The sequence below is a fragment of the Anguilla anguilla genome, chromosome 6 (assembly GCF_013347855.1).
Source record: "Anguilla anguilla isolate fAngAng1 chromosome 6, fAngAng1.pri, whole genome shotgun sequence".
Lineage (NCBI taxonomy): Eukaryota > Metazoa > Chordata > Actinopteri > Anguilliformes > Anguillidae > Anguilla > Anguilla anguilla.
The window spans coordinates 39,894,584-39,965,021 of record NC_049206.1 but is presented as its reverse complement, the minus strand read 5'-3'; the positions used below and the strand labels follow the sequence as shown (position 1 = coordinate 39,965,021).

Genomic DNA, 70,438 nt, shown 5'->3' with positions numbered 1-70,438 from the left:
GCCTAAATTGCTTCTTCCTCCCTCTGTAAAATGACTGTATTGTGTCTGTGTGCTTCAACACATCACTCCTGTTGCTATAGCGATGTTACAGCGTGCAGGCTGTGGCAGTTTGTTCCATGAAAAAATCTTTACCTCACATTTGGAAAATTAAATCAATGTTTTTTTTTTTTTTTACAGAATTGTACTAAGATACTTTGCATTCAATATTTCAAACTTATAAGTAGTTATTTATAAAACCATACTTTGAGTTTGAAATGATCTTATCTCTACGCAAAGTCTAGACTTGACGTAAGTGATTTTCCAGCTGGTTATGTAGGGGTATTGCAGTTTGGGACACATATGCATCCAAGCATGTGGTGAACTTTGCATTAGCTTTATGAATAATTTGATAGGAATTATCAATTAAAGGTGTGAGGAATTAATTGTTTGTCAACCCACTATTTAGTCCACTGAATAATACGTGTTGCCTGTCTTCAATCTCCTCTACCGTCGCCGTGATCTTGTCTTTCGAAAAGTTTGCTTTTCTCTTTTGGTCCATGGTTATTCCTGACTAAACCCTCAATTGTGCTAGCATTATATAAGGGGAAATCGCTAATTGTAAGGCACGTTCAGGTGCCGTCAATTTTAAATTAATTTGAGATTTATAGATTACAGGTGCGTAAGTTACAAATAGGCTTCTTGGAACCTGCGTAAGCAAAGTCTTTTATGCTCAGTATCTTTTATGAATCGAACGTAAGCACACCGTCGGAAATTATCTTAAGACTAAGTTCAAGTATAAATCTAAGGACATTTTTATAAATGAGGCCCCATATATATATGTACTTTTTTGTGCAAGTTAAATGTTATTATATATGCATATAACTGCTCTGGGCATTTCTCAACTTCTAACAAAACCTCATGCCCTGTATGACAGCTAAACATACTGCAGCATGTCTATGGTAGTACGGAATTAAACTGAATTTAACAAGTAGTTGTCGCTTGTAAACATTGCTGTCAGTCGTCGTCTGCACTTAATTAGTGGCAATTACTTTATCAACTTAGATTATTGTGACGGTGCAAATTGTATAATTGTTTGCAAAGGGGCTTGACAAAAAGACTATCGCAACCTCTAGCTGGCACAGGACTAAAGTACCATGCAAGAAAACAAGAGGATTCAAAAATGGTGGGTTAGTAATGAGGGCTGACTATATTTAACCTTGTAAGATACAATATGTAAGAATATGTAAAGACACATCACTGTTGACAGATGAGAGCCTGGGCAGTGTGGTAGCCTTAACACAGTGATGGGTTAAAATGTAATGCAGCCCTTGATGACATCATCACATCTCTTCACCCTTGAGAGTCAGACTAATCTTATAATCCATAGCTGCTTTTGGGAGGGAAATTGGGAACACAGGTTTTTCAATAAGTGCTGGATGGTCACATTTTAGCATCTAAAGCATTTTTCATTGCCTGGCTAGATGGTGACTGGTTGTATTCCCTTACATACAGCATAGAAGGCTGTGCTGAATTACTTTTAGCTTCCATGGTGACAGACATTGTGACCTTGTGCGCAGCCAGCCTGTCTGCGCACAGTAAAAATGTAATATGTTTTCTTTAATAATAAAATATGAAATGTACTCAGGTGGATCCAAATTAGGGCAAACCTTATTATTACCTGAATAAATAGTGAGAGAGAGAGAGAGAGTGATGACAAAAGCAAACAAGGAATTTGAGTAAATGCATTTTCTTTACATTAATTAGCATATATTCCCGCATAAAATGATGCGATAACCATTTGGCACTAATACTTTGTTGCATGGATTGTGAAAATTTATGCATGGTTTGGTTTCTTACTGTGTTTAAGGAATCTCATACCTCTTATGTTTAAAGGTTAAATGTAAATAATAAAGCTGCATATAAGCATTTGGATTGTCTTACAAGAACTTTTACCCAGTAGCTGTACACTAACTGCTGTGTTATTACAATGGTTTGCTACAGTATCAGTGTGGTAAAATCACATCTAAACTGTGTGGAAGTCTTTCAACAAATCAGAATTTTCAGCTTTGTTCTTGTATATCTTCAGTCTGCTGCCAAAAGGACTGAAACCCCCTACTGTTAGCTGTTGGTGATATAAACATAATAGCCATTTGCAAAAAAATTGTACAGTATGGTCGTAAGTGAGCAATGCTATACATAAGAGTACAGTAGGTATTTTCGAACCGTGAATTAATAATGTTCTCTGGGTTTTGAAGACCTCAGAAGCAGGAATGACTGTAACCCAGTCTGTGGTGCATTGTTCTGAACATGCTGTGAGGCTAGCACTGAAGGTACTCTATTGCTGAGAGCTGCTGAGAGCATCACAATGCAACCATGAACATAGCATACTATCTGCATGCTGCAGAAAAGTAGATGTTATGTTGCAATGTATGTCCAAAATATTTCTGTAATTTATTTTAAGTCAGTCCCAGGTTTTGCCAATCAAATAATTTGGCTCAAAAGTATCTTCCCAAGGCTCCTTCTATCACTGTAATACTGATGACACAGCTATTTCTCTCCTTTCTGACGCATGAAAAAATTTGTCTTATGATATTTTGAGTCACCATCTCAAACTTATTCGCTCCAAAACTGTGGTGTGGTACCCACCTGCTACATCTCCCCTTAAGGATCCGTCCTTCACCCTTGACAATAAAACACTGTTACTGCTAGTACAATGTTGCTGGCCTTCCATTACAACAATAAAGGACATTCGGCATGTTGGAGGTGAAGGTGATGTGCGGGAAAGGAAATATGGAGACAGCTGACATGCAGGTTTGTGGAATTTTTATATGTGGGGAAAAAACAGGTTTGGCTCTGGTTAGATAATCATTTGAACCTCAATAAAAAAAACCCTCTCTTTGAGCCTTAAATAAAAGATGAGAATGGACTTTAAACACATGAATTGTCTGATTACAAATCTAAAATTGTGGAGTAAAGAGCCAAATCAATAAAAATATGTCTTGTCCTGTATGTGGTAACTAGTGACAACTTTAATGTAAATTTGAGACTTTGCACTGTGTGGGCCCAATTTATTACATTAACTACTGAATGTACTGAATGTGGAATTTGTCAGTTTTCTTTAAAGGCAGGTAAGTCTGCTTACCAAGAGACAATCTGAAATTGTACCTCTGTGTTTAAAACTACATGAGTATCCTCTTGCTTCCCCAAATACAAACAGAGAGTGCAAATGCTAAATCCTGCATGTCTGGTCAGGCACATTAAACTAATGTGATGTTTACCATGGCTTCATTTAATTTGCAAACCTTTGTGTATAAACTTGACTCTTCTGAAATTTAATTTTCCTTTATTGACAGAGACACACTAGGTCATCTTGCAGTTATGAAACACTTCTAAGAAATCTCAGTTCATTTCTAAGAACCAGTGCTTTAGCCACTAGATGCAAGCCTGATTGGCAATGAGCAGGGCATTATGACAGGCTTTGGGAGACATCTGTTCACCCTATCAGTTTTTGGACTATTACCTGTTTCCTTCGGATAATATGAAACTCACAGAGGTCTGTGGCTTTGATGTGAAGATTTGATAACCTGGTGTCAAAGTTCAGTGTTCAGTGCTTGAACATCAGACCCCTTCTTATATCTCTCTGTTTTTAGTGAGGAAGTGATAATGTCTTGTACATTCAAATGCAGCTGCCATAAAATGTGTTACACCAAAAGGTACAGTACGTACCCGTCTACAAAAGCAAGTGTTTAGTGCCTGAACAAATCTAAATGTATTTTGTTGTGCAGGCCAGAGGCTGTACCAATAAATCAACGATTCTCAGTAATGTCCTTGGTGGACAACGATGCTCCAGATGGTGTGTGTGCATAACTACCTAGGACGCTTAGAAGTTTGGAAGTTCAAAGATAATTTTGCCAATAACTGCTCCAAAACGCAAAATGAAAGACTCAGTATGCATTTAAATTCCTCATGTGCTCGCATGTACTTGGGATGACAGAGTATCAGAATGCGCTGGTGTACTTTATCCATAGTGGTCATTCCCATTAGCCCTGGCTGTGTGATGCTAGTTACACAAATTTCATTGAAGAAGCAAGCACTGACAAGGAACAAAATTTTTGTACAAAATGTTATAAGCCATCAAGTAAATGTAACAAACAAAATGGAAACAACTATATTATGGTTTGGGCATTTAAAAAAAATTAATCTGGCTGTTCTTGCTCCAGGTTGAAATATGCAGTCAACTAATCTATGGTTATGGCTTATTTGCCTTTCACTTCAAATAAATGCAAGAATAGTCCTGGAGTATGCGCTTATATTTTGCTGTTGCCCTTTTGTTGTTGACATCTTTCCAGTGTAGAGTTCCATGCTGATATGACCTGCCATTGCTTGTGAAACATTAGCAAGGTGAGTTGTCATATATATAGTGCCCTCCAACAGAATGAGAACATTACAGTGGAATTTGTTCATTTTGCTATACTCAGGGCATTTAGATTCCCCCAAAGGAAGTGCAAGGATGCACTTCTCCTTTTGTAGGTGCAACCTGGCATCTGAAAATTTGGCGCAACACCTCTCGGAGATGATCTTTCCTGTGACAAGACTGCCGTTCAGATAGAGTTTGACAACAGGCACCCCCAGCTAGTGGTGTGTCCATAAAACTTTAAAAAATGGCTACAGTCATTGATACTCCAAACTGCAACTGTTGAGCATGAAACAACCCTTTGTGCGTGTATTAACAAACTTGGTCCTTTGCTTTGAATAATGGAAAAGGGATGTGTGTACTTTGACTGTTCATATTCCACTTCCAGTAAAATTTTTCCAGGCACTTTCAATGGTTCTTGTGACCACTCGTGGAGCACACCATTGTCCTGGTGTATTTCTGGAGGTTTATGTGGCTACAAGGTGTAATAAAATGCTATGCTATTTCTGAAGCAGTTGGGCCGAAATGAAGTTGCAAACAGCCTATGACCTCCTCATGTGCAACTGTGGTTAGCAAACGTGGAGCTTGAAGGAGCCACAACGTTGAATGTATTGCACTGGTCCCTCAATAATTGCATTTATACTCATTCAGTATTCAGGAAGATTATGCATGGATTTATATCAATGTAACATTAATGCGCTACAAAATTTCAAAATGAAAGTAGAGCATTCAGTTTAAACTCTTCCTCCATCAGGCAGAGATGCGAACACACACAATATACAGTACAGTGAATTATTGAAAGCACTTAATGAGCACTCAGTGTTTTATTTAGGTTTTTAGCGTAGCACGTGTTGGTTTGGTTTATATTTTATTTTAATGGAAATGTTCATTTTTAAAAGCAAAACAATCGGTGAGGGAAATTGTTGATTATCTTTGTGCTTTTTAAACGTGTTTGAAAAGGGTAGTTTTGTGTAAAAATGCTTTAGCAACTTAAAACATTTTATTGTTTTGAAACACCAATGGCCACCAAATACACGAAAAGGCAAATGAATGCGTTAATAGGGTTACATGCGTTAAAAATGTTTAAAACAAGTAGAAATTATGTTAGAAAAGTTTGGTAGTTGTTTCGTAAAGTAGATTAGTTTATTAGTTAGACGAGGAGACAGCGTTAGTTTTGTGTCAAATAGAATTTAAGAAAAGCGAAAGCGAGTTAAAATATTAAAACAATGAAAATAGCAAATAGTTACATCTTAGAATTGTTTAAAAAGCAAGGCAAAACATGACGGTTGTAAGTTATCAGGCTGTGTGTGAAAGATAGTTTCTTTAAAAATAATAAAAAAACTATGACAGAAGAGACATTTAGAGAAAGAAGACATTTAGAGACAGAAACCAGCAAAACTTGGGTGTGGCGTATTGTCATGTGGCAGCATAGATTGTGGTATGTATTGTGACGTGTTTATGTCATGAGGCAGCATAGACTGTGGCATGTATTGTGACGTGTTTTTCTCATGTGGCGAGCACAGGCCGTGGTTTGTCATGTGTTGGTTTGCTTCCTATCTTGCAGATAGGACCTACCAGGTCACCTGGAAGGGGTCTGCCTCTGCTTCTCATCCACTTGTTACGGGAGTGCCGCAGGGATCTGTACTGGGTCCTCTGCTGTTCTCCTTATACACCAGATCTCTTGGTTCAGTCATTAATTCACATGGCTTTTCCTATAATTGTTATGCAGATGACACACAACTCTTCTTTTCTTTCCCCCCCTTGGCCACACAGGTCAATGATGAGATCTCTTCCTGCCTGGCTGACATCTCCACCTGGATGGCCAGCCACCATCTGAAGCTCAACCTCGACAAAACTGAGCTGCTCTTCTTCCCGTGCAAGACCTCCTTGCTTCGTGAACTCTCAATCACAGTTGATGGCACCACAGTGACTGCCTCTCACTCTGCCAAGAGCTTGGGGGTGGTCCTGGATGACCAACTGGACCTCAAGGAGCACATCAAGGCAACATCACGGTCCTGCAGATTCCTCCTGTACAACATCAGGAGGATTCGACCATACCTGACGACGCACTCCACCCAGCTGCTCGTCCAGGCTACGGTGACCTCTTGCCTTGATTACTGCAACTCTCTCCTTGCAAGCCTGCCAGCTTGTGCCACACAACCACTACAGATGATTCAGAATGCCGCTGCCAGACTCATCTACAACCTCCCCAAATTCTCCCACGTCACTCCTCTGCTGCGATCACTTCACTGGCTACCGGTCGCTGCCAGGATCCGGTTCAAAGCCCTTACCCTTGCCTACACTGCTGCCAACAGGACAGCCCCCATCTACTTGCAGGACATGACTCAATTCTATGTGCCTGCTCGACCACTCCGCTCTGCGGCAGCAGGGCGCCTTGTAACCCCTCCCACCCGCCCAAAGGGATCACAGAGCTTCTCCACCCTAGCTCCCTAGTGGTGGAACGAACTCCCCGTGTCATGGTCCTGTGTTCCTGTCTGTGTTTCCCTTGTTGGGCCGCCAGATGGCGGCACTTCTGTTTTGTGTCCTGCTCCCCCCCTGTTAATTGTATGATTGTTTCAATTGTCTCGTTATCCCATCATTGTTCCCACCTGTGTCTTGTTATCCCCTCCTTCTGGTTTGATTGTTTTTTGAGTTCACCTGTGTCTTGTTACCCCTTGTCTATTTAAGTTCTCTGTTCCCTTGACTCGGGTGCTGGTTCCTTGCGTTTGTTCTGCCTTGTGTTTGTTACCGATGTATGTTCAGTCCATTTATACCTGCCTGCGTTCTTTTACCTGTTTGTGTTTGTTCCCTGACTTACATGTACCTGCCTGCTTGTGTTTGTTTCCTGACTTGTTTTGTTCCTGACTTGTTTTGTTCCTGACTTGTTTTGTTCCTGACTTGTTTTGTTCTTGACTTGTTTTGTTCCTGACTTGTTTTGTTCCTGACTTGTTTTGTTCCTGACTTGTTTAGTTCCTGACTTGTTTAGTTCCTGACTTGTTTAGTTCCTGACTTGTTGATTTGCCCTTGTGTTCTGCCTGCCTGCGTTCTGCCCTGACTGTGTTCTGCCCTGCCCGTGTTTGAGTTCCTCTTGTTTTCTGTTTTATTTAGAGATTTTTTGAGTTCGTGTTTTTTTCCCTTTGTGGCCTTGTCTGTTCCCTGCTTGTTTGCCTGTCTATAGTAAAGTCTTTGTTCCCCTCCCATTTTGGATTTGTGTTTTCTTTTCCCTCTGCGTTTGGGTCCCCCCCTACCCGCGCCGTGACAGAAGGAACCAGCCAGTGCGGGACCCAGCAGATGTTTTTTTTTTTTTTTTTTTTTTAATCATGCCACCGGGCTGGTGGAGTGACCCGGAGGACTCGCCACCCAGCGAGTCCCTCGCCCTTGAGCTTCCCAGCGCCCGGGGCGGGCGGTCACGGAGGCGCCGTGGTCGGGCTGCCTCCCGGTCGGCCAGACCTCCAGCTGCCCAGCCAGCGGTTCCCGGCCCTGCGTCATTTGAAGGGTCTCGACTGGCGATCTTTCCAGGGTCCGGCCCGCGGGGGTCCCGCCGGTCCCGTCCGGCTGCCCAGCCGGGTTCCCTACAGCTGTGGTCTGTGTTCCTGTCCCCTGCCCAGCCCAGACGGCAGGGCCCTCGGCCTGCTCCACCCCAAGTCCAGGAAGGGCCTTCACGGCCTGCTCTGCCCCAAGTCCCGGAGGGGCCTTCACGGCCTGCTCTGTCCCGAGTCCCGGAGGGGCCTTCACGGCCTGCTCCGCCCCGAGTGCCGGAGGGACCTTCACGGCCTACTCTGCCTCAAGTCCCGGAGGGGCCTTCACGGCCTGCTCTGCCTCAAGTCCCGGAGCGGCCTTCACGGCCTGCTCTGTCCCGAGTCCCGGAGGGGCCTTCACGGCCTGCTCTGTCCCGAGTCCCGGATGGGCCTTCACGGCCTGCTCTGTCCCGAGTCCCGGAGCGGCCTTTACGGCCTGCTCTACCCCGAGTCCCGGAGGGGCCTTCACGGCCTGCTCTGTCCCGAGTCCCGGAGGAGCCTTCACGGCCTGCTCTGTCCCGAGTCCCGGAGGGGCCTTCACGGCCTGCTCTGCCCCGAGTGCCGGAGGGACCTTCACGGCCTGCTCTGCCCTGAGTGCCGGAGGGACCTTCACGGCCTGCTCTGCCCCGAGTGCCGGAGGGACCTTCACGGCCTGCTCTGCCTCAAGTCCCGGAGGGGCCTTCACGGCATGCTCTGCCTCAAGTCCCGGAGGGGCCTTCACGACCTGCTCTGCCTCAAGTCCCGGAGCGGCCTTCACGGCCTGCTCTGCCTCAAGTCCCGGAGCGGCCTTCACGGCCTGCTCTGCCTCAAGTCCCGGAGCGGCCTTCACGGCCTGCTCTGCCTCAAGTCCCGGAGGGGCCCCCAGAGCCACCTGGAGCCCCGGAGAGGCTCCCAGATCCGCCTCGAGCCCCGGAGAGGCTCCCAGATCCGCCTCGAGCCCCGGAGAGGCTCCCAGATCCGCCTCGAGCCCCGGAGAGGCTCCCAGATCCGCCTCGAGCCCCGGAGAGGCTCCCAGATCCGCCTCGAGCCCCGGAGAGGCCCCCAGAGCCGCCTCGAGCCCCGGAGAGGCCCCCAGAGCCACCTGGAGCCCCGGAGAGGCTCCCAGATCCACCTCGAGCCCCGGAGAGGCTCCCAGAGCCGCCTCGAGCCCCGGAGAGGCCCCTAGAGTCGCCTCCAGCCCCAGAGGCCCCGCCTGCTCTGACCCTTCCGCGGAGGCCGCCTGCTACACCAAAGTTTCGGGCTTTACTTGTGCCTCGAGCCCCGGGGGGGCCTCCGGAGCCGCCTCAAGCCCCAGGGGGGCCTCCGCAGCCGCCTTGAGTCCCGGGGGGGCCTCCGGAGCCGTCCAGAGCTCCGGAGAGGCCTCCAGAGCCGTCCAGAGCCCCGGAGAGGACAACGGTCCCATCTGTTGTCCCGCAGGGCCCGCCGCACACTGCTCTGGCCGCCCCGCAGGCTAAGCTACCTGCCTTGCCCCCTAGCGTTCGTGCTCCCCCTGGCGTTCGTGCTCCCCCTGGCGTTCGTTCTCCCCCTAGCGTTCGTGCTCCCCCTAGTGTTCTCGCGCCCCCCAGTGTCCGTTCTTCCCCTAGTGTTCTTGCTCTCCCTAGTGTCCACACCTTGCCCCCTGGCGTTCGTGCTCCCCCTGGCGTTCGTGCTCCCCCTGGTGTCCGTTCTTCCCCTAGTGTTCTCACGCCCCCCAGTGTCCGTTCTTCCCCTAGTGTTCTCGCTCCCCCTAGTGTCCACACCTTGCCCCTTGGTGTTCGTGCTTCCCCTGGCGTTCGTGCTTCCCCTGGCGTTCGTGCTCCCCCTGGCGTTCGTGCTTCCCCTAGTGTTCTCACGCCCCCCAGTGTCCGTTTTCCCCCTAGTGTTCTCACGCCCCCCAGTGTCCGTTCTTCCTCTAGTGTTTTCGCACCCCCTAGTGTGTCCAAGCCATCATTGCCCCTACCCAATGCCCCGAGACCTCGCCCTATCCATGTTCCCCACCGTGTATCTGCCTGTGCACCTGCCCCCTTGTCTAGTTGTCTGCCCGCCTGTTTGTCTGCCTGTCTGCCCACCTGTTTGTCAGCCAGTATGTTGGCCTGTCTGTCTGCTCCCCAGGCCGTCAGCTCGACGGCCAATGTGTTCTCCCGCCTGTCTGCCTGTCTGTCTGCGTGTCAATCCGCATGTTTCTTGTCTTGTCTGCCTATTTGTCAGTCCTTGTGCCAGTTTTTGGGTTCCCCCCTTTCCTTCCCTGTCTGTCTGTCCCTTAGTGTGTCTGTTGGTCTTGCCGTGTGTCTCCCCGCCTGCTTGTCCCTTTGTCTGTCCGTGTAGATCTCCTGGTGTTGTTCCCGTGTCTGTCACTCCGTGTCTTGTACCCAGTCCTGTGTTGTGTGGGTATCTGTTATGTAGGGTCTTGGTGTTTGTCGCATTGTTCCTGTCCAGTGTTTCTGTCTAGTCACGCCCCAGTCCAGTCCTGTGTGTCTACCTTGCCCCAGTCTAGTTCCTGTCCTGTTCCTCTCCAGCCCCGAGTTCCTCTCCAGCCCCGAGTTCCGTTCCTGTCCACTCCAGCCCCGAGTTCCTGTCCTGTCCACTCCAGCCCCAAGTTCCTGTCCTGTCCACTCCAGCCCCGAGTTCCTGTCCTGTCCACTCCAGCCCCGAGTTCCTGTCCTGTCCACTCCAGCCCCGAGTTCCTGTCCTGTCCACTCCAGCCCCGAGTTCCTGTCCTGTCCATTCCAGCCCCGAGTTCCTGTCCTGTCCACTCCAGCCCTGAGTCTTGTTGTTGTCTTGTTCCTGTCCTGCCCAGTCCAGCCCCGAGTCTTGTTGTTGTCTTGTTCCTGCCCCAGTTCTGTGTCCAGTCCCTGTTCCTGTCTGAGTCCTGTTCCCCCGTCAGAGTCCGGTCCCTGTTCCTGTCTGAGTCCTGTTCCCCCGTCAGAGTCCGGTCCAGAGTCTTGTTCCTGTGTTCTGTCCCTGTTCTTGTCTTGTCCAGTCCTGAATCCGGTCTCCAGCCCCACCCTCTGTTGACTCCCTCCCCGGGTCGGCCTCCTGGGACGTCAGGAGCCGTCCCTTGGGGGGGGGGGTACTGTCATGGTCCTGTGTTCCTGTCTGTGTTTCCCTTGTTGGGCCGCCAGATGGCGGCACTTCTGTTTTGTGTCCTGCTCCCCCCCTGTTAATTGTATGATTGTTTCAATTGTCTCGTTATCCCATCATTGTTCCCACCTGTGTCTTGTTATCCCCTCCTTCTGGTTTGATTGTTTTTTGAGTTCACCTGTGTCTTGTTACCCCTTGTCTATTTAAGTTCTCTGTTCCCTTGACTCGGGTGCTGGTTCCTTGCGTTTGTTCTGCCTTGTGTTTGTTACCGATGTATGTTCAGTCCATTTATACCTGCCTGCGTTCTTTTACCTGTTTGTGTTTGTTCCCTGACTTACATGTACCTGCCTGCTTGTGTTTGTTCCCTGACTTACATGTACCTGCCTGCTTGTGTTTGTTTCCTGACTTGTTTTGTTCCTGACTTGTTTTGTTCCTGACTTGTTTTGTTCCTGACTTGTTTTGTTCCTGACTTGTTTTGTTCTTGACTTGTTTTGTTCCTGACTTGTTTTGTTCCTGACTTGTTTTGTTCCTGACTTGTTTAGTTCCTGACTTGTTTAGTTCCTGACTTGTTTAGTTCCTGACTTGTTGATTTGCCCTTGTGTTCTGCCTGCCTGCGTTCTGCCCTGACTGTGTTCTGCCCTGCCCGTGTTTGAGTTCCTCTTGTTTTCTGTTTTATTTAGAGATTTTTTGAGTTCGTGTTTTTTCCCTTTGTGGCCTTGTCTGTTCCCTGCTTGTTTGCCTGTCTATAGTAAAGTCTTTGTTCCCCTCCCATTTTGGATTTGTGTTTTCTTTTCCCTCTGCGTTTGGGTCCCCCCCTACCCGCGCCGTGACACCCCGTCCCTCTCCGAACCTCCCCTTCACTACCCATCTTCCGCCGTGGCCTGAAGACTCATCTCTTCAGACTATACCTAGACTAACCACCACCACGCTGTATATTTCACTCTTTTATAATAATTTAAAAAAAAAAAAAAACCCTTTCCTGTCACTTGTTACATGTTGCCCCATCCCTGCACTTCTTGGTAATTTGTATTTGTCCTAATACTGTAGCTTATTCTTCTGTCTAGTTGGCTTTGCAGATGTTAGGCCAGAATAGTGTTCATTGTTCTCGGCTAGAAATAGCTGTACAAAATAAGTATTGTACCTTACTGAACCCGTGTTCAGCAGTTGTCTACGACCATGATATGCACTTTTTTTGTAAGTCGCTTTGGATAAAAGCGTCTGCCAAATGAATGTAATGTAATGTAATGTAATGTGACAGCATAGTCTGCCGCTTTTTAAGATGAGTCTTGAATAAAATAAAGTTGAGTTGAGTTGATAGGGCCTCCAATTTTAAATGTATAAAAAGCAAGCAAGTAAGCTTGCTATGATACAGCGTGAACGTTTATAAAAAAAACAATGAGGTTTAAAACCAAGGATTTGCAAGTGTTGAAAAAAAAAGGAAAAGCTATATTAAGTTTTGTGAAGTTTTGTTAAGTTTTAAAATGTTAAGAGTTGAAAAAAAGGAAAAGCTATATTAAGTTTTGTTAAGTTTTAAAGTGCAAAGAGTTTTTTTTTTTTTTAAGAAAGCTAAAGTAGAATAGGTAAACACGTTTTTCACTTTTCCTGCGACAAGGTTATGACTGCCTATACAGACATCAGACTATTTGTTAAACAAAGCTACTCTGTGTTTATGTATCAATCCCTATCTAAATAAATTATTCTTATTATCATAAGTCATCGAAATAATAGGTCAACCATTAACAAAGCGAACGTTGTGGGACAACGGTCTCTTTGAATTGCTCAAAATTAACTGCAAAAAGCGGGGAGCATGTTGGTGGGAGTGTCGGGTGCAGAGTTACAAATGAACCTCATCCACAGGGGATAAATTAGGTCAGCCAATCAAATCAAGACCACATTATAACTTAATTCCACTGAGAAGCCATGATCTATGGACAGGAAACACTCGAAGAACAGGGCAGCCTATCAGGTATGTAAGTTGCTAGGCCTTTAGTTTAATTTAGCATCTATAACTACATGTATAAGAAAATTATTAAGGCTCCATGTCTTGGCTTATTTCGAGTTCCTGCTCGCGACAGACGCACCCGATTCGACCCTTCACGTGTTTGACCCGTCAAACTTTCATCTTGCGTGCAGCCAGGAAGGGTCTATTCGTCAGAGTACGTTTGTCAGTTCTGTGTGTGTGTGTGTGTGTGTTTGTGTGTGTACTTTTAAAATGTTTATTTATTTATTTATTTATTTATTTATTTATTTATTTATTTATTTATTTATGTATCCTCTTTTAGCCGACAAACAGACAGAATCGATACGCGTAGTCGCGGATTTGGAACGGCCGACGCAATTAGTAGAAGCACAGGTTCACGCAGCAGTGGACTCCGAAATATACAACTTTCTACAGAGTGTGAAACTTTAATATTTATGTTCACTTTTTAACTTTTATTTTTCGGTCATATGAGTTGTGTTATTTATTTATTTTTAAAAGCCCCACGCAGCAGTGGACTCCGAAATATAGGCTACAACTTTCTACAGAGTATGAAAATTTAAAATTTATGTTCACGTTTTAACTTTTATTTTTCGGTCATCTGAGTTGTGTTATTTATTTATTTTTAAAAGCCCCTGAAAGTCAACCAGAAGCGGTCACTGAGGCCCCGACTTCTTCGACGGATACCGTTTCGGTACATTTACCAAGTCTGAAGAGAAAACGCGGTGAGATTTTATTAATTTATGATTTTGTCATTTGTGAACCTGTAGAAACAAATGTTCTCAAATCATAATTAATTATTAATTTATTTCTTTCTTTCTTACTTTATGCGGCAGAGAATGGCATTTCAGACTCCGACACGGATTTTCTAGACGTGGATTTGGATCGAGAAGCGCTGCTTCAACCTTCGGAGGCGGTACTGAGCCCTGGAACCGCAACACCATCAGAGGGCTCAACGCCAGCAGCAACACCCCCGACAAACGTCGAGGACCAAGAAACCGAAAAATCATAACTGTGTATGCAAATTGTGTCACTGTTGAAGTGTGAGTTGGACGCTTCCAGACAACGTTTGAATATTTTAGAAAAAATATTAAATGGCACCGAAACGCCCGCGAGATACACGCCCTGAATCTGAGAGTAATAAAAGACACAATGATGAAAACCGGGTGTTGGATGCTAATCATGATACTAACCATGACACTAACAGTTTAAACTTGCAACAGCAGCAAGCAGAGGTTAACCCTCACCTGTTACACGTTATTAATGATCTTAATCGAGGCACAATTAACACGCATGCAGAGATTGAACCTGTAGAGCATGGGGATGTTGATGTGTTTGGGGGGCTGCTACGCGCTTTGGACGCTGTAAACCGTGCGACAGGTAATTACGTAGAACCGGAGATAAGACCTAAAGCCGGGCACCCACCGCACGCGTATCTACCGCGAGCGCACTACGCGCGTATTACGCGCGTAACTGAAGCGTAGTTGAAGTACTGTTATTACAACGGCAGCGGGCGACGTCGTCTCCACCAGATGCGAACGCGTCGCGAACCGGCTGCGAAGCTCGCGCGACACAAGCGAACTGAAGCGTAGTTTTTCGCTTCTGTTCTATTTTTTCGGCTTGTCGCGCGTCACGATGGCCTGTTTATACACAGAAATATGCTCTAAAATGCTAGGTATACATGCTCTGATTTATATTTCATCCTTATATTACTGGGGGTGTGTCCCTAGTTCCCTCTTGCAGTAGTGGAGAAAGATAAAACCAGATAAACACCAGATATTTTATAAGCAGCTAAAAAATACAAGCCTTTTCGTTTTTCTATTGTCCTGGCAGGAAAAAAAAATTAAAACTGGAACCTGGGAAAAAGGCAAACTTAGTTTCGCTATCTTATTTTACACCACAGAAAGATGTAACCTATTGAATGATGTAGAAGTGAATGCACCGAGCAGCGGTTTGTTAGCTCGAGTGTTGGAAGGTAGTTTTTAACCAACCATTGCTCAGCCTATTTGACTTTTCCGATGTCTTCGTTCGCCGTGCTTTCAAAAAGGGCTTGTTAATAAAATCAGATAATCCACAGTGCAGATTTAGTGGTCTTGCCGATGAAAATGCACCTATTTTATAAATGAAGTTGTAAGCAAGCCTTTATTGCACTTGTACTTCAAAGCTTCCGGTGTTCATGACATTGTGGTGTTCATAAACTGTTACGCTATCTTTTTGACGATTAACTGATTTTACTAAATATGATCATATAAATGTTTTGACGTGAAAACAAGACAACACCGGAATTCCCAATGGTTGATTATGGATTATTTATTATTATTATTATTATTATTATTATTATGATCATTACATATTCTTCACAAAGTTGGTACGCTTGTTAACCAAGCAAATAAATTAATGCAGTTTGAGATTGATTATTATGTAGGCTACGTTGCGATTTAAGCTTATGGTAATTCTTTAATTTTTATTTAAAGCGTTTACTTTCTCACGTATTTACATGTGTTAAAAAATATTACCTAACAGACTGAAAAAGGTCTCTCACCAAGTATTCACTTACCCATAATCAACAGTCGTGAACAAATGTGATATACACGATGTAATCCCACTGCAGACTGCGAGAGCTACTAGGAATATAGAGCTTTAAGCAAGCCTTTGCGCGACACAAACGGAACCAGTGGAAACACGCTACGCGCCGTGCTGCTTCGCCGTGCTGCTTACGCGCCGCTTACGGTGAAGCCACACTATACGCGGCCCCGCCGCGCGGCGCCGCCGCCTCCATTCATTTTCAATGAGGGGTGGCGGCCAGGCCCCGCAATGCATGTTGGGATTGCCGGCGGCGCGCCGAGAGGCGGCGAGGCCGCGGGGGAGATGGCAAAAATTCAACTTTGACCCCCTCGCCGCGTCGCGGTAACCAATCTGAGGAAGATTTTTTTGTTTGTTATTGTTTGTTGTTACTCACTATAGCTAGACATTAGACAGCCTAGCTAGGCAGCTTATTAACATTTTTCAGAGCTAGGTTACTGCAAAAATGATTTTTATTCAGACTGGACAGTGATAGTAGCCTAGCTAACGGCGATAACTACGTTGCAGAGCCACCGACAATTTCAGGGACTTTTCTCCACGCTGCGTTCCTCTTATCAATGTCTCTGTAGGAGATTTTATTAAGTTGCGAAACCCGATACGGAAATTACGAGTTAGGTCCTCCATTGTGGAACGATAGAATGTGGAACTAAAATTAGAAAAAAATAGGGACAATTTACTTGACGGATCATTAGATCAAATCAGATTAGTTACCGCGACGCGGCGAGGGGGGTCAAAGTTGAATTTTTGCCATCTCCCCCGCGGCCTCGCCGCGCCGCCGGCAATCCCAACATGCCTTGCGGGGTCTGGCCGCCTCCCCTCATTCAAAATGGGGCCGCGTATAGTGTGGCTTCACCGGAACGCTACGCGGTGGGTGCCCGGTGTAAGTGTGGTTTTACACACAGCTTTCTCAGAAGTTATACAAGCATTGCAAATGAGCGTATATTTCACAATCTGATTGTCCAAGACAATAAGTGCTGAATTTTGAAAGGGACATCACTATGTGTAAAACAACAATGTACAAAAACAATGTATTGTGTATTTATTCCATATCAAGTAGCTGATATTGATAATAGAATGATGTTGTGTAATTATGCAAGAATTTCACTAATTTCGCTATTTAGTGAGCAGCGTTTTCACCGCTATTTTGGCATACTTCCGGCATATTGTTGGTCTTGTGTTGTTGCTGTGATGAAATATGAATTTTGGGGATGAAACTATATTTTTTATGAACTCCCAGATAGGCGCTGTCATCCAGTTTGTGACGCTTGGTCGGTATGGTTACCGACCAAGCTTGGTCGGCAGATGAAACTGGGCTGGAGATGCCTGTTAAATGGACAAACTGTGTTACAGTCGTGGCACTAAGTGGCATACTAAGTGGCATCGATTTGGTATTGTTGTAGTGTATTGTGTACTAATAAAGCTAGAACACAGAGTTTGTTGTTTATATTCATAGAAGCAATGAGTGCCTCAGTCGAGAAAGCTCAGGACGCCCGCGCCCTGGCCACTAGAGGGCTTGCGTGAGGCAGTTAAAAAAAAAACAGCACGCACATTTAGACCGCAGGGCTGAAGTTTGACCTCGCTGCTTTAGAGCATATGTTCATCTGCCCTCTGGTGGGACTATGGGAAAAATACATGTTGAAAACATTTTTCAGAGATCGTAAAAGGTAAAGAGGTAAAGCACACTGTAAGGTGTCCAATAGCTGGGTTTTTGTTTTGTCTCATCTCTTCGTGCACTTGCTACATCCACAACTACTGCTCTGACATGTCCACACAGTATCATAAACACTGAGCCATTGTGTATGTATTCTAGTATCATGTTCAAGCAATTAAGAATCGCAAATCTAATACTACATTAGAAATGTGAACAGTGGTCGGGCGATTTTCCATTAAGAGTCACACTTGGGCCTCAAACCCTAGCGTAGCTCTGACAGTAACCATTGCAATGAGAAGCACATCTCATTTAAAAGGTTTTTTTATTTTTTTACACAACTAGCACTGATGATATAGATATTAACCCACTTTGCCTCCCTTTTTTGGAATTTGTGTTAGCAACCCTGGGTCCTCACCATGAATCTTCAGGGCACCGGTTGCCAGTGAGATGTGCCTTTGCTCTGATTAGTGAAATCTATCTTATAAGCTGTGCGGCTATTACAGGAAATCAATGAAATTAGATCCAATTAAGTTTCACTTACAGGCAATATTGTACATGCATCCTAATTGGCCTCCAGTGGAATACAAAAATGGTTCAAACCTCAACAGAATATCTCTTTTGACCAGTCCAACTTCTGTTCCTTGGTTTTGCAATTAGAAATCTGTTGTGGTTAATTTATTTTGTCAAGGGTGTTTCTGCCCTGAAATCAGCTCTCGTGACACCATCATAGCAATGTGCATGATCATGACAATCTGGCAAAGTACCATAAAACCGTACCTGGATATGCACTTTAACTTACACAACCCATTGTGTATGTTCCGAAGGGACAGAGCAGATATCGAAAAGCATTCATATCATGTCAAGAACCAAATCAGCATTGCACTAATGCTAATTTGTTTTTTAATTATGTGGTAAATTCCTGGTTATTTTAGGAAGAGGACATTCATCCACCAAAATGGCATCATAAAACATTAAGATCAGAGAATGCTTTGATGTCACAAATGAAACTTTAAGCAAGACAGGAGAAAGTCAGATAAGAGCCATTATTTATTTCTTTCCCACATTTTACACATGCCGATATTACCCTGTTCATCAATACTCAAGTCATTGCTGTAGACTGAACCATGACCTCACCAGGGACCAGGAAGCACTTCCCATTTTTAGGCATAAAAAACCCACCAGGATTGAGGACAGTTGCCTCCCTGTCATCCCCAGCCCTTCAGTAACAAGTCCAGCTCTACTTAATATGGGATACTGCAGCCAGGTGACCATACCGTTTTATGAGTATAGCCTTCACCTCTTACACTGCCCTCTCCTCACGCCCATACAAACTACATGCCAAATGCACAAAAGACTCACGCTGACACCATACATATTGCACCTTTCCATTACATCTCATTTCAACAACTTCAACCGCTTTTCTTCTTAGCTTTGGAAAAATGACAGAAGTGATGAGCTATGATGCCTGTTAGAGTTTCTTTTAAACATCATACACCTAACCAAACTCCCTCAGAACACAAGTAGCAATAAATTTGCACCAAATGATTCTAAAATATGTATTGTGGTTACATAATTCAAAGAAACACTGACTGAAGTGCATTCAGTTCATTGTGACCTCTAAACATGGGGGGGGGGGTGCATTGTATTCCAATTGAAAACAAATAACATTTACTCCCGTTACCCTATAATGATACATATACACATTATATACATACTGTACAGGCATACCTCTGGGAATAAATATGCAAATGTGCAAGGATGTGCTCTTGGTCAACAAGTCCTGCTACTGCGACTGAAAAGTAACATTTGTGTCCTCCAAGCGCACTGCTGCACAGGAGAACCGCACACAAAACCTGCTCCTACACATGTGCACTCAAGCTGCAAAGGGATTTTACATTCCAGATGCCATCGAACCGCAGGCATCTTTAAAATCGCACAAAACAGTCTTCAGCTGCCACCTGGTCAAACATCGTTAAGAATGGGTTGTATTTTCCTTACAGGAAAAGGACGCCTCAGTCGATGTTCTGCAGGACATACTTATGTCAGAAACACAAGACCCTCTCTCTCAGGTAACAGAATGTCACATCACCAAAGTGATGCTTTACTTTTTAAAGTACAGAAAAGAAAGTTCTAGTTTTGGATAGCACTGTTAAGTAAAGTTGCTTGTTCAACTGTGAGACTGCATATTTATCAGTGCCAATCTCCCAGAGACTAATGCTTTTGCAAAAGTTTGCCAATAAAGCAAGAATTCATAAAAGAAAAAAGACAGTTTCTCATTTTCATCACCTAACTTCATAGACAAACATGCATTTACAAATATGCAAACCCTGTGGCTTCCAAAGTGTAATGTTGTTACTTTCAGAGCTTTTTCTCACCATAATAAGATGGCTACTTTTCCCCCAGAAAGGTAACTACAAACTCCTCTCCTCCACACCAATTAAACTTATGCTCTACACTCACCAGTTAAACTTATGCTGTACGTCAAGCAACTTGCATTCAGACATGTGACTTGGTCACTGTGCATGGCAGTTTTGCATCAGTTAGGAGATAATCAAGATAACAGAAAAAACCCAGAAATATAATGGCCAGTGATTTCACTTTTTAGAGGACCTTTTTTGGAGTAGCAGGTAGGGCAGGGGGAGCAGGGGAGTGGGCTTTTGATTATCTTCACATATCAGTGGGCCTGCAAAATATTACTATACACCAGACATATTCACATAAGGCTCCTTAAAACCAAATAAAACAACAACTAAGACTAGTTTTATACAAACCAGAATAGAAATTGTGGACACATTGTATACACAATTATGTAGAGGTTCACTCTGTCTGCACATATATATATATTTGTATGTATTATAAAAATATATTCCATCAGGCAACGGAGAGAGACGGGGAGCGGAGTAACCTGGCCATAGCAGCTGTGGGGGGACTATCCCCCAGCAGGGGGCACCGGACTCACAGGCTGGAGGCCTGGGGCTGCTGCTGGAGGCTCCTGGGGGCAGGCTCACAGTCCTTGCCTGCCTCGTCCTCCCGCATGTACAGGAGGAAGAGAGTCACGGTGGCGAAGGTGGCGGCGTTGACGGGAAAGGCGCGCAGCAGCGTGGAGGTGAGGCCGCGCGTGAACACCCGCCAGCCCTCCCTCTGCATGCTCTGCCGCACGCAGTCCCCGATGCCGCTGTACTGGTTGACTCCGCCCACCCCGTCGGCCTGCAGGCGGGACTTGATCACGTCCACCGGGTAGGTGGAGAGCCAGGAGGCGATGCCGGACATGCCCCCGGCGAACAGCAGCTTGGGGATCAGGTAGGGGTCGTCCGGCTCGCAGCCCAGCGAGCGCGTCAGCACGTCGTACGCCAGGAAGTAGACGCCGAAGCCGGGCGTCTCGCGGATGAAGGTGGTCACCATGCCGCGGTTGATGCCGCGCATGCCCTCCCGGTTGTAGATGCGCAGCAGGCAGTCCAGGGAGTTCTTGTAGAGCTTGCGCTTGGACTTCTTCTCGCCCGTGCCCTGCATCTGCATGCGCGTCTTGGCCAGCTCCATGGGGCAGCAGATGACGCACTGGATGGCGCCGGCCGCTGCCCCCGCCAGGAACTGGTGGGCGGGCGTGTCCTGGCCCAGCCTGCGCAGAGTGTGGCCCTGGACGCCAAAGACGATGGCGTTGATGAAGGTGAGGCCCATAATGGGAGATCCGATGCCCTTGTACAGCCCAAGCATCTAGAGACACAAAGCAGGGAGAGTGACAGGAAGTCAAGTTCATGGGTTCGCAAAAATTCACACACGTATGCACGCACACACACACACGTACGCACGCACGCACGCATACACACACACACACACGCACGCACGCACACACAACCCAACGTCCTTGACCGGGCAAAGCACTCATTTCAAAATGGAAGTTAAATCCAAATGCATTGAAGAATGCGATCTCACAAAACAAGGCTGTGAACCTGCATGGCCCCACCTACCCCGGCTTTTAGAGACATCAAACCGAGCCAGTAATACGATACGGTCTGGAGTGTCCCTTTCACAGCCTGCGGTTGGCATGGCGAGGGCGGGGCCTCAGCATACTGCCAAGATTCCCGGACACAGCGCGCTTTGAACGAGGAGAACAAAGCGTCTCCACTAAGTGCCAGGGCCTAGGGAGGCACCTCATCACAAGCTGCCAGCACTGTGAGCAGCAGTAGAGCCTGGTCCCCAGACCATGAGCCCATAACTCACTTAAGCCGCGTTTCCACCGCAGGAACTATACCCCGGAACTAGGAACCTTTTGAGGAACTCAGTGCGTTTCCACCGCAGGAACTAGGGTCTAAATTTAGTTCTGGGGGCTTTGTTTTACCCCCCAAAACGTTCCTGCTCGGGGGGTAGTACTTTCCGAAAGTACAGGAACCTTTTGGGTGGAGCTTGCAGCGCTGAACATTTCTGATTGGTCGAGTACTCGTAGCATTTGTGTTGTATTTATTTTCCGCCATTACCCGCCATGTTTGAAAATATGCAGCGGCAAACCAATGTATTTTCATAACTTCAAATCAAACTTGTATGTTATGCGGCGCAGTAGCCTACTTTTGGTTATAGCCTGTCAACGTCTTGGAATTATAACGTGTGCTCTTCTGTTCTTTTCTTGCTTTAGTATTCGTTTTATAAAATGCTAAGCATTCGTGCTGGGACAGCATATTACGTAGGCTACCAAAACATTCAAACGGATTAATTCGGTTGCTGAATATTTTCTTCCGGATTTTCTTTGTTAGCCCGTTGTAATTTACTCAAAACGTTTGATACAGTTATGTGAGGTATGCGGTAGTTCTGCATAATTAACATTGGTGATACAGTACAAGCAAACTGGAAATCACCTTCCGCACTTTTTATCCGGGTAAAATAACAGGTTAATTCTAGTAATCTTCCCTTTAGCTTTTTCAGACTGCCGTAATTTTACTCAATTTTACTGCCATTTTTCAATTCCACGAAAAGACCAGGAAGACTATGGACTCATTTATGGTGCATGGTTCGCATCTGGAGGGCACACTTCGCTGCTAGGCTAGCAGTAGCCTAACTTCGAAGGAAAGCAAACGGTGGCTGTACCACTACTAATTTACATTTTCACGCAAGTCCGAGTTTTCGTTCTATTCTTGTCATTTTGCGATTAGCCAAATAAAACAGCAAATTGTTTACAACGTGTGCATGTTTTCTGCTGTTAATGAATGTGTTTGAGAGGATATATGAAAATCAATAAATACAAAAGTAACCATATATAGTCATTGTTGGTAACCCGTTGTATATAAGTGGAATAAACCCCTCCGGGCTGTCCCGGTTATTAGAAAATAATGTAGGCTACTTCGGTGGCAGTATGGGGTTACAGAAGAAATCATATGACAGATGGACCGACGACAACGTCAGTGGGCTAATTTGCCTAATCTTCGCGGTACTTTAGACCCCGGTGGAAACGCAGACAACCATTGGCTGAAGGAACCTTTTAGTTCCTGGTAAAGTAGTTCCTGGGACTGAAAGTTCCGGGTAATTTTGGTGGAAACGCGGCTTTAATGACAGATTCATTCCTAAGGGAGTCATCTTACACAGAAATCAAATTACGGAATTTGAATGCTTTGCACACAGCACTTAACGCTGTGCACATACCTAGCGCAGTTTTGAAATCAGGTGTGAATGTCCGAGTTAATTTTATTACATGTATAATTTCACACATCTCAAACCATGTCAGGACCCGCCAATAGGTAGTGACGCTCAGCTCGAGCACCGCTGCTGTGGGGCACGGCGGGCGTCGGTGCCGGGCGCTTACCGATTCTTGCCGTACGATGGACTGGAAGCAGTGAAAGGTCCCCCGGTACAGCGGCTTCTCCACGCTCTGAACCTGCAGCCGTACCTGCAATAGAAACACCGCCGGTCTTCAAAGAGCTGAACCGCGAGGCCGCGAGAACACACCCTCCACATCTCAGCGACAGAGACCACAGACATACTCTAAACATCACACCATCAGCATAACAGGAAAGAGGAGCAAGGAAAAAAACAAGACAAAAATGCTAAATGTTGTGTCTTACAATGAAGTGAATGAAGATGGAATCTTATCTCTAACACGTGTTGCTTAATTTATTAAACAAATAAGTACAAACTGGGATGATCTTAACCGGACTGTCAAAATACAACTACGCTGTTTACTGAGCGTCTTTCCTTTTTTTGGGGGGGGTCACAGAATCAAGACTCAGACTGAGAGAAACAGAAGGATTCACCATGACCGTACTTACGAGGTTACACTTCCGTACAGATGATGTTAATCCCTCATCTACAACAAAGTAACACTTTTGCAGGTTAAATCATACGGCCCCTGGCTCAGAAATAAAGGTAGTTAAAGGCAGCAAAGCAGTTGGAGAACGGAAAATAAAATGAGGAAAAAACGGAAATTAAAGAGCTGTTCTGTGAGAAAACTCCTTCGGTAGCTGTCCTTAGCTATCATTTTGCAATCGCTCATGCCAGCATTTAAATAGGAACTTGAAATATAGCGGAGTCATGGGTCAAGTCTGAGTGCAACGGTAAAGGAGCCGAACTTAGCTGCAGGTTCAAATCGCAAGTGGTACAATATTATGATACCCTTGAGCAAGGTACTCCAATTTCAGGAAGTGCTCCAGATGTGTTAATGGATGTATGCAAAATGTTAATTATACAAGTGACCCCGAATGAGGGCATCAGCTACACTCACAATAAAATTGATCGCTGGGCTTTGATATGGAATCATAGCACTCTGCCCAGTCTTCACACCAGTTGCCATTAAGGTGAGGGGTAATGACGAAAAATGAAACCCTTCGGTTGGCCTGGTAAATTCTGTGTCACCCTGTGGAACTCCTATGTTTGATCTAGGGTGCAGAAAGTGCCTTGGCAGATGCGTCCATCTGGGAGACTTTAATCTGCTTTTAACAGCAAGGTTTGCCAAAACCATAAGCAGGGTCAAAGGGCCACGTTTTTCTTTATTTCTACAGGAATATGCATATGCAGTCAACAGATTGGGTTAGCCTTTGGTTTCACATGACCAGCACTGTCCTGCTGCACCCGGCTCTAGGCCAGAAACAATCTTAAGAGAATTGCAGCCACACAAATTCCAGCACAGCAGGGACTGCAAGTTACACTCATATCAGATATTAAAATACACACACAGTTATTTCCCTTGTTAACTTGCCAATGTCAATTATAAAACAAAAGAAGAAAAAAAATATACATTAAAAAAAATGGTGTTATCCAAAAATCATATTAATTTTACCGGTAAGTTGATTGGGGCATCTTGTATACAGGGGGATCCTGGAGTTAACAAAACAAAGCATTCAAAAATACAGACCCCTAAAATGTTAAGAAAAATACAGCAGAAACAGTAGTACACCTGCACTGTACTATTTAGGGGTACTGTCTAAACATACATCCTCGGGGTAAAAATGGAAAAAGCAAAGTTATTGCAAAGGGGGCAGGGACACAAGAGGTTTGGAGATGAGGCTTCGAATAGGCTTAGCTGTTCTTTAAAAGAAGTGGAACTTATGGACAGTGCCTATAAACCTTGCTGAGCAGATGTGTATGGCAGACTATAAGTTAGGCAGCAATGGCATTCATTTACATCTCAGACACCCAACATCTCCATTTTTTTAAAGGAACAAACTGTGCTCTACAGATGCCAGTTTGAGGCCTTTGCTCGAGAGAACTGGCTAAATGTGCCCATTGAATTTGTCACAGTTGTTTAAGGTAGTTCTGCGAAGCCCTTTCTACTGCCCAGAGAATTCACTGCAAACACTGAAGAGCAAATATTGAGCACTTTCGTAACTGAAAATGGGTGCCAGATATCACTTGATAGGGCCGGAGCAGAAAGGTTGTAAGAGTTTAGTGAGAATTTAAGCTTAATTTTAGAGCTGGATTATAGCATGTGTATGTGGGGGGTGCATTGGGGGAGGCTTCTTATTGTTCATTATTTCCTCTGTCTGCCATTGAGATTTATTTTACTTTTTAAAAAAATCATGCATCAAAACTGCTGTAAACCCGTAACGCAGACCAGTAAATCAGGTACACATGCACCACAGAATACGCGGACCAGATAAAAATGAAAACCCACCTTGACCGTGTCAAAGGGATGCCCTACAAGGACACCAGCGGCACCTGAAATTAAACAGGAGACACAAACATCAGATACGACAACTCCAGAAGAGTAGTGCTACTACACCACCTACCTTCACCACCTAATTCAAGAAAGGAAAAAAGGGGGAAATACAGACAGCCATTGTAAACAAACTGATGCGTCATTGATTTAAATGAACTATTTTAATTATGTGAGTGCAGACAAGCTTGACCAGGCCAAAAAAAAAAAAAAAAAAAAAAAAAAAAACAGCATAACCACACAGGCAATTACCTTGCACAGTTTCACAAGTCTGTTCTATCCATTTGTGTACACAAGGGCCTATCCTGGCATGAGATACACTTTCTTAACTCAACTTTTGGACTTCAGTGTGAAAATCAGTGACCGAACATTACGCGTTTCAGAGAAGAACACGTGCTTGCCTGTGCTCGGCTTCGCATTGGCGGAGCTTGCAGCTGGTAAATATGCCAAGGCATTACAAATTGTCACAAAAAACATTCAAAAATGTTGAAAATAAAATACGCATATCTGATGAAGTCTCCTGTAGGTTATATCAATAACCCAGCTAAAAAGCATATTCCCTAGCAATTGAATCCCGTTAACAGTTCTAAACTTTTGTTACATAACATGGAATTAAAGCAACATTAGCTTGACTAATATGGTCACTTGCTAACGAACATGCTAATGACTAACGCTACTGCTTGGATGCAAGTCATTTAAAAAAAAATATTTATGAAATATGAAAACATATTTGATGGCATTTTACAATTCAGTTCACAAAAAATGCCAGATTGATGCCAGAGTACGATATGATTCACTGCTAATTTTCAACAGTCTATCTCTTGCCGGCCACATTAATTATTTGTAGCCCAACGCTAGTTGCATAAGCAGGTCTATCATACAAGATAAGACTGTGCATAGTGTGGAAGACACATTTTCTCCAGCGAGCATCACACATTTGTGTTCTTATCACCCTCTCTTTTTAAAATGTTTTGGTTTGGAACCACTGTTAAATGAGAGAGATGGTTAACTTCATTTCGCACAATATTATACCTGATATTTTATTGTAGTTGTCTTCCGTCCGCTTAAGTGCAGTGCATGAGACACAAATCTATAGACTTAAGTCTAAATGTTCGGCAATCTTAGGCAATGATTTCTAAGATGTAGCCTAGATTTTTTCTATTTTTATGTCTTAGTTTCCCAGAATAGTTAAATAAAACTTATCAAACAATGCCTACAGTGTATGCGCCTACTGAAGCCTGATAATTATTGGAAAGGAGATGGATAGCTGTTGACGCTAATTCACTAATTCCTATCCTGGTGTTTTGAGTGAAGTAAAGCCGGAGAAATACGCTGACACCTTTAAGTGGAACTGCTGCCGCAGAACAGGCTTTAGGCTTCCCTCAAAAATAAAAAGGAGTACTCCAGTAATTTTAAGGGCAAATCCGCCTGTAATTGTGTAGAGAAAATCTAAAAATGTCAAATCCCTACTTGCCACAGTTCAGTAGGTCTTGCACAACCACTTTTTATGTGTTATCAAGCTGCTGCTACTGGTCAAGGCTAATATGCAACCCAGCCTTAACGCTCAGTGTAACAATAACCCCTGGGCAGCTCAAATCTCAGGGGCAGTCCTATTGGGCCCCCCACCATGGCCAGTGCTATATCAACAGCCTATCACAAGCCAGAAACCTTGTTAACTCAGCTGCACCACGTCAAAAGGGGGCTTGGCTGTCCTAACCAATACAGGGACGTCTCTGGGAAGCTTTGAGCAACAGGCGTGCTGCAGGGTAAAAATCAGCTGTTTACTAAACGGGTCATAAACACCAGCACCCTTGAAGTATGAAAATGGAGAGGGTGGGTCTATGTACCCAGGGGGTTCATGGCTTGATTTTCACAGCAAACCGCACTTTGAAAACTCTGGGAACGTAGCCCCACCCTCTCCATTTTCATACTTCAAGGGTACTGCCCTTTATTATTTGTTTAGTGAACAGCCGATTCTTAGCCTGCAGAACTGGCGTTGCAGAAAGGAGAGGCACGGAGAGGCTGTGGCATATTTGCATGTCCATTCCTCGAAGCAACTTTGCATATGCAACAGGGCAAACGCTGGTTGTCTCGTGGGTTTTTCAAGATGAACCCTTGGATAAACAGGATGTGAAATTTACAACGAATACCAACTGTCAAAGTATGCAACCAATTTACCAAAAGCAAGTGCAGTAAATAAACAATTCAACCCTAATTTAACCCTTCCTGTCAGTATACAAATATACAAAATGCTGAAGAGAGCTTGAAATGGCTTATTTTAAAGGTCACAAACATCTGAACGAAAGGATTAAACAATCAATCAATGCCGTCACTGTCAGACTCCCATCTATGGTGGCATGACTTGTTCAGTATAGCTTATAGATTCAGCAAGCAGCTGAGACAATGCTAGCCATAACACTTTGTTGACGGGGTGATCTAAATTGCAATCGTGAAAGGGGGGGGGGGGGGGGGTTTAACGTTTTCTCTGTCATTGGAAATAAACAAAAAGTTGCCTTTCCTTGCCTTGCCGACGTTGTGGATTTCTATGGCCATTCAAGTGTGATGACTGTGTCCTCACACACACCGCTTGTCAATAAATCCTGTTTATAAACTGTAAATAAATCTTTGTTTAGCCCCATCTCAAACAATTAGGCCTATCCCATTTTCAGCACCTCAGTAATGTAAGTTGATGAAGTAACTGCTACTAATTAAGAACAGATGATGATTAACAGTGATGTTTACAAGTGACACTCGCATGTTACAGTCAGTTCCATTACTTCCCTTCAAGGTCATCCGCCCGTATTTTAAATGTTTGTTTGTACTGTTTAATAAATTGTATTGTAACTATTAAGATGTTATTACATTTTGCTGCGCAGACAGAGTTCATTTTATGTTCGGGCACTTATATCTTGTTAGGAAATTTTATTTATTTATTTATTCACTGTGGCCGTGTCTCCACATGAAAATGAAATATACGGCACTTTTCGTGTCAAGTTGTCTCAGTTACAGACAAATGTTTTTGCTATCAGAATGATTTGAATTAGAATTAATTCTAAACATAAGTTAAGGGCTTTAAAGTTACTGGTGCCAGATAACCAAAATGCCCTAATTTCTAAACACTAGGATTTTCATCAATTTCAATTAAAGTAAGTAGGCCAAATTGTTAACCGTAACTGTTAATATAACAGTAATGTTATGGCCACATTTCGGTGGTGCAGTTTCTCCCCCCTCCTCCTCTAGTCTTTTTTTGCAAGAAGAATTATTCTACCGGCTACTCATCTCTGTGAAAAGCTAATGTTTTTATTAGCTAACTGGGTGAACGCTGATGCTTGCTAAATGCTAGCTAGCAGTAATCAAAATAATGATGAGAACGTTTCCAAATAACCTTGATATCCAACAGTCTTGGCTAGGGGAGAGGACACATTCTTTTGAAGAAACAAAGCATAACAACGGGCGTGGGGAAATCGATTTGGGCAGGCAGCCCAAATGAATTCATTGTATGGGAAACACTGAACTGTGTAATCTACTGTTTTAATTTATCAATTTCTATGCCACTCAAGTTCTGAGTAACCATGAAAGCCAGCAGACCCTGCAGCTCTCCATGACCAGAAGTGAGGACCACTGCCTTAAAGACATGCTTTTCGTAGTATTTAAACTTCCATCCATTTTCACTTTCCTTCCTGACTCTCCCCATATTAGATCAACTAATTGTTTTTATCAATGTCTTAATTAAATGAAATTTTCAAAAATTGTATATAGTCACTTGACTGTGCTGTTGGTGTGCCTATAGGAACCCCTGGAGGATGACCATTCAAATACAAGTCTAAATCCCCGGAGGTCACATAGTGGAGATACACTGGAGGCCCTACCCATGATTTATTAAATAAGAGTTGCTTTGATGGAAATTAAAGTCAAGAAAATAAATCATGACCCAATAACAAAATCATGAGTTGAAACCCCAGTTTGATGCCGATACTTGCTAGACATCTTTTATCTGAGGGGTAGGCTACATGTAGAACTGAAATGCCTCCCTCAGACAAAATTAATTTGTGCCCATTTATTGAAGGTGCAATGTGGAGAAGCTATTTCACAGCCTAGAACTGCCAAAAATGAAATGGGAGTTAATATGAATACGGATGTTGAATGAATCCACATGAAATATGTACATGGTATCTACAATTGCAACTTCACCTTAAAGGAATGACCACTAACGTCCCACACATTTTGTTGATTACCTTTTAGACAAACCCTGTAAATATGCATGCAAAAATGAACCCTATGGACATATGTAACTATTTGTCTGAACGGAAGAGGGGTGGGGGGTCACAGAGTACTGAATTTGCACTGTGGAGTTTATAATTCAAATATGTACCAAGGATAAATATGTTCTCATATGTCAGAGCATACAATTACCACAGCTAATACTAATCGAACACCACTACGTCAGCCCATTACATTCCTGAATGCCACAAATTCCATGGTTCGATACTGCATTCCACTATTTTGCACACAGAATGCTGGTTTATACACACCACATGCTTGCTTCACTCCTATGTTTGTACTGTAATTATTGTTAGCTGTATGCTTCCATGTAATTGGTGGTAGTAGCAACTTGGGCTCATCATGCCCTGCTACACTTGGTATGAAGATGTAATTTGAGTGCATCACTGGCAGAAGCCCTGGCATAGCAACAGTGACATCGTAACTAATGATATGATTGGCCACCACTGTAAGGGTGTGCACATAGCTTATCCCTTTTTTGGAGGGTTATTATCGCTGCCAATTCTCAGAAGTGGTGTTACAGTCACTGAGAGTTTATGATCCTTAAAAGAGTGTGTTAACCTCAAGGTGATTGTAGGTGATCAAGTGCTTGTAAAACCTTTTATAAGGCTTTTATTTGCCTTTTGTAGAATGGGGGTAGGGAAAATAACTTTTGTTGAACCTCAGTTATAAATGAACACAGGCAGTCAAGGTCATCAAAGCGTTTGTGTACAAATTGAGACATCGGCCCACTGGAACTCTGATGTTACGTGACATCATCCCCAATGTGATCGTCATTACCTGCCAGAAAAAGTTCCTGCCTCGTCAAGATTCTAATCGTGAACAAATACAGAAAGGTAAACGGTCAAGAGCAGAAAAAAAGGGGGGGGGGGGGGCTTTGTAAACAGCTTCTGTCAACTGACATCAAGAGCCAATCACTTTACAGAGGGATAGTCAAGTGTTGCACCTGAAGATGTGCCAAGCAAATTTATAATTTACTTTTCACCAGTCACTGTTAGGAGCATTGTAAATATATCAGTTCAAATTGATTTCTGAAAAACAGAACCAACTTAAAATACTGAAATATTTTAATGATGCTCCTTAGTGTGTAAGTACAACTATGACTATGGCACTCCAATCCACACTCGCACCACAAACAAAGTATTTTGTGGTGTTTTGAACTCACAAAGCTTTTTCTATTGATATCACAAGTACCACAAATACTGTCAACATTCCCAAGACAATTAACTGTTTACAAATCTTGCCAGCCAGGTTGCTGATGTTAGATAGGAACTGCATGTTGTATTGTGCATTCTGGGGTATTCGCTGGAGCAATACTTGCGCAGTAGTGAAACAACCTAAATAAAAGTTGAACCGCAAACTGCAGTGAGATGAGATGTCGCCAATTATATTCAAAGAAAGTTTGATGGTCTAAACTCTACGTGCCTACTTAAAACTCTAGTCTTTTACCACCTCAATTTGCTGCCATCAATCTGGCTAACACTAGCTGTGCAAGTCCCCTACCAAGATAACACAACGTTTGGGCTAATACAACCATCTTGTCATTTCCAGGCAGAAATAACGACACTTGCATCAAGAGTAACAGTACCTATTCACTTACTACAGGAATAAGCAATGCCATTTACGTAACTTTTAGTATCAACAACGACTCTGACTTAATTAGCTCTATATAACAAGGCCAGTTCGCAGGCAGGTACTAGCAACTGCCTATGTTGCCAATATCTAGAACAGCCCAGCCAGTTTGTGTAAATTAGACCACAGTAAAAAGTAGAATATCTGGATACAAAAAAGGTGCCAGAAACCATCCTGGCCCATACCTGCCTTACTGCAAATGGGCAAGAGTATCGTAGGTGTTCTAACACTTCATCCTACCTGTTTTACCAAGGGGTACTGCGCATGCGCAGTCACAATTACGACAATAAATTTACGCTACCTCTTTTTTGGACCGAAGGTTTTTAATTGCAAGTTTTTCATTATTAGTGTGGTTTTTCTTTAACTTTTATTCAATTTATGGTGTTAATTCAACCTTTCTTCAAGTGTATTGTACAAAACCAGCTTATCGTTCTGAGTAGCCTATTGACTGTTATCCAAATCCCCAAACGTTGATTGTAGTCAGGAAACACACCGATAAATTCAAGCACGCACTTTAAGGCATATTTGATTAGTGATGTTCATACTCTAATTGGTCGCTTTGTCGTGTACAGGGCAGATAACATAGCTTATAGGCGTGCCTATACAGCCATACCTCAAATAAGTAATGTTAGTTCCAAGTCATGGTGCACCAACTTTCTGCACGCAGAAGTTACAATAGGTGATGGCGGCGGGGAACATAACTTAGTCCGTACAAGCCACGTCAGCCTTATTCGTGTAGGCCTAATACAAGCGATAGGGCAGCACAATTTTGCTCTTTTTGGCACTTATGCATTTCATAAAGGCAAGTTGTTTGAATTGATATTTCATATAAAACACCAAAGGTAGCATTTTCTGATAGGGCACATTAGGCCACAGAAACAGGCTTCCTGTTTTTTTAAGGGCAATATGTCACTACTAACAATATTTGTATAATGGTCGTTTTGTGTTGGAAGCATTGTTTGTGTTCAAGAGAGTTGCGATGAGAGGAAGTGAACAGGCTTTGGCTCTTTGGCAACGAAGTCTCCGGGAAACCAAAGACAGAATATTTTTCAGATTGTTGGATGAATTGATGAAAATAATATTGTGTTATCTTAGAAACATTGTCTGATAAGGTACAAAAGGCCTACCTACTTTTCTGGCTACAAAAGTAGCACTCATCACCTGCGATAGTATTTTCCGATAGGGTAACAAAGATTGATAGACATGACTATAAATTTGCCCTACCGGTAGGACATTTCGACAAGGTAGGACAAAATAGACAGAACACCGGATGCCGTCCTGACGCCTGGCCTGCACCATCTTAATATCTCATTAACAATCCCAACACCTTAAAAACCACCAATGACTAACGTTAACTAAATTTCGAACTATCGACGACCGCCGATTCAGTTTCATAAACGTTCATTTAGCGCCACAGAGTGGAAGCGCATAAGTTCGCGCAGCATCAAACGTGCAAATCATTTCAAACGGGGCACGCCTCAACATAGACGTCGCTACCAAAGCTTACAATGAGCTGCGTCTGTGTACGACAGACTTCAGGGCTATTTTTATTCCTAAAACACATTATCAGGCCTATTCTCATGCTTCAGTGATTAACGTTACAGTAATATACGAGAAGATATTATTTTTCTAGCTAACGTCAATATTGTTAGACTACTGTTACGGAAACATATCCTAGCGGTACTCATGGCTTGCTAGTTGTCAGCCGAAACGAATGTCATTGCAACTTATCTACTTCAGCATGAATGAGACTTAGCAAGCAACCAAAATCAGTATCTGAAGTGTTTTCACAAGCCCAGTTGCTGAGACAGTTAGCTAGGTACACAGTTACAGCGACTAACAGCTGCTACCTTTAGCGAAGTAGCTAGCTATCATTATTGCATCATGCAACCAGCAAAGTAGATTTACAAGGTGTCGGCTTAATGTCAACGTTGTCTAGATAATTAGGTTGTCTTAAGAATCATATTAATTTCGATGTATTTTATATATCTAACGTTAGCTGTGTTTCAGCTTACCTCCTATACATCCCGCGAGGAAGTCCATCGCAACTCTTGTATTATTTGAGGATCTGTTTGCTAGCTGGGTAGTTTACAGTGTAGCTAGCTAATTCCCTGTGTTACGTCCTTTGCTTTAGTCGCGGCAGATAGCTCTTGTTTGGCGTTGCGTGACTTGCTAAATTACTAGATGCGTTTACAGTTTAAATCTTCCTCTGCATTAACGTAATGTTTGTGTTTATTCTATACCGTGAGACATGAACCGAGTCGTATAAATCTGTCAACAATGTAAGTACTATGAATTGATGTGGGTGTCTACAGCCTTCAGAAATCGCCGTGGAAATTTTTGCCCACGACGTAGCTAACACAGGTCCTTTCTATTTCGGTGCATGGGCGTGACGTCACTGGAGGTGTTCATGTATCCTTTCATGGAGGAATCCTCAGACCAATCTCGACATTGTGACAAAGACAACTCCCCCGTTTGCAGTCCGCCCAATGCGCTCATTGGCTCCCACAACAATTTACGAGTAAGCTTGTTTATTATGTCTAATTGTCACAGTGATGTGGTAAATTAGCAATTGCTACGTCGCTTCTGGCCGTTTCAGTAAACCCCACAGATATGTTAGTTATCAACGTCTACACAGCAAAGTCAGCATGGAATCTAACATTTAAATTTCAGATGTAGTATGTGGTATTTGTACGAATCATGTATGTCGTAGGCGGTATATGCCTGTAGGGCGATCTGTACGCCTGGATCAGTGCTGTTTTAAGCCCCTCGTCTCCTTGTGACCCCTGCTGCCATGACAGGGAACTTTTGAATCTGTAATTGATGCCTGTATTTCAAACCTTATACTTACGTTGCTGTGGTCTTGAGTTTAGAAATATGGCACAACAACAATAATAGTTTGCAATAACCAGAAGTAGGCAGCTTTTAGTGTTAATAGGCAATCATTTTGGTTACAAGACATGACAGAAATAAGGCACTATAATCAGAAAGTGTAACAGAGTCTTATGACAAAGAAAAGGAACACAAAGAGAAGACTGATGTATACCCTACGTTTTTGTATGAGAGGACTAGCACATCCTCCCAAAATGTATATTTAAGCTTCCATTAAATTCCATATATATTTGGCTCTGTACTGCACAATTTTAGATTTGAAATCAAACAATTCACATGTAGTTGAAGTGCAGATTCTAAGCTTTTATTCATGTTCTCTTGTTGGCAAATGCCAATAACTGACTCCAAAGCCAGTCAAAAGTCTATAATCAAGACTAGAGACTGAAAGCTTTCTTCTACCTGCACTAAGGAAACAACTGAACACAGCTGACTAATCAGAAACACCTGTGAATTCTTCTGCCCCAATTATTATGGTGCTGTCATACATACGCTGTGAGAGTAAACCCCTAGGAAGACAGCAAGATGCAGGGAAATGAAGTTTGTTCAACTTGTCTTTTGACCTTTTATTAGAGGATGGGAGGACAGGGAGAGAGCCTAGGCACATGCCAGAAATAAAACAGATTTTGTCTTCACCCTCACAGGTTCTGGTACTGAAACTGCAATAATACAATAAACTAAAATAACACAGAAAAACCCAATGCCCTTTGGTATTTAATCTGTTCAGCTTCTCCCCTCCATTTTTTGCTCTCTCTCATCACACGATTCTGCGCTCAAGGCCCCTACTGAGGAATCAGAGCAGTTTATATGTTAACAAGTCAAGCTAACAGGGCTCACCTGTGTTGAATTGCTGCTCAGACAGTAGGTATGGTCGTAATCAGCCCGATTCCCCCGCCCAGGCCAGTGTCTTCCACAGGTGCCCTGGAGAGAGAGAGAGAGTGTGTGTGTGTGTGTGTGTGTGTGTGTGTGTGTGTGTGTGTGTGTGTGTGTGTGTGTGTGTGTGTGTGTGTGTGTGTGTGTGTGTGTGTGTGTGTGTGTGTGTGTGTGTGTGTGTGTGTGTGTGTGTGTGTCTTTGTGTGTCTTTGTGTCTTTAACAACGTCAATTATTTGATTACAAATCTAAATGGAGGGCACTGAATGGTCTGACCTGAACTAACACCACCACCAAGAGACCCTGCTCCTGCAAGGACAGGCATGCTGCATTGTTGGTATTCAATCGAGGGCACATAGCACTGTCCTCTTCAGCACAATTGCAGTTAAGCGGTTGCAGTTAAGCGCATAGTGTTCCACTGAGTCATGCAAAACCAAAGTGGTGCAAAAGTTTATATACACCAAACTTTCTTGAAACAACTGAGGAAACATTGGGTAGCATTGCTTTGGAATACAGCTTATTTAATTTTGGTCAGGCAAGATAGCCTATATTGCTTTCAGTACAGTAATTTGGCGTCATTTTTATATCAATACTTTTAATGGCAAGCCTAGATTTTTCCAGTTTGAATGAATGAGTTCTAGACAGTGTGTCTTGTGTGAGTAACTTGGCATTTTTGTATGTTGAAAACATGTTTTTTTTTAAGATATAGTTTACTTTGTACATTTGTCTGTGATCATGTCATAGTGCGAGATGAGTGTGCGTGCATGCCTTGCTTTAACCTGTTCTGTTTGTGGCAGACAGTGTGGATCGCAGATTGGGCTCCACAGCCACAAGACTCACAAGTAGCAGAGGCAGGATTGTCATCGTCAGACACGATGGACAACCTAAAGCAAGCAAAGTGTGAGTGCGCATGTGCCTTGCTAAAAACACTCATTAAATGTGCTGTATTCCAAAGCCATGCTGCTACCCTATGTTTCCTAAATTATTTCATGTAACTTGGCCCTGTGTTAGAAATGTTGCAGATTTTGAGAGCTTGCACATTTTGTAAAATGAACTTGACAAGTATAAACATATGCTTTAGGCTCTATCCTCTCCCCTCCTCGACTTTTCCATTTCCTTAGGGGACACCGTAGTGACATCATCACCCTGCGCCAAGAATCTCGGAGTGATGATGGACAACAGGCTGTCCCTCTCCAACAACATTACAGCAGTAACCCGGGCATGCAGATTTTTCCTATACAACATCCCCTTTCTCACCACCTACTCAACCCAGCTCCTGGTCCAAGCAATGGTTCTATCCCGCCTGGACTACTGCAACTCTCTTCTGGCTGGACTACCGGCATCTGCCACCAGACCCCTGCAGCTCATTCAGAATGCTGCGGCTCGTCTGGTCTTCAACCTCCCCAGACACTCCCACGTAACTCCCCTGCTCACTACCCTCCACTGGCTGCCTGTTATAGCTCGCATCAAATTCAAAACATTGGTTCTAGCATACCAGGCAGTCAAGGGATCAGCCCCAGCATACCTTCACAAGATATTCAAACCCTACATGCCAGCCAGATCCCTCCGTTCTGCTACCTCAGGACGCCTAGCACCTCCCCCTCTTCGCACCTGCACTTCCAGAACACGTCTCCTGTCTGTTCTGGCCCCACGATGGTGGAATGACCTCCCTGTGGAGGTCAGAACAGCTGAGACTGTGACCCATTTCAAACGACGACTGAAGACCCACCTCTTCAGGCTGCACCTCTCCCCATCCCTCCCTTCCCCCCCTGTAAATGACTAAACTTAGGGTTGTAACTAGGCAGCTGTTTAATAGGTGACTTAGTTGATGCGCCAGTCTTAACGACTACTTGTATTTTTATTTATTTTTATTTTTCCATAGATTGCGTTGTTGCCGTTCTCGTTGTTAGTGTTATCAGTTTAACCACCAGGGTCCAGGTTGAACTATGCGGTTGTTCCCTGTACTTGGACCGGTACTTCTCTCTAGGGGTTTCGTCATACTTGTTCCTGGTTATGGTTATACACTTTGTTGTACGTCGCTCTGGATAAGAGCGTCTGCCAAATGCCTGTAATGTAATGTAATGTAATGCTTTCTGGTGTGTAAGTGTTCATCAGGTGTTTAAAACATTCATTTAAATTATGTGTTCTTCCATGCAGCTGTTTTTTTATTTTTATGTGATACTTTGACATGACACTTAAAAGTTTGAATGACCACAATGTGTTGACATGGTAAGAAGAAAAAACACAGGGCCACAATTTAGGAAACATTGGGTAGCAGCATGGCTTTGGAATACAGCATGTTTAATTGGTGTTAGCTCAGATAGGCAATGTTGTGTATTGAAACTTGGCCTGTTTTTGATATCAGTACTTTTAATGGCAGGCCTAGATTTAGCAAGTCTTAATGACTAGACCACTTAATAGTGCTTTGTGTGTGTGAGTAACTTGACATTTTTGTACGTTGAAAACGTGTTTTTTTTCCAGATGTAACAACCACTATAGGAAGCAATAGATTTCTAGAGCATTGACTAAGAATTTTTGGGGGAAAAAAGACAAAAACCTACTCTTCAAAGGGTTAAAGGAGAATTCTACATGAGGATATCGCTCATCACTGTTACCTGAATTTAAGCGCACGTAACACGTTTTAGTTTCCTAATTTAATTTTATACTTCATTTGAAAATGCATTTTGGGGAAAGCGTAAGCACGATTGATATGCTATTCCTGCAACTTTGTTTAAATAGTGTACGATTGTTATATAAAGTGTTTTGCAGTTGTTACGGCAAATTTTCCGTGGGTGTTCTTCCTGGAAAGTTTTCAACAACAACAACACTCGATGGTACGCGGCTGCGTGCAGCTTTCACTACCGCAGCGGAAGGGCAAGTTTAGAGGACGGGCGTACCGATTCAAAACGGCATTTTATGACTACAACATTGCTTACTGGACTGTGTTCGTCCCAGTTTTCTGGATTGACTGCAAATTTCAACGGGAATGCACTTTGCGGATTTCGTAGCTGGGTCTGTGGGAGGTGACGTACCGTCATTTAATACGGTATCAATGCAGTTATGCAATGTTATGCAATTACACCAGTATATTTATAGCGCCATATGTATTTTTTATTCCGCGGAATAATTTTGTTTTGCAAATTTACGCTGCTGTCTACTCTCTCCAGCCCCTTTGTGACCTCTTTTATAGTAGGCTAGGCTACTTAGGGTAGAAGTGTATTGTTTAAACCTGTATTCTGTTGAAACAAGCCCAACCCTCACAGAAGCGAACACACTGAAACGTATGACAGGTCGTCATATTCTGATTTCGCTACTCATTTAACCATAGTTCAGCAAGTTTCACTATTCTGATGCGGCAAGTCATAAATTGTAGCTTAAATTTAGAGTGGCTTTTTTCATCTGTCCTCTACAGGAGCCTTAGGTGTGGCCGTAGGCTACCCTTTGGACACAGTCAAGGTAAGCCTACAAAATGTAGAGGATTGAAATTTCATTTGCATTCGAATGCTGACGATAATGAATACGTGAAATCCGTAAAGTCAGTACATTTTTCAGGTGAGGATACAGACCCAGCAGAAGTTCACTGGGGTTTGGCATTGTTTTCGCTCCACCTGTAAGACTGAAGGGGTAAGGTTCATAGCACTACATGTGGTTCCCAAAACTGTGGGTTTGAGAAAGGTTGAAGTGAGTCGAGAATGCATAATGCATTTTGAAATTTCAGAAAACATAAAACATTTTGTTCATGTTATTATAATATACTTTATTTTTACTCATACCAGTCAAATGTTGCACTTGTGTATGCATCAATAATGGACAATGATTTCAATGGGGAAAGAGTAAAAAAAAAAGCGAACAATTCATGAACAAAATGTTTTATGTTATCTAAATTTTTTTAAATGTATTTGTTTTAGCCAGTAAACAAATCTAATCATGAAATGAAATTGTAAAGTATACCCAGGCCCGCTGTGTGTCTTGCTCCTTCCCGTGACAAGATGATCTCAAAAGCCCCCGCCCCCCTGTAGGCCACAGATAATCTATTCCCTGAGTAAGTGGGTTGCAATCTATAAATGGTTGGGAACTCCCCCTGATTTATACTTGCATGAACTGTTGAAACTTTGTGCAGGGATATTCTTATGCCCCTCTTATTTCTTTAGGTATATGGGTTCTTCAAAGGCATGTCAGTGCCCTTGACCACGGTGTCTATCACCTCCTCTGTGGTCTTTGGAACCTACAGGAACTGCTTGCAGTGTTTACTGCAACTGCACTCTGGTAGCCCAGAGGCCATGCCAACCAAGCTGGACATCTTCCTATCAGGGCTCGCAGGAGGCGTAACCCAGGTGACAGACGCCTGCTCTGGTGGTACTCTTACCCTCACCTTTATGCTGGTCCCTGTCATTCACTCTGTTTTTGAACGCATTCTTATAACCCTGCAATTGATTAATTAGTGGATATGGTGTGCAATGGTCACCACCTGAAGCCAATATTACACATTTTTGGTTGTGCTATAACCAGCCAATCTCTCAACCAGTGTTAATCCAGTAATGCCACAGCACATGTCCCCAACAGCATCAGTCAGTGAATGTTTCCATTCTGAAAGGCCTGAAATTTCTTCCAATGCATGTTTTTGCATTCTGTAGCCAGTTGTGGCCAACTACCAAAAATGGCACACTGTTGGGGTACAACTAGTACAACTGGTACAACTAAACAAGTCAGTATCAGTCAGTCAGCTATATTGGTCAGAGATTGGTACTTATGAATAGCCCAGAAATGTGTCATGTTTATTTACCGCAGAGAAAACTCTACTCCGACCAGCTTGGATTATTTTTGGACTATTGCTGGTGGCCATTGTTGGAGCAATCTTGTTTCCCTTTGGATTGCTGACAAGCAAATTTACATTGGTCTCACTGAAAAATAGTATAAGGAAAATGTTTGAAAACAGGAGATTGAACCCTACAGCAGGCTTAACACTTGGCAATGTCATTGACCAGCTATGACTGGACACAGGTAACTTCATCTTGTGAGGGGTGAGGTAGATTTAAGTTAATCATGGTTCCTTGGGTTGCTAATGTATTAGTTCCTCCTAACCACACACCAGAATTTCAAAACTGGGGTGAAAGCAGAGAGAAATAGTTTTAAAAATCAGACATAGGACCACACAGCAGAGGAACCAATGTAGAATGATGGTCTTTGGGTATTCTCTGCAAGCCCAACCAAAATTGGGGAAAATTTGTTTTTTATGATTAAATCTGATTGTTTTTATTAATAAAATAATTATTTACTTTTGAGTTCATAAATAGCCAATTTTTCAGGAAATTTAAAATGGGACAGTGCATCAGCCGATCATGTTTTGATCTATAATGATTAGAACGTCCCCAATTCATCTACTCTGTTTTAAGCTACCCCTGTTTGATGTTGTTACGTTTGCACCAGCATAACAGTTGTTCAGGACAGGCAACTACATACAGTTCTCAAATACAATGGTGGCAAATGATGGTGAACTTAATCTCATTCTGGAATCTATAAACGCAGATATTCTATGGTCTTTTTTAAGACTACAAGAGGCAATGACACAGACTTGAACCACAACAAAATGGTGTTTGACATCTGTGTTGTTTATTTATCATAATATTTACACAGCCATTCATAGGATTGTGAAATTCAAAGAGACAGCGCATAGTTTGAACAAAAAATCTAAAACAAGATTCCATGCTCTAACTAGCTTGCTCAGCATGAGTAAATTAAAATCACTCCTAGCAATTAATAATATAAATATATTATTGGCCTGTTTTGATCTAAATGCGAAATCATTATTTGTAGCTTATTTAATTCCGGTAATCTCACTGCTTCATCTCACTTCAGCTACAAGTGGCAAAATAAAATTACAAACAACATACATTTGTTGTGTTATTATTGTGAGCTGGCAAATTGGCAAACATTTAATTTATTTTATGTATTTATATTTTTTTATCAGAACACATTGAATTATAAAATTGTAAAAATTTAGATTTTGAAATGTCCTGCATTCCAAAGATGCATGGGCTAGCATGACCACTGTAATACTTTGGGCATGCAATTAGAATAAGCCTTGTGTGTATGCTATAAGATTTGGGCTGAGTTGTTTGTGCGTGCATGGGTGGGTGGGGATGGGTGGCTGTTTGTGCGTTGTTGCAGACTGTCTCTGATCCTGTGGTCCCCTACTGGGTTTTCCTTACAGCATGTTTGTGGTTAAAATAAAAATAAAAAATAAAAGATTTTGGAACCTACAAAGATTGTGACTGAATATATCTGGTGAAGGTGTTGGTCATGTCTCCAATGGACACTGTTAAAGTGCGGCTGCAGTGCCAGATGGAGCCACGCCAACTTTCAGCCAACCAAACCCTACCCAAATACCGGGGACCTATACACTGCATGCTGACCATTGGCCAAGAGGAGGGGGTGTTGAGCCTGTACAGGGGCGCCCCTGCCCTCGCCCTACGAGATGGCCCCTCCTTTGCCACCTACTTCCTGACCTACAGCACCCTGTGTGAGTGGCTCACACCAGCCGACCAGAAACAACCAGGTAACCATGAAACTGAGTTTGCACAAAAAAAGCAATCACTTGTGAGAGGGCGGGATGAGAATTGTGGGAAGGGAGGCAAGAACCTGGGAAATTGCCTGATGCTGTGCATTCTTCCTCTAGCGTGGCCTGTGGTTATGCTGGCTGGAGGATTGGCTGGGATCTTTGGCTGGACTGTTGGGACTCCCATGGATGTGATCAAGGCTCGCCTGCAGGTGGACGGGATGGGGAAAAGGAGGTATAACAGCTTCCTGCACTGCATTGCTGAGAGCGTTCGCCAAGAGGGACCTGGTGTCTTTTTCAAGGGTTTGGGACTTAATTGCATGCGTGCCTTCCCAGTCAACATGGTGGTATTTATCGTGTACGAGCAGGTGGCGAGCCTACTCAGGACGCTGCCCTAGGCCACCAATGGCTTCCCCTCACCGTTAGCCCACGATTTTGGAAACTTTGGAGACTGTGAGACCTGGAATAAATGCCTGCTTTCAGTGAAGTCTCTGGTTAATGTGAGGTATGGAACACTTGGGCTTGTACAACTACTTTTGTCTGTTTAAAACATATTGACAGAATCGCAGTATATGCAGATTTGTTTCCAGATGATGGTGCTTAATTTTAGCACTCCTCTGCATCACACCCCTGTACGACAGTTGCTTAATAGAAACTGCAAGAGTTCACATGTCTCTACAAATGCTCCTTGGTTGTTCTGTAGTCCTGTCACATGGTATATCATGCTAATAAAGCATGACAAAGGGGCAACATATTAATCTTACTAAGCTTTTCGTAGTAAGATGAATATCTACACCAAGACAGGTAGTTGTTTAATTGCTGCAAATGTAGCATGCACAGTATGAATCATACTGTACATGCTCCAAAGACAGGAGAGTAAAACTGAGGAGAACATGTCTGCAAGTTCAGGTCTTCAAATGACAACCAGATAATAAACTTAAACTCATGAATTCAATCAAGAGCTTAATCGTTATTGTGCAAATTGAAATTTGTTCATATGAGACACCTGGGTCTTATGTTCCATCATAACCCATAGAGTAATCAATGGTGAGCCTCCTCAGGATGCCACTAGAACTTAGCTACACCACACTACAGCTCTTGATACTGCCTTTTAGTTCTACATTTTTGGCTTCGCATAACTGACCCGTAACTGTATCAGTGTACTGCAAACTGAAGCCCATGGTAGCCCTTTTTTTAAAACTGGAAATACAATCTGTTTGGACATGCACTCAATGAACCAAGACCTGGGATCATCTGACCATTTCTCTGAAGGAGGGTATGTGATTATATGACTGTCCATATGTGTTTGCAGTGATTGCTAAGAGGAAAACTGTATTTCTCAGGTGCAATTTTGTTAAGTTGATTCAGTTGTCTTCCACAGGAGTTTATTTTTGCAGTTTCTCAATGTTGGAATGTAAAATATAATTTAAAGCCTTGGAAATATTTAAGCCTGGTTGCAATATTTCATAAGTATTTTGTGGGTGTGAATTGTTTTTGTTTTCTTTTTTAAATTGAAATGCACAAAATATAACGGAAACATATTTTTTTGTAAAGCACAATAATACAGCTACTGAAACTAAAAGCCATATGAATACTATGAAAATAATTCTGAAATCTATAGATTTAAATTTTTAAATTCTTTTAATGTGCAATTTGGTTTACTGTATTGCTTTATAATGTATACATTTTACAGTAAATTAGGTGTAAGAGGGAAGTCAAACTGGGACCCAAAAAAGGCTAGCATTTGAATAAACCTGCAGGCTGAGACTCATCCTGGACTTCAAAGAACCCAGAGCCGTGTGCTAAAACAATAAGTTACTCGGACTTCTTCGGGATGAGCAGGCCATTGGGCCTCTGGAATGTTGCCATCTGGACACAACTAAGATAAGGGGAACTGGTCTCTTTTTCTATGGTTGTGGGGGTGTGTGTTTTGGGGTCATTACGAGTGAAAAGATCATCAGGCCTCTGGCAAAATGGTGGGGCAACTGCTCTTAACAGTACCACAGTGCCCTTATGGGGGCCCCTCTGCCATTACACTTTTTATTTCTGGATCTGGACTCTAAACCATCTGTTTGTCATATTCAAAAACCTTACAAACCATGCACATGTTTTCATTATATTACTGTATTATGACTTATGTAGTAATAACATGAACCATTTTACATGCAATCCAACAAAAGGGTATTTTCATGACAACTGCACCATAATATTACATCCACTTGACATGTTTGGTATGGATGTATTCAGGGAAATTCAAGCAATTGAATGGAATATGTTTCATACCAAATAGAATTTGAAAAAACATAGTTTTTCCCTGAGTTTCTAAAACTATCACAATGGAATGTCCTCTCTGGTAATCATCTCCTTTTCCCAATTTCCCCACTAATTGTTTTAACAGCAGCCCCCAAGTAGCTAAACAGGCTGGGTAAGAACTTTTTACTCTGTATTTACGTTTTTAAACCTTATAATTGATTGTGAATTTGAAGCTAATGACCTACCTGCCTGTTCAATAAATTCTTCTTATTTTTAACTTGCGTGGTCTTCATGACTCTAATCCATTTTATCTTCTTTTCAGCTGAAATTCCGATTAAATACTCAGGGGGACAATTATGACTAGGACCTACTGATCAGGGGTCTAGTACAGCGAACGTCTTTAGTGAGGTCTTCAAGTTAGATAGGCGACCACGATCTGCCCGCTAACGGGATTGGTGGTATTGGTTCTGGTGTTTTGGCTTAAGAGGACCCATGGGTGTTATACGCCGGTTCTTGTCAAATTCGCCTTAAGGAGCCCGATAGATACACACTGTCCTGGGCTCATAACTATCTATGCACAAAGGAAGGCATGTATTATGGTGGTCAGCCTCCTACCCTCTGGGTTCTTCACCGAACTGAGATTTAACAATAGTGCTAAACCCGGGAGCATATATTGAGGAATGATGGCACAAGATAGAGTCGAGTGTAACCACTCCCAAGTTCCACGTATAGTTAAACCCAAATTTAAAATTATAATTGAATATGGAGTCAGATTATCACGAGGGTAAAACCTAGTAACTGTTACGCTTACTTGCTGTGATCATGGATATATTTGATGTGTTGTTCTGCGCATTTGTGAATATTCTGATGCTCCCATTGGAATATTGACAGTCCGGCGACAGATCAGATATATCTCTGATGACAGCATAGCTCCGTTTGCGAACGGAGAGTAACCAGAATGCTGCTGATTTGTTTCAGGCCAGTCTTAAGCGGGATATGAAGCAGCGCCTTCATATCTGACCCGCGGCGACGGAACCAGTGCATTCTTAAGTGTAATTGTGCCCTGTTCTTACGAACAGAGGAAAAATAACCAACATCTCCGTTTTGACTCACACCAACCAAAGGAAAACATGCGGTGCCTTCCCCTCCAGCTACAAACCCTCATTGGTCTAGCTGTGAGGTGTTTACATAGGCTTCAGTTCAGCTTTTAACTGAAGTAGCAGAACCAAGCTGTGGACACCTTTTGTTCTGTGAGAAGATTAAATAGAGAGAAAATGGTTGGTTGCATCAGGCATTTTAATATCAGTCTTCAAAGGGCCATTGACTTTCACAGTGTGTGTTTGGTATGTTTTACCCTTTCTGTATCGCCCCCTTTTTTAAACACAAGCCTGACAATGACATACCAAAAATTTAAATGATTACTATTCTTGAACCCTTTTGACTTTAGGCATAACACTGGTCTCTTCGCCAAGGTAACCCTTGGTAGTTTGTTTTCAGAATTACTCTAAATGTTTCAGAAAGAAAGTAACAGAAGCCCACAGAGTAAGTTTTTTTTTCAGCTAAAATATTCTTTTGAATGGATATGGTTGTGGGTATGCCTGGTGAGTTTATAAACACAATGGCGTCACAGCCACAATACTGGACAAATCCTGGTTCACATTTGATGACAATACCACCACAAATTAGCATTCTGCATTGCTTTTTCTAAGCTATGCCTCTGTGGGTTTCCAAAAAGGCCATGTGGAAACTCCAAAAGGATGCTTGGTAACCAAATGATGTTATGGAAGTTTACGCTCATGGAAGCCTAACAAAACTATGCACTGTTAGAAATGCAATTTCATCAGCTAAATGCTTTTGAATTGTTACTATATATTTTTCCACTGGCTGGCTGTGTACTGGGCAGAACTTATACTGTCCAGCTCAAGTCGTTACTGGTGCACGGTGGGTCTCATCGGCTATAGTGAGGGACTGCTTGGCCAGTACTCGTCAGAGAAGCTTGTAGGTGGACTCATTTTGTTTTAAAGAGCCTATCCAAACCAGAGGTAATAACATATTCATATATACACAATACTTTTGGTGTGTTTGGAATGGCCAAATGGACAACAATTATAACTCCTCAGGAGAACTGCTAAGTAAACAATGGGCATTCTATTAGTGCTTCAAGCACCACACCCGAGGCATCACGTGACCACTGTGGGCGCATCCAGGCTGAAGTGTGACAGTATTGATGATGACGTGAGCTGCTGCTGGATGACACGCACTGCCTCCTGGCAGACGGGTCCAGACCCACGCAGCATCCTTCTTTAACAGCTGGTGCAGGGGAGCCATGGTGTCCAAGTACTGCGGAATAAATTGGAGGAAATAGGTGGCCATTTAAAAAATATTAAGATAGCTGGGATAGAGAAAGGGTTTCAGGCAGGGAGAAAACAGCCTTCACGTGAGACAGAATGGGGGTAATGCCATTGCAGGAGAGTCTGAAGCCCAAGAACTCTTATCTCCTCAACCCCTAATATGCATTTCTCAGTGCACAGGGTGACGTCGTACTGCACAAATCACTGAAGCACCTGCTCCAGGCATGTGTCATTCTGGCCTGCCATAGCACTGTGGATAACCACATTATTGAGATAAATGGTGACCCCCAGGATGACTACTAAGATGAGCGACATTATTGTCTAAAAACAGCTTGGAGCAGATGACATAACAAAAACCATGTGCTTATATCTGAAGAGCCCCACATGAGAGACAAAGACAGTAAGGTCCCTACACTCAGGGGCGAGGTTAGTACCCGTGGCGCAGGTGCTTCTAACTGAAAACTTTTGACCTGTGGAAGTGACTGGTCAGCTGTTCTGCGGTAGAGAGGAGATACTCATCAGGTATGATGGCTTTATGTCACAACTTCCCTGTCCTCTTGCAGGCTACCATTAGGTTTGACAGCCAGTGTGAAGCGTTGACAAGTTCAATGACAACTTCTTTCACTAGGTAGCATAACTACTCTTGCAATTCATTACATTACATTACATTACAGGCACTTAGCAGACGCTCTTATCCAGAGCGACTTACACAACTTTTTACATAGCACTTTACATTGTATCCATTTATACAGCTGGATATATACTGAAGCAATGCAGGTTAAGTACCTTGCTCAAGGGTACGGCAGTGTCCTACCCGGGAATCGAACCTGCGACCTTTCGGTTACAAGCGCAGTTCCTTACCCACTGTGCCACACTCCGTCCTACAATTCATCTCAAAAAGACAGTGAGAGCCGCCACCATTGGGTCAACTGTGAGCTGGTGCACAAACCCAGAGATGCAGCCCAAGCCTTCAAAGAGATCAGGGTTACGATGTGGCCTAGCGACAAAGATCTGCAGGATGTGCACCCTAGTGGTGTAGTTTAGTACAAATCACAGGCAGTGGAATAGGTCCAGTCGCATTAGGTTGGCCCCTTTCATGATTAGGAAGAACCGTGTGTCGGGCCAGACTGGTCCTTGTATTGCACGGGAAGACACGCCCTTCCCAAGGTTTGGATAGGGCTGTGGCCATTGCCTGACAGTGGGACAGCTGCCACTTCCAGGAGCACATGGGGAAAAAATCTTGTCATGTGGCCTTATTCAGAGGTAAAGCTTTTGCCCCTGTATCTTCTATTAGGGAAATGGGTGTGTCATTCACATCACATTGTTTGAACGCTACCTGCTTGTGCTGCACAGAGTTTATATGCACAGCAGATTACCTCCTGGAACACACTGAATGTGTCGGAGGAGAGCGGCACCAGTGAGCTAAATGATTCCATTTGTGACAGTTTCTGCAGGGCATACCCGTGCTGGGCATGATGGGGGTATGATTTCATGTCTGATAGAGCCACAGTTTGCACAGCACCTGGGACCCCCCGTTCCAGTCACTGTTGGCACAACTTGGCCCTTGTTGTCATGTATGCCTCTTCTGCCTCAGTGACTTTTTGAACAGCTGGTGATGACGTCATGCTCTGCTGAGCCATGGATGCGCAGGCAGACTTTTCAGACTCTGCCAGTGTACATTCCAACTGCTTGCCGATAACCAGCGCGCCATCGATTTTCAAAGTATCTGGTTCCAACATTAGCCTCTCTCTCAGCTATGCACTGCTAGTTTTCTAAACAAGTTGATCAATAATAACTTGTCTTGTAAGTTTCCACAGTTGCAGTGCTGAGCCAGCTCCTGTAATGCAGAGGCAAATTATGCAACAGAAACACTGGACCACTCGGCTCTCTGTCAGAGTTTGAAGCAATACATCCGGCGGCTCTGACCAGAGCTGAACCAACTTGAGAGGACTTCATTAGTTGCAGCAAACGTGGTCGTTGTCGGTGACAGAGTTGCAAAGATATGCTGTCCCTCATGGCGCAAACTGTTGCAAAAGGGCGCACTTTCTAGCATTCGACAAATTCCCTTTATCCATAGCCAAAAGATACTGATTAAAAGAGTTCAGCCATCTGGTTGGAGTGCATAGGCGGAGATAAATTGAAATCCACCATTCTCGTTTGCCAAATATTGTGTTCAGACAAGAACCAGACTGGGGTTAAAGTTCCCACGCTTTACTCAGCATTGATTTTCATGCTTGTACAAAACATAAACCAATACCACAACACTCAAACGACATGTCACAAGAACATGACAGTCTCTTAAAGGCATATTACAACAACTGATTTGAACTAAATCAGACATAACAGTTGTACTGGGCTAAAACAAAAACCTGACCAACACCAGTCCTTTTGGAAAAGATTAGACACCCCTGGTCTAGATGTAATCGACATTGTACATATATAACATTTTCTATTATATTCCTTTCATTCTGTCTCTGCATTTGAATTCCTTGCTATAACTGTTACAAACCCCACCAAACTGTTAATTGTCATTTGCTACCATCTACCAGACTCCCTGTATAACTTGTATTGAAGAGCTGGACAACCTGTTCAACTAATTTTCAGTGGATGCTTGAAAACCAGGAAACCAACTGGACCTCATCAAGGTGCAGCAATTGGCCACTCAATTTAATGATCACCCTCCTGCACTGATCACCATCTTCTGTCCTTTTCTCCTTCACTTTTGACTATATCGCTGTTTTCCCTACCCACTCCTACTGTCTCTGTTCCAGAAAAAAGATTCTGAGAGGGATGTTACACATGCAATCTAACACCAATGTTTTAGATTTTGTATTGGGGGCGGGGGGTTGCACACAAATCAGAGATGATACCGTGTAGGGAGCGAAGACGGTATGCGTAAAATGTTCACATGTGGGGGATGTAGTTCCGGTGCACCTTTTTTAGTTAAATACAAATGGCACCCTGTAACTATAAAACTACAACTCCCGGGGGTAATTTGATGACTCATTGCACTGTAGTCTACCACTCAGAATACCTTTTCTGATTGGACTGCACGTTTGACAAATCGTCCTCTGTATCGCTTATGATTGGTTACTTAATGTGGCCATTTTTCGAACTCTTTTCTCCTTTGTTTTTTAGTTTGGTTTGTTTATTGTTTATTGTGAAACAGCAGAGTATTTATTTTTTAAATATCGTTTCTCGCCTGTTTTCGAAGCCTCACGATGCCGGTTCACTCGCGGGAAAAGAAAGACAGTAATCATGAAGAAATGGAGGTGGATTACCCGGAGCAAGACGCTAGCAGTTCCGACGAAGAGGACACCGAAAGCTCCTCCGTTTCTGAAGATGGAGACAGTTCAGGTATGATTTTTTTTGTGGAAAACGTTATCTTATTAGATTGTCACCATTGCTTAGTTTTGCCAGGACACGGGTTGTTAACTAGTGACACATATAATGTGTTTGCTTCACGTTACTGCTGACTGCTACTAGCTAGGTAATGGTAGTGACTGGAAAGTAGCTAACGCTAATTTACGTTCCCGAGCTACTTATGCTTGTGTCGTTATCTGCACGCTCTGATTGGCATTTAGCTAGCTATGCTTTTGGGTATAATGCAGAGATTTCGTACGAATAGCTAAGTATTTATTTTGGCCGTGCCCATTTTTGTTTGCTTGCTGACAATTTGGTTTAGCTAACAATGAGTAAATATGTATCCATTGTATTGCCACTATGGTCCTTTGCATCACTTGACTGCTGTAACCTGCAAACCATATTTCCATTGGTCTCAAAAAATGCATTATGCATGAGACTAGTGAACTGACTGTCTATGGCCATGTGTGCGTAGCCAGAACAGGCTAGCCTTGATTAGCTCCGTAATCTGTATGGCTGTGTACGGTAATCATGTAGGCTAGATGTGGGCAGGTCATGTATGATCAATATGAGAAGGTATGAACAATATTTTAGTTTTGTTCTTTTATGTACGTGAATTTCGTTTAGTAATTCTTTAAACAAATTATTTGCCAGCAACATTTGGCAGCGGAAGAGTTTGTGCCAAGCCTGACTGACAGCTGATGTTGCACATAGTATAATGTTCAGTGGTTGTGGAGACCAATAATTAAACGTACTGTGAATCCGGTTTGGCCGCTTATTTTGTTAAAAATAATTAAACTAGTTGCACCATAATTCAAGTAGCGGCATGTCATGTTCACTATTATCAAAATGGATGACTATCAAGCCTGTTTTTAGGTGTCTTGTTTTCTCATAACAAATCCCATCAGGCTGGTTTTGTTTGTAATATTGTCATGCACTTAAATGGGTGCCTGATTGTTGCAATGCCTGTGATGCAGAGATGGACGATGAGGATTGCGAAAGGAGAAGAATGGAATGCCTAGACGAAATGACCAACTTAGAGAAACAGTTCACTGATCTCAAAGACCAGTAAGACATTGCCATGTTCTGCTCTTTCTTTAATATTCTTCTTGGATGGCCCTAAACCTGCAACAATTGTGGCTGTACATGGTTTATATCTTGTAATAAGACCCATTTAATATTCAATCAAGCTGAGATTTTTAAAATATGACTTAATCTGTTTTGTTGGACAGGCTCTATAAAGAGAGACTCAGCCAAGTAGATGTTAAGTTGCAGGAAGTGATGGCGGGCAATGCCCCTGAGTATCTCGAACCCTTGGCCAACTTGCAGGAGAGCATGAAGATCAGAACAAAGGTTGCAGGTAGGCTTTTGCTGTTTGATTCCAGTAACTGTCACTGTTAGTGGCCTCACCTTAACTGTGCTCTTCCAAACTGAAGAAAAAGTTCATAATGAAGAAAAAGATTACAATTTTGAGACTGGCTCACAGCTAAATACATCTGGAAATTCAGAATTTGTGGACCCAAAATCACTGTATGAATCTATGCAGTTATGCTGGCACATTTATAGTCAGCTCAGTAACCCCAATGAAATGCAGCTTGCTGCTAATGATAATACTGCATAGCAGTATTTAATTTCATTTACACAGCACTTTTCTACTCTTGGTGTCCAAGCATGTACAAAACAAAGGGGGATGGGGGAGGCTTCTCTCACCCACCACTGATGTCTAGTGCAAACCTGGACGATTCGCGGCATCCATTTTGTGCCGGAATGCTTAACATTTGTCAGCTGAGGTCGAGGAGGGGTATTTCAGCCCTAACCTAATAGTAATTAATCGTAAAGCGATTATGTTTTTGACATAGTGAATGTAGTGCAAGGTGTGCTATCACTTCTGAAGCACTCTTTCTGGGCAGATGTTGAATACAGCCCCTCTCTGTACTCAGGCATCTATCGGGAGCTGTGCCTGGAGTCTGTGAAGAACAAGTATGACTGCGAGGTCCAGGCTGCCTTCCAGCACTGGGAGGTGAGCTTCCTGGCGGCATCATTTGGTGCCCAATTAATATCTCTCTCGCTCTCGCTCCCCCCTCTCTCTCGCTCTCTTGCTCTCTCTCGTTGTTGTTTTGGTGTGCGGAGCTCATAACTGTGGTGTTGCCTCGCAGAGTGAAAAGCTGCTGCTGTTCGACACTGTGCAGAGCGAGCTGGAGGAGAAAATCAGGCGGTTAGAGGAGGATCGCCACAGCATAGACATTACCTCAGGTACTACAGCCATTCAGGTACCGTTTTGAAAGTACTCTGGGCCCAGGAGCTATAGCCATCACTGCGTTTTCTATAGAACAGTGGTTCCCAAGCTAGCCTTTACCCTCAACGAAGTCTAATGCTCACAACTATGTACCCCTAAAATGAACATCCTTTAAACCAGTTTTTTTTACCCTCTCTGTGTTTCTGGTGATGTGTACTTTGCACACTAGAGGGCGGATTGGAGCCATTTTTGCCAAAGAACCGAATACAGGCAGACAGCAGCTCATTGTGTGTTTGGCAATACAAAACAGTTTATGGAAATATTTTTCTTCTTAAGATTTGTTTTGTATACCCATTGAAGTTATTGTGTGTACCCCTATGGGTATGTGTACCACAATTTGGGAAGGGCTTCCTTAAATTTCACCCCAGGCACTGTACACTTTACCACAGGTACCACTACTGCAGGTAGTATAGACATTACCCCAGGCAGGGGTGAACATATCAGTCGCCCAGGCTCCCAGGACAACCACTTCCTAGTCCCGGGCAACCAAAAGATCACAAAGGGTTGTCAACCATATGAATTAAGGTTTTATTCATCCCTGCCAGGTGCTCTTAACTTTACCTCAAGTACCATTACTGCAGGTACTGTAGACATTATTGTAGGTACTGTTCAGGCATTGCCTCTCATTCCATGGAGATATTACTAAAGGTACAGTGTTGACATTGTCACCTGAGATGCAGAACAGACTTAGCCTAATACCTTAGGTTCAGCAAAGACCACTGTTGTAATTCAGCTACAGAAGATACTGCCTCTAATATGTGTGTAGAAGTAGAAAGGAGGTCAGAGGGGGTTGCGCGTGTTGAGCGCAAGCAATTAACCTGTAATCTCCCGATTCCTGACCCAGAGCTGTGGAATGACGGGATGCAGTCCAAGAAGAACAGGAAGAAGGACCCCTTCAGCCCTGACAAAAAGAAGAAGCCTGTCGTCGTCTCCGATATCCTGTCTGATGTCACCAGCCTTAATGAATTCTCTTTTGTTTTTTGTTTTTTTACAACATGATGTCAGGTATATTTTTGTACTTGCTTGGGACTTCTAATTGTAACGTGCCGCCGCCTGTAGGGCCAAACCTAGCGAACGCGTGATGTTTAGCCCTGTGATTCACATGGCTCGCTAAGGGAGAGCTAGCTAGCAGATGCATCTCTCGCCAGTGCTGGCTGGCGACGGTTAGGTGCCCTCCTTACCCTGGGGGGAGAGCTGGGTGTGCCTGACTGCTGCTGACTGGGCTAATGAAAGCTGGCTCATGACCCTGTCCGGTCTTAAACAAGCTAGGCAGAGACTGCAAGGCTCAGCCTAATACTGTGGCCTCTGAGCTACAGTACCTCAGATGAGACACCGCGAGTCTCCTCATATTCTCAGCGCTGGGCACAGCTGCCTGCATCGCTGGTGCGTTTCATTTGCTCGGGGAAACGGGGAACTGTAGAGAATAGTTTCCCCTTTCCTCAGGGCTCAAATCATTGTGCAGATTTTTCCTTGACATTCTCACGACCCTATATTGTTTACATGCTACAAGATTTGGACATTCTGGAAGACTGGACCGCGATAAGAAAGGTATTTGGAGCGTATTAAAATAATAATATGCTAATATTAAATGGGGGGGCGATGTGTTTAAGCGGGAAAAAGGAATTTTGATTGTTAATTGCAATTCCATATTCCCCTTGCAGGCAATGGCTACATTGGCCCCACACAGAGTCAAGGCAGATGGTGAGGACAGCATATTTTTTTTTCTCTCCCTCAATAACACTGGGGTGAAAAACGTAGTAGTCATATCCTCACTGGTGCACTGATATTTCTCGGGTTACTCTTCTGTAAGGAATTGGCTAGATAAAAATGTTATGAAACGATTAGAAATTTTTAAAAAATTGTGAATTGAATTGTATTACTTGTATATCAGTGCCTGCTAAGAATGAGAAGCACCAGCACAGCGCTAGGTCTGAGGACGGGCGCTTGTTCTACGACGGCGAGTGGTACAGCCGGGGACAGGCCATATGCATCCACAAGAAGGACGAATATCCCACCAGGTAAGTCAGCAGGCTGTGTCCTCATAGGACGTGCGGAAGGCAGATGGGGGGGGGGGGTTCTCGTTTGTCTTTCTTTTGTCGTGTGCGTGCCTGTGTGTGACGCTCATGTTTGCAGTTTTAACCGTGTGTGGGTTCGCCTGACGCATCTGTAATCTCCCTCTGCTCCACAGTGCCATAATAACCACCATTAACCATGACGAGGTGTGGTTCAAGCGACTGGATGGCAGCAAGTCGAAGCTGTACATTTCCCAGCTGCAGAAAGGCAGATACACCATAAAACACTCCTAGCGTCTGTCGCCCTCTTCTCCTCCGCCTCGTCCAAAGGGAGCGTGAGCGTTTATGGCCCTCCCGTGATTTTCATTGTTTAAAGCCGATGCTCCCTTAATCTCCCAGTGAAGTGTCTCCCTTCTACTGTGTGTTTTCATGTATGTGTGTGTGTGTAAGGGAGAGAGAGAGAGAGAGTGAGCCACTCTGTTGATCCTCCACATGGGAGTGCTGCTACAGGAAAAATTGGTTTCCAAGGAAACCTCAGAGGGTGGGAGGGGCAACTTTGGCTGAGCAGGCGAATGCTATTCCTGCCCTATTGCTGGTTGTCTCTTAGTCTCATTTTTGTCCTTTGATACATATATTTTGGGTCATAACCTCAGTGCATGCTGGAACAGATATAGCGAATTGTGATTGATGCTTCATGACCAAAACCACAAGCCACGAATGCAGATACTGTGACTTGGTGAAATGAAGCAGTCTTGGTGTTTTTCTGTGGTGAGCAAAACTATTGATTGGCTCATCGAAGCTTGTGAGTGGCAGCCTAGTATAGCTCCATCCCTTTTGGGGCTCAGGATGCCTTGCTCTTCTCAGTATTGAAGGGCCTTGTATGACAAACTAACCTTCAGAGGCCCAAATTGTTCTCTTCTCACAAAGCATTGATCTGCTTACCTCATCTGAATATTGCTGCTACTCCACCTACTTAAAAATTCCCGCCACAATGCATTCTCACACGCGTGTGCGCCGGTCAGCTGTGGGAGAGACGTTCTCCATTTTGATTGGTTGCTCTTCTGACTGCAGGCATTGCACAGATCCACTGAGCTCTGTCTTCAGATGCGTCAGTCTAATCATCATTGTGCTCTGTGAGCCCATCCTGCTAGTATAGACATCAGTGGGTCTACACAAAGCCTTCTTGGAAGAGAGCGGTTGGTGAAAACGTGTTGTCCTTAAAAGTGAAAATTTGAAATTTGCATGAAGTTGCATGATTTATTTTAATTTTTTCTGGGATTTTTACATTTCAAATTTTTTTCTTTGTTTCATTTCTATGTCCTATGTCTGTATGCGCAAGCCATTATCAAAATGCTGGGAAATGTTCACTTGTTTTTTAATCGCTTTTAGAAAATGTGAGTATAGATTTTCCTCGTCCCTTTCACTTCTAAAAGGTCATACCTGCATTACGGATGCAGGAGAGCACATACTGCTCATTGTTGCTGGTTTGCTTTTAAGACTTTATTGTCAGTCCGTTAAATTTCACAACCGAATGTGTGAATCTGCCTCCCAAGATTGTTAAAGTGCTGTTGGGTCATCTTTAAAAACAAAAAAATGTATAATCATAAATGTCAAAAATAAGAGCTACCAACAATTTCTCTTAAGTATAATATAACAAAAAATGAATATTCAGGAATATTCCAATTCTAAATGCGAAATATTCAGTGCTGCTGATAGCGTGTTCGTTTGAGGCGTCTTGAGCCGTGTGATTCAGATCATTGGCATCATTTGCCAGGAAGGGAACCTGAGTCATGGTGAAGCTTCACAGTTTCTCCTTTCTCCATTGTACAAATGGAATCGGTTTGGCTCAAGCTGGATCCCATCCTCTCTGACCCCACAGTACAGCAACATTGGCTCCATTGCCCACAATCTGCTGTTCCCCGGTCAAATCGACTGCCTATACTTCATCTGAAGTTCAAGGATCAAGGAGGTTCTTCCCAAATTAAAGGAGACCCTATATGGGTGGTGTACAGTTTTGGTCCTTGCTCACATTAAAGTTAGGGCTAATACTTTGGAGGGCTTTTCACTTCAAAGCTTTGTTGACAATTTTCAGTTAAGCTTTGGAGCTTTGTAATGCTATCTGCATTAAATAAATGTGTCTGTGTTTTTGGTCCTCCAAAGTAACTGATCGATTTACCAGTAGAGGGTGCCATTTGAGATGCTTTAGTAGTAGTGTACAACATCAGTTCTGCTTGTTATTACCTTTTGAGAGGAAATACAAGATCATTCACGTTGGAGAAAGGCCATATCTTTTTTTTTTTCTTCTTCTGTGAATCTGATTAACAGTTTACATTACCTGTTTCCAAACGTCTAGTTGTGTATTAACTTCTGTCCCCAACCAATGAATGATGCATCACGTGAAGTCATTCTTGTAAGCCCTGCCTAAAAACAACACATTTATTCCCAAGAAACAGGGTGAGGTGTAATTGGCTGCATTCTTTGATAAATTAAATGCTGTTCTCACCCTTGCTCTATATGAACTTTACTGGTTCCTTTGCGGTGGTCACTGATGGTGTTATAGCTTTCGCCCCCTTCTTTGAGAGACTCCTTGGTACTTTTGGCAATGCAGATGGCGGTAGCTTACTGATTCTTCCCATGGCAATCTCGTAAACGGGCTGGCACCTGTGACATTGGTGGGCTCATCAGACACCGAATAGCGTGACCGTTCGCTCCAAATCTGATTGAAGTGAATTGGCTTGGTTGTTGCTCTAATGACTTTATGAGCTGTAGACTGGAACAAGCTGATTTAAGATGGGTTTGGTTCCCCCCAGTTGCAAGCCTAAATATTGCTTAGGCTATAGCTTATAAAGACAGGCATTAACGGTGAGTTTATAATACTGTACACACAGGAGTGTATAGTGTACCTCCTGGATGGCTGCCATGTATGTTGGCTTTCGCTCTTAATTGGCAGCATTAATTTGCAATTTTGCATGTATAATCTGTACTCAATTGCATTGCTGCACCATGGGAAAATGCATCAGTCAAATTGTACAGTTTAAGCCAGGGTGATGGGCTTAAACAGAAACCTGTGTACACACCGGGGCTCTGAACATGGCTGCATACTATTGAATCATGTTCACCTCAACTTCATACTATTGGATCTTATGTGTGTGTCCATCCTACATGAGTAACTTGAGGAAGAGGCATGCTTACTTCTTTATCAAGTAATAACGAAAGTAAAAATTGTGCAGTGTGCTCAAATCTATTGGTGGAAATTATACCAAATTTTTACAGAATATTCAGTTTTCATACAGCGTAACTCTTACGAAACTGATGTGGCATGCGCGTGGCACTGTGTTGATGACCTGAACAAATTGGTAGAGAATTCTATTGACAACAAGTAATACGTTTTCTAAAAAGTGATTGCTTAAAAATGACCAATGAATTAATTGTGTGTGCTCCAGTTGCTCTGATACATTTCTGTGCTGACGGGTCCGTGTGTAGTGGTGTCAAACGTGAAAATGAATTCAGTAGAAATAAAGGGTTTCTTGGGTAAATTGTGGGTTCTGTGTATGAATTCATACCTCAAAGACCCAAATTGTGTATATTTACTTGTGCCAAAAAATAGTGTTGCATTTTTGTGAATGCAGTGTGCTGCTACAAATGACATGCCACCTCACAAGGGCATTGTGACCGCAGCCCTAAAATGTTATTGACTCCATTCACCAAGCGCATTTTCACTGTTGCATGTTGGCATTTTTGGTCCTGCAAGGTATTGCCCTTCAGCCTGTTACAGTCCCATATTGGTTTGATCAAAAGATTTACTGTTGTAAATGTGTCACTGTATTTTCCACATTACATTTTAATGTTTCTATTGTAAAGACAAAAAAAATTGCAATGCATGTACAGCAAATTAAATATTTGTTTAAGAAGGCCATCTCTGTTCATCTTACTTTTTTTCTGTGAATCTGCTAAATGTGATTGGGCCATCAGGGCCTGGTAGAAACTTGCCTGCAGTACCACAACACAGCCAGGTAGTGGCAGTAATGACTGACATTTACATTCTAGAACACTACTGGATGGGCCACCTATGTCTGGAGACTTCTGCCGATAAATCACTGCTGATGCATCAGCCTTGTCTGCTGAATCGGGGACCAATCGCACATCACTGACATGACTGGTGAAGGGATATGTATGGCGCCAGAATACGTCCTCTGCAATTTAACTCTGCTCTCCTGAGTTTGATTGCCTATGCCTGCATTTTTGTCATCTGATAAATAAGTGAAAAGGACTCTGGTTGCCGTAGTACCACTTCTGATTGACAGTGTGGCACGGTTGCTCAGCTCTGTTTGGACTAACACTGGAGCTCAGCGAAGCCAGGGAAAGTGCCACTTGTTTATGAATTACTTATGCGCGGCCTGGCACCGGAACCCTCCGGCTCCCCGCGCAGATGCCAGCCTCCCGAGTAACCGTACACTGCGGGGGCGTCGCGGGTCCCTGCTTCTGATTGGGCCGTTGCTCGCTTGGCCACCACGGATTGTTCCGCAGAGCGCCACCTGCAGTACACAATATCACTGCTGAATAATGCAGGGCGATCGAGTCCATTAAAGCTAATTACACTGATAAGAAACCCAAACTCTCTCTGCCCCACCCTGCTCCACGCTATCCCCAGATAGGGAGGGGAGGGGAATGCAGGCACTCTCCCTTGCCCACCCCAGTCTGTCAGCAGTCTGCCCTGCACATAAACCTGTCTGGCCCCCTTACAGCACTTGCCTTCCACCATGCCAGGCATGCTTTGATTAGGCTCACTGGGCTTTCAAGATACTCTTTATTCTATTTAATGCATGAGATGAATGCAGTGCAGTCTGTACATTTTGGACACTGACACATTTTTTGTTGTTTTTGCTCTGTACTCCAGCACACTGGATTCAAAATGAAACTATGGATATGGTAGAACTATGTATAGAATAGGCTGTAATTCAAAACTGATCACCCCATATGGATGTAAATGCCCTCAAATCAAAGCTGATGCACTATAACTTCATTTCAAATCCATTTTGCTGGACTACAGAGAGTGAAATTGTGTCACTGTCCAAATACAGACTGCACTACATAATTTATTTGCATAACATTTTTCCTGTGCTCTACATATTTAAACACAGAAAGATAAGAGAAGTTAAGTAACCCAAAATGTAAGATTTTAATCAAAGTAATTTGTTTTGAAATAAGATATAGCTTATAGTAAGTTTCCTTTCTACTACATTGAGCGAGAATGTGTCTTTTTGCATGTCTGGTTAGTCTGAACTGGCGTGGGTACACACTGTGACTCGATGCACAGGGTGGGGTTGCTGGGTAAGGCCCAATCACGCGTTGTATTTTTCTTTTTTTCTTTTGTCCATATATTTGGGAGATTTATGACACTAATACAGAATTCAGACAACATCCTGCATCATCATTATTCTCTGCAACATTGCCGGACAGTGCCACCTCTGCCTGGCGATAAAACAGCCACTGGTGTATCAGCCTGGCCTGCCGAATGCAGGGTCCAATCACCCATCAGATAAACAGCTCGTGAGGAGATCTGTGTGAGGATACTGCTAAATATTCTGTTAGACCAAAATCTCACTGGAATAACATTGTCGGTTTCATACAGACACCTGAATATGGCATACAGCCAGGCAGCAGCCAAGATGTGTGTCATTTATTTCAGCCAATCCAAGTTACATTGAGCCTCAGGAGATGCTAGCACAGTTTAAATCTTCGCAGAGCCTGTGTCGGGTTGCCCTTGTGACCGCAGGTTTTTTATAAAACATCATAAACTGCCCCCACCCCCCCCCCCCCCTTTCAGGCTTTTCCATTCAGAAATGTGAGACAGCAGGCACGGGAGCAGAATCAAAAGGGTTTCTTTCTCTCTGTCTCTCTCTCCTTTGGATGATTTTGTGTCCATTCCAGTCTTGTCTGAAGTCTCCTTGGGTGACATGGCACACTCTCCTTGGACTGCTGACCCAGAACTGTGGGACACTGGGCCCTCACCATGTTAAAGTTAAACTCAGTGTGAGATTTCAGGGTGAAGTGCCCCAGGCGACTGATGCAACATTCACGGTCTCTCCATGGCCCTGCAGCTTTTTGACACAAACTTCTCTTTTTGAATTATTTATTCACTTAGCACTTTCTCTGCATCAAAGAGAACTTACATGATGTTCTGTTGGCTACATTCAACATAATATACCATTCATTTGTACAAAAGATAGGGGAGGACATTTGCTGGTTTTTACTATTAACAAAATAGACTACAACATTCCAGGTCGAGTTTTGTCAGTGGAACCAGGTGGCACAGGTAGGTATTGAAGATGGTAGGCAAAATGACAAGGCATGATGAGGTGAATAGACTACTTGTCATCAAACATTTGTAATTTTAAGTTCTTATCCATGTATACCTGGAGTGAATTAAACACATTTCAATTCAGGTTTTATGCGCCTACCTGAAATTAATAAATAAAACTGACCACAAGCAGCAGGGTTGAGTGGGTGCAAGAGCCCCAGCTAAATGGATTTTCTGTCCACCTGCACAGCAAGTTTATGTAATCTTTACGTCCGCTTAATTTGCTCATAAACTAGACAAGACATTTTGCGGAATATATATTAAAAAAATTCTGATGAAAATGCTAATCTGGAAATAATGTTTTATGACATTGGTGCCATCTTAAATGGTGCTTTCTTTTTTCCCCCCAGCAAATATTCATTGAGTTTTTACCCAGAACAGGTAGATGACTATGATTATTTGTTAATTATGTTATTATCATGTTAATGTACTTTTTTCTACCATTTCATAAGTAGGACCACCATGTGAACCTAAAGGATAAAAACTTGTATTTCAATGATTATTCTCCAGGGGTTCCCATAGGTGCTCCAACAGCACAGTCAAGCGACCAATCACAAAATTCAGTTTCTAATTGAGACATTTATGAAAACTATTAATTGAACTAATATGGGGAGAGGCGGGAAGGAAAGTGAATGGGTGAAGTTAATTGTTATATAGAAGATCTCATTTTTTATGTACATGCATTATATATTCTTCTTAGCAGATACTTTTGTCCAAGCACACACAACCTTTGCAATGTTAGTGCAATGCTCTACCAACTGTGCCATTGACTACTGTTTTGCTGATAACTAGTAGATGAAAAGGAGATGCTTTTAGTATTTCTTTATATATAACAGATACGCATCCCTTGGACATACCAGAGATTGTTTTAGAGTTTTACTACAGGGTCTTCAGCAGGCTGGGTCTTCCAATGTGCACAATAAGCAAGCATGGCAGAAGGAGTGTAAGGAAATAGTATTTCGCACCACACTGGAATTGCATGTGATATGTTGCACTGTTTCAAAGCCAGCTTCATAGAAACCAGCTCTTGTAATGGAATGGGAGAGACAATATTTTTCTCCAGAGGCAAACATTGGGCAGATAAACCAGTTTGAAAACATTTCAGGATGGGGCACATTGTCAGAGTTTTAAAATTAAGTATAAAATTAGACACTGAGGGGTCCCTCATTTCTATTCCTCAGAAGAAAAGAAAAAATCATGAGTTTATTCTCAGCTAGATGATGTATTTTTATGCAGTAGTTTGGACATTTGTTTGGGAAGTTACTTTATCGGATTGAATAACCTAATGAATTTGTTCGTGCCATCACATTGTTTTACACCACTGACAAATAGACTGGCTTGTGAGCTAGCCTTTGAGCTTGCTGTCAAGATCACTGTTTTGCTTAATGTGCTGTTTGAATATAATTTTAAATATTCATATATAAAGGCTGTTCAATCTCAACAAATGTGCAGTACATTCCCAAAAAAACTGCACTCAGACACCATTCTCCACTGATTGCATATAACATGTCTATCTTGTCAGGCCCTTTGTCACACCATCTTAGCCAATAATTCCTATGCTGAACTAAAGAAACAAGGAAATTATCAGGCTGTCATTCCAGCAGGTGGAGAACTGAGACAGTAGCTGCCAATAACTTATTAAAGCAGGTACATTTTTTTTCACTCCACCTAACCCAGCCTTTCAAAATGCTGGCCCCCATGAGTTTGAAAGCCAAAGAATGGACTGAACACATTTCAGTGGGCACAGAGCTAACATTTCCTTTTAGACTAAGAACCTGGGGAAATTGCTGTGGCAGCATCTGTAATTTGTGGATCTTATTTACGAGACGGTGGGTTGAGAGAAAAAAAACGAAAGAAGACAATTTTGTGGAGCGAAAGAAAATGAGGCTCGTGTTCTGGAAGCTGTCCTAAACGCGGGGAAGTGAGCCCAACGGGGTCCGTGGCGCATTGCTGACTGTGCAGTTCTGCTGCCAGAACCATATCTAACGCTTCTTCCAAGAACTCCCCCACTGTCTTACGTTCCACTCAAACCTTCTGATGGGGTTAATCAAGTTAATAAGGGGAAATTCTGCAGTGTTGTTGCTTATCCATTAAGGATGAGATTGCTGATTTGAAGGCGTCATTCTTCAACTGAAGATTTAATATTTGATGATCTCTGGAGGGACATGTACCTGTGGGGCTACATGTCGATGAGTTGATTGATGTAGCCAAACAGAATTAATGTAGCTATTTGGGATTGATGCGGCCATATGATTGATGTAGCTGCGTGGGATTGCTTTCAGCTAATCGACCAGTTGTCATTAAAGTGTGTAGGCATGAGAGGTCTACTTACAGATACACCTGCTGTGCCAGACATGTTCATTAATGTCTCTCTCTCTCTCTCTCTCTCTCTCTCACACGCCATTCATTACTGCAGAAAAGCACGCAAAGTACACATCCTTATTCTATGTGCATGTGCTCAAAAATATTTTCTCATTTCTAATAGCCATCCCTTCTTCAGATCTGATTATATATTAAATTGTGAAATGGTTCACCACTTCTTCTTGGGCCAATACAATCTGATTTATTGGTTGGTTGATTAAATGACTGAAACATGTATTTTCTGTGAGAATACATTTGCTTTTAATTATATCCTCTGTTGCATGTTTCTTTTGCAGAGAAAATAATAAATATATAATATTTAAAGAAATGTCATGAAAACACAAACCTTTCTGTATTTGTATTTCTCCAACACACCAAATGCACCATTTATGGCGAAAAGAAACCTAATCCTGTCATTTTCATGTTTCACTACATGGGTGTGTTCTATCAATTATGTGACAGTTAACATGAGCAAAAATTGATCTACCTTGATAACTACCACATTTTGACAGCCCTGTCTTTGATCTGATCCTGGTTTATAGGGTGGTGTGGGCCATTAGTATGCAAATTAGTTAAAGATATCGCACATAAACAGATGTGCATGGCTGTGGTTGCTAGGCTGCACACCGTCCTTATTTCCACTGTTGCCAACTTGGCAAGTTTTCTAGTTTTAACAACTTTTAACAAGATTTAACGAGACCCCTTTAGCGACTTTCTTTGAAGAAAGAGCCTAACGACAAATATAACAGCTTTCTCATCCGCTTCCTTGGAAACAGTCGCCAGCACTGCTCTACAGCTCACATAGCAGCTACTGGTTAGTGAATACAGAGAGAAGCTACCATCCTCCAGTGAGGCACACATTCTCATATGCAAATGAATATGTGATGTAATCATAAATATTATCATGCATATTAGCGCATTACATAATTTATCAACTTTTAGTGACTTTTTGTGCATGTGTAAGCTACCTTCTGTGGGAAAAAAATTGGCAACACTGTTCACTGCAGCTAGTTATAGATGCGGAATGCGGTGCTGGTAATATGGTGAGGCCATGTGTATGAGCGCTGAGGTGCCTGATCAAACACAATAAGATGTCATCATGGAAGATGCGTTGCCACCTTCAGCTCAAGTTGGCGAATGGAAGGTTTAATTTGCCTGGCAAAGTGTGTGTTGCTGTTAGTGATGCTACATTATGGTATATAGCAGGGCTACCAAACCCTGTTCCAGGAGATCTACCTTGCTGTAGGTTTTAATTTCAACCCTAATTTGAGCACACCTCATTCTACTAATTAGCAGCTCAAGGCAATCTATAGCTGTTGAATGTGGTGTGCTTTGTTAGGGTTGGAATGAAAACCTACAGGACAGTGCATCTCCACGAACAGGGTTGGGCAGCCTTGATATATACTGAGTCAAATGAAAAGACACTTGTGTCTCATTTTCCATAATTTTTCTTGTTCTCATTGCATTCAATATTTTGATATCCCCCTTTCTAATGACGTATGGAAGTAAGGTTGTCTGAACCTGTGTGTTGTTTGGCTGAGCAAAAGGCAAAAAAGTTTGGAAAGGATTTTAACCAGGCCGTCAGTACCCAAAAGATGTACAGAATATCGTTGCAAATTGCCTTTTGTCAGCTCGATTATTTGAGAAATTCAATCAGGTTACCAAAGCATATTTGGTTGTTTTTATGAGATAAGACCAACAACAGATTTGAACTTCAATTTCATCAGGAGCCAGATGTGTTTAAAGCATCTCTCAGAACATGGAACCAGGATGAATATAGGTCACAGCCTCTAAGAAACTTGCCAGCTCATTGTAGAAATGTAAATTCCAAAAACATTTTCTACAAAGACGGGAAAATTGAATGGAGCCAAGTGTTGAGGGGCAGCCTCGGCCTTGAGGGAATTTTTGACGTCTGCATCAGTTGTTTGCTGAAGTGATGGATCTGAATTTCAAAACAGTTTAACTGGTGTGCAAATAAAACACAGGGCAGATCTCATTACTGCCCCAGCACAGCCACACAAATAGAACAAATGCTGTATTCAGCAGCCTCTCCCTCCAGAGTAACCTCAGCCAACCTCTACCTCACAAGGCGGTTTTCTCCAGGGTACATTCAAATCCATTCAAAGGTCTGAGAACCTAGAAAGAGACAGATTTCCAACAGCCAATGGGGATTGGATGGCATTGACTACATTTGCATGCTGAGTATATAATATTGGAGAATTACAAATTAGCTTTCAACGACATGCCAGAAAACCACAGGCTAGCAGCCGTCCGCAGTGAGAGATACGCCTGTCCTCCTATTGGTCATAGGCTAGCTTTCAGAGAATTGCAACATTTTGTTAATTGTACTACACAGCACGTGCAACCCCAGTGAACAACTTTGTGGTGAGACATCAGTATAAAGTTGGTGAAGCATAATTTAGGCGTTCATGTGAAAACCCATCTACATTTGGTTGAAAAGTGAAAGTTTTCTAGCTGACTAGGAGGTAGTCAGTCTATATTTGGGTAAAACCTAAACTATATTGTGGTCAACCTGGACCATTTATGGCAAAATACCTCTCACCGTGACAGAACACAGGGATGCATTGTGTCCAAATAGCTTGAATACATATCCATTGAAAGCCGATATTAATTCAGGCCAAGTACTTTACAATAGCAGCATCCTAACAGGGAATCAAACCTATAACCATGGCATTATGAGCCCTGTACACAAATCATTGCACTGTGGTACTGCCACTGGGATTTCTTAATGATCTGACTGTACTCCGTCTTATGCTAGTTCTCACATCGTTACCATAGCTAGATGAAGAACAGGTTTATCTGTTTTTAAGAGCATTAGTAAGGGACTTTACCACACACTCTTCTCATTAATTTCTCTTCCTATTACTGAAAAAAAGGTTCTGTGAGCAATAAAAAGGCCCACGATATTTGTTCTGTCTTTATCAAGAAGAGCAATTGCACAGAGAGATCAGGCATACGTCTAAGAACCACCATTTTAATTCAATGGTTTAACACCAGCTAATGCTTTATGCTTTTAATACAATGGTTTAACACTAGCTAATGCTTAATGCTTTATCCAAGCACCCCCTACTCCCTGCAATGCAGTGACTGTTTAACATTATGATACAACTCTAACCTGCTTTTTTGTTTCAACCCTAATTTGGCACACTTGATTCTACAAATTAGCAGCTCAACGGGATCACTAGCTATTGAATGAGGCGTGCTTTGTTAGGGTTGGAGTAAAAACCTACCAGAGGGTAGATCTCCAGGAACAGGGTTGGGCAACCCAACTTTAGATTTTTTTTTAAAGCGGGTAGCTTTAAGTAGGCATTTCATGTAATTTTTAGCCCTAAGAAATTATAATGATCTGAACATTGCCAACGATGTGTTAATGAGACAAGTTTTTTTATTTTTTATTTAAAGGTCTAAAATGTTTAATTTGTGAAATTTTAAAATATAAGTTACTTTGTATAGGAAAGTCTGCTAAATGAATGTCATGTAATGTAATATATTCTTTATGGGAACAATATATTTTTATTGTCACAGCTGAAGACTGACCTTGCTTTCCCTTCACAAACTGCTGTGGATTCCCGTACCTCAGTTTGGGAGTCCCTGCATGACAATAATCTTTACATATTATTTGTTTACAATGGTGTATTTAAGCATTAAGGCCATACTATATTGTGAATATACTTAAAGGGTGGAGTGCCTGCAGTCCTTTTACCTGTGGCTATACTCATAAAATAGCACAACCTGAAGCGCCTTTTATTGCTTTGTAAAAATAGTTACTATATAACAAATACTGAGGACATATTTTAATTGAAAAGTATTTTAATAAGCAGATGTATTAATACTATCCATCCACCACAAGATATAATGTCTGGTACATAAACAATGCAAATAAACAAGACATTGCTATGCACCAGATATATACTCTGCTAACATTAGCCAGCTTAGATATTGAACACTAGCTAACATTACTGTACCCACTAGTGGAGTGGCATATGGCCAGTTAGACAAGTTATTTTTATTTAAATTAATTTTGCCATTTCCATTGTCTGTCAGGCCTTTGCACTTCATATTTCCACTCTCTCTAGCCTCCAGACTGGCATCTGACTATTTCTGTCCCAGCATGCAGTTGTGCCAGTGATAAATGTACCCTGGTGGTGCCTGCCACTTTATAAATCAGCAATAGTTGCCAGGTATAGTTCATACCCACGATTCTCTGAAAAACCAGCAACAAATCAAAAGTCACTTTAAATGTTGCCTTTCTGGTAGCTAAGCTACACAGGCTAATCAATGCTACATACCAAAGGCCTACAGTAAAGTTTTACCACTTGTTTGACATATTGTTTGCAATGGTATAATTTGTAATATGTGTGTTGTGTATGGGGCAAGTCGTACACACACAAACTACCGCACACACACACACACCAGGTTGTGGAGGGGTTGATTGCTATGCGATTTCTCTCACACTGAGTTTAACAAGCATGTCTCTGCTTATGCTTTTGATTTAACTAACTGGCCCTTTCAGATCGAACTGTTTAATATGACTCATAAAACACAATCACAGCCCTATAAAACACTCATCAATTCTCTTGGTGAGTTCTGCTAAGTAATGAAACATAGTATATAGCTGAACATATATGGCCTGACTTTAAATTAGTCATTGCATAATTTTTTTCTGTTGATGTATGTATAGTATGACAAGCAAGCAAGACCTTTAAATCGATAAAAATAAACCTGGCTGTACATACAGTGATTCATATTTGTCTCCAACCCTCTTGTGAAATTGATATTCCCACTTTATATCTTTATTTCAAAGACTCTCATCGCCATACAGGCTCAGAAAGATTTTTAGTCCTTTGACACCAACTTCAGAATAAGCATTGCACCAATCCCACCCCTTCTCTACACACTGAAAAATTTCCATCAGTTAAAGAAGAAAGGAGATGACATAAAATCCCTGACCTTTTCATTTCCATTTTTTTTTTAACATGAGGAGAAATAATAGTATTGTATGGGACAAGATGATTTGTCCCAATGTGGATGTGGTCAGACATGGTCATAACTTATGCAACAGTGCTCTATATGCCAACATCTCATGCAACAGCATACTGAAGAACGCACCTGGTGAACTGATCATTAGGGAACTAGACTTGTAACCGAAAGGTCGTAGGTTCGATTCCCGGGTAGGACACTGCCGTTGTACCCTTGAGCAAACTACTTAACCGAAATTTCTTCAGTATATATCCAGCTGTATAAATGGATGCAATGTAAAATGCTATGAAAAAAAAGTTGTGTAAGTTGCTCGGGATAAGAGCGTCTGCTAAATGCCTGTAATGTAATGTAATGTAATGTGTGCCTATGCAGCACTGTTGATCAAGTGCTCACAGCTATTATTTTTATTTTTGGGTCTAGCTTTTCTTACTATGCCCCCTGCTGATCTTCAAAGCCGTGGCCTGTCTCAAGACCAGACATCCATGTAACTGACTGCTATGAGCTGGCCCACAATGTAAACAGCAGTGTCAACAGCAATGTTGTAAAACACACTTTTATATGCAAACATTGTATGGAATTGTGTTTGGGCATAAGATTTACCTAAATATGTCCTTGAACTGGGTGGGTGAATCTCCTTTCTTTGAGTTTTGTGCTGCATTTGTTTTCGTCGTGGTCTTGCTCGCTGTACCGTGAGTTCTGAATGGGTTCACTCAGTTGTGGAGTTGCATTATTAAAATGGTGGTATCATTTCTCTGGGTCCCTAAACACAGGATCCCCTATCAAATTAGCCGAGAAAGCTATTAATTTAACAGTACACTGAGCTCGGCACGCCTCTGTGTCTGCCATGCTAATTCCCACCTCAGCTTCAGTTTCAGGAATTCCGACAGATGCAGCCCTGTCAGTGGCAACAGAATATCTTATAGGGGTCAGTTTTATTCATCTGTCTCATCTCTTAAACCTATATTAAGCCCCCATTGTTCCTAACAACAAAAGACAATGAATGTGCTCTTTCATTTAATCTTCATTTGCGTTCAAACAAGCTCCACAAGCCTGTGACTTATATGAGTGAAAGGAAAGTGTCCTTGTTCAAAACAAACAGGCCTTGACAAATGGACGTGGTTTTGTTCAGAATTTCACCATTTTAATGTTACCTTATCCCCTTAAGTTCACTAATTATAGTTGTTTTGTTTCAGTGAATGAAAGTTGAGTTTGTCTTGTTTTTGGCTAAATTTAAATTTGGCTAAAGTCTGTGCTTTTTTATTTACACCCACTAAAGGAACTGCTTTTTGACTAGTCATTTTCTAAATATGGAATGAGCGATTGTGTTAGTAATGCTCGGCTCCCATTACTGCCAGGTACTCAATTCAGAGGGGCAACGCAGCAGAAAACCCTTTCTTTGCACTGATGACCACTTTTCCTTTTCACTCCACAGTTCACCAGCTGAGCTGCAGTCATTGAGTCAGAGAAGCATGTGCAATGGTGTAGCCGGTGAAGGCAGTCCTCAGGTGCTTGATCGACCAAATCTGCTTTCGCACGAAGACAGATAATCCTGCCGACTGGGTCCCTGCCATCCCAGGCGATGCTGCAACTTATTATGTGTTTATCATTTAATGAAACCCTGTGTTTTAACAGGATTAGACTCCTGGGAGCCCCTGTGTTTTTTAACCACCACAGACTGATTAACCAAAATTTGATTGGATTTTTTTAGGTTAATTGAACCAGAATCTTTAACACAACAGAAAAGGATGCCTAACTGTTTCATCCATCCGTCCATTATCTTTACCCGGTAATCCTGAGCAGGGTTGTGGGGGGTGCTGGAGCCTTTCCCAGCTGTGTTTGCTTATAAGAAAATAACTTTGGGCAAGAGGCAGGAATAAACCCTGGACAGGCCACCAATCTATCGCAGGGCACACACACCATTCACTCTCACACTCATACCTGTGGGCAATTTAGTGTCTCCAGTTAGCCTACCTGCATGTATGAGTATGTGGACACGGGGAGAACATGCAAACTCCACACCAAAAGGCCTAGGCCGGATTCAAACTCTTCAAACTTTCTTGCTATGAAACAACAGTGCTGCCCACTGCACCAGAGTGCCACCTCTGTTTTAGTAAAGATAATAAGCAATGCAAAGCCAAATTTGGATCATAACTTTGACAGTAGGTAAGAAAAAAAAAAGGTTTTCATGAAAATATCATAGAAAGTCACCAAGCACAAGTTACTTTGTCAGCATCAAAATGGCGGGTTGTGCAGATCCATCTTGTCTTTACTCTGAACTCAACATTTGACTTGCTGAATTCTGGATACCATAACAACAATAAACATACATTGTAAAACTCTCACACTGAGTGAAATGTCTTCCTCAACAAGGGTGTGTGGCTTAAAATGATTTCATGAGAGCTTTCGCAAAGGTACAGTAGAGAGCTTCAGGTGTCAATGCTCTGACCTTTCTGCTGGTGCAAGGATAGATTGAGGGCTCATCATGACAGCCCAGGCAATTTTTACCCCTCGGGGTAACATGCCTTCATTCTCAGATTCTCAATTTTGCAGCTGTTTTGAAAGAGGTACTGGTTAAAAACCAGAAAGACCTTTTTGAGTTTAATAGTAAATAATAGGGCTCTTGATAAATGCTAGTAAAAGCTTGCAACACACAGGAACTCCTACACACCTTTACTGTGGAACATAGACAATGTTTAAATCCCTTTGGATATTCATCTGGTCTATTTTTAAATGGTACTGATATCTGGGAAATAGACCCTTTAATGCCTTACAAGGAGAAAAGTAAGTAAATTAGGCCTTCTACTAGGCAACTTGATAACAGCATTGGTTTGTTTCAATTATGTGTGAAAAAATTCACTGTACACTATAATCCACTGGAAATCTAGTCATTGGAC

At 42.7% G+C, this 70,438-nt stretch overlaps 3 protein-coding genes across 18 annotated transcripts; 2 read left to right on the top strand and 1 right to left on the bottom strand.

Annotated features, from left to right (window-relative positions):
- Positions 1-18,212: 18,212 nt before the first annotated feature.
- On the bottom strand, positions 18,213-33,597 carry slc25a29 (solute carrier family 25 member 29). 4 transcript variants are annotated; one of them, XM_035422966.1, is made up of 6 exons: positions 33,246-33,597; positions 25,276-25,319; positions 24,442-24,479; positions 23,435-23,472; positions 22,972-23,055; positions 18,213-20,894 (listed from the first exon to the last, which is right to left on the bottom strand). In XM_035422966.1, the coding sequence occupies exon 6, from the start codon at positions 20,892-20,894 to the stop codon at positions 20,139-20,141; it is 756 nt and encodes a 251-aa protein (XP_035278857.1). In that variant the 5' UTR covers positions 22,972-23,055; positions 23,435-23,472; positions 24,442-24,479; positions 25,276-25,319; positions 33,246-33,597; the 3' UTR covers positions 18,213-20,138. The 4 variants fall into 4 exon arrangements, with proteins under 4 accessions (XP_035278857.1, XP_035278856.1, XP_035278855.1 ...); XM_035422965.1 differs by lacking the exon at positions 23,435-23,472; XM_035422964.1 differs by lacking the exons at positions 23,435-23,472; positions 24,442-24,479.
- Positions 33,598-37,316: 3,719 nt separating this feature from the next.
- LOC118230822 (solute carrier family 25 member 47-B-like) lies at positions 37,317-45,076 on the top strand. 13 transcript variants are annotated; one of them, XM_035424155.1, is made up of 7 exons: positions 37,317-38,013; positions 38,403-38,446; positions 38,543-38,614; positions 39,142-39,324; positions 41,282-41,546; positions 41,667-41,781; positions 41,915-43,266. In XM_035424155.1, exons 1-7 carry the CDS (start codon positions 37,977-37,979, stop codon positions 41,970-41,972), a joined length of 774 nt encoding a protein of 257 aa, XP_035280046.1. In that variant the 5' UTR covers positions 37,317-37,976; the 3' UTR covers positions 41,973-43,266. The 13 variants fall into 13 exon arrangements, 12 of the variants coding, with proteins under 12 accessions (XP_035280046.1, XP_035280045.1, XP_035280044.1 ...); XR_004765930.1 differs by adding an exon at positions 44,992-45,076 and having other exon boundaries at positions 37,323-38,013; positions 41,667-43,247; XM_035424162.1 differs by adding an exon at positions 38,937-39,032 and having other exon boundaries at positions 37,324-38,013; positions 38,527-38,614; positions 41,667-43,266.
- Positions 45,077-49,229: 4,153 nt separating this feature from the next.
- LOC118230785 (breast cancer metastasis-suppressor 1-like protein-A) lies at positions 49,230-57,735 on the top strand. The gene is made up of 10 exons (XM_035424098.1): positions 49,230-49,507; positions 50,491-50,581; positions 50,746-50,873; positions 51,454-51,533; positions 51,670-51,766; positions 52,654-52,743; positions 53,293-53,357; positions 53,471-53,510; positions 53,701-53,827; positions 53,998-57,735. Exons 1-10 carry the CDS (start codon positions 49,372-49,374, stop codon positions 54,113-54,115), a joined length of 972 nt encoding a protein of 323 aa, XP_035279989.1. The 5' UTR covers positions 49,230-49,371; the 3' UTR covers positions 54,116-57,735.
- Positions 57,736-70,438: the final 12,703 nt, after the last annotated feature.

What these genes read in the sequence shown, in the direction of transcription:
- LOC118230785 (XM_035424098.1), top strand. Translation starts at nt 49,372, where the DNA reads ATGCCGGTTCACTCGCGGGAAAAGAAAGACAGTAATCATGAAGAAATG. An exon ending in CTGCCTTCCAGCACTGGGAG is followed by an intron (nt 51,534 to 51,669) that starts GTGAGCTTCCTG and finishes GTTGCCTCGCAG; the next exon opens with AGTGAAAAGCTGCTGCTGTT. An exon ending in AAGGACGAATATCCCACCAG is followed by an intron (nt 53,828 to 53,997) that starts GTAAGTCAGCAG and finishes TCTGCTCCACAG; the next exon opens with TGCCATAATAACCACCATTA.
- slc25a29 (XM_035422963.1), bottom strand. Translation starts at nt 24,502, where the DNA reads ATGCTTTGTTTTGTTAACTCCAGGATCCCCCTGTATACAAGATGCCCC. An exon ending in CTGTACGGAAGTGTAACCTC is followed by an intron (nt 23,056 to 23,434) that starts GTAAGTACGGTC and finishes TTTCTATTGCAG; the next exon opens with GTACGGCTGCAGGTTCAGAG. An exon ending in CCATCGTACGGCAAGAATCG is followed by an intron (nt 20,895 to 22,971) that starts GTAAGCGCCCGG and finishes TTGTGTCTCTAG; the next exon opens with ATGCTTGGGCTGTACAAGGG.
- LOC118230822 (XM_035424153.1), top strand. Translation starts at nt 37,977, where the DNA reads ATGCACTTTGCGGATTTCGTAGCTGGGTCTGTGGGAG. An exon ending in ACCCTTTGGACACAGTCAAG is followed by an intron (nt 38,447 to 38,542) that starts GTAAGCCTACAA and finishes TACATTTTTCAG; the next exon opens with GTGAGGATACAGACCCAGCA. An exon ending in CCACCTGTAAGACTGAAGGG is followed by an intron (nt 38,615 to 39,141) that starts GTAAGGTTCATA and finishes TTATTTCTTTAG; the next exon opens with GTATATGGGTTCTTCAAAGG.